The sequence below is a fragment of the Anarhichas minor genome, unplaced genomic scaffold (assembly GCF_050575085.1).
Source record: "Anarhichas minor isolate MPS153535 unplaced genomic scaffold, ASM5057508v1 ptg000027l, whole genome shotgun sequence".
Lineage (NCBI taxonomy): Eukaryota > Metazoa > Chordata > Actinopteri > Perciformes > Anarhichadidae > Anarhichas > Anarhichas minor.
In genome coordinates this window covers 13,060,483-13,113,705 of record NW_027466473.1, presented here as the reverse complement: position 1 = coordinate 13,113,705, position 53,223 = coordinate 13,060,483, and the positions used below count along the sequence as shown (strand labels likewise).

General features: G+C 42.8%; 3 protein-coding genes across 5 annotated transcripts; 1 reads left to right on the top strand and 2 right to left on the bottom strand.

Annotated features, from left to right (window-relative positions):
• Nucleotides 1-4,421: 4,421 nt before the first annotated feature.
• On the top strand, nt 4,422-8,573 carry smad9 (SMAD family member 9). The gene is made up of 7 exons (XM_076102273.1): nt 4,422-4,880; nt 5,332-5,547; nt 5,807-6,067; nt 6,247-6,357; nt 6,663-6,884; nt 7,436-7,692; nt 7,980-8,573. Exons 1-7 carry the CDS (start codon nt 4,685-4,687, stop codon nt 8,121-8,123), a joined length of 1,407 nt encoding a protein of 468 aa, XP_075958388.1. The 5' UTR covers nt 4,422-4,684; the 3' UTR covers nt 8,124-8,573.
• Nucleotides 8,574-8,593: 20 nt separating this feature from the next.
• rfxap (regulatory factor X-associated protein) lies at nt 8,594-10,965 on the bottom strand. Its single transcript, XM_076102272.1, has 3 exons — nt 10,271-10,965; nt 9,936-10,046; nt 8,594-9,420 (listed from the first exon to the last, which is right to left on the bottom strand). The coding sequence occupies exons 1-3, from the start codon at nt 10,697-10,699 to the stop codon at nt 9,316-9,318; spliced, it is 645 nt and encodes a 214-aa protein (XP_075958387.1). The 5' UTR covers nt 10,700-10,965; the 3' UTR covers nt 8,594-9,315.
• A 3,027-nt stretch (nt 10,966-13,992) lies between these two features.
• On the bottom strand, nt 13,993-52,730 carry dclk1a (doublecortin-like kinase 1a). 3 transcript variants are annotated; one of them, XM_076101862.1, is made up of 16 exons: nt 52,358-52,730; nt 51,185-51,534; nt 38,144-38,243; nt 34,493-34,621; nt 27,543-27,637; nt 19,913-19,994; nt 19,039-19,205; nt 18,690-18,809; nt 16,935-17,081; nt 16,150-16,283; nt 15,920-15,997; nt 15,649-15,745; nt 15,477-15,557; nt 15,266-15,379; nt 14,976-15,049; nt 13,993-14,059 (listed from the first exon to the last, which is right to left on the bottom strand). In XM_076101862.1, the coding sequence occupies exons 1-16, from the start codon at nt 52,716-52,718 to the stop codon at nt 14,002-14,004; spliced, it is 2,187 nt and encodes a 728-aa protein (XP_075957977.1). In that variant the 5' UTR covers nt 52,719-52,730; the 3' UTR covers nt 13,993-14,001. The 3 variants fall into 3 exon arrangements, with proteins under 3 accessions (XP_075957977.1, XP_075957978.1, XP_075957976.1); XM_076101863.1 differs by having other exon boundaries at nt 19,039-19,199; XM_076101861.1 differs by having other exon boundaries at nt 19,039-19,211; nt 34,514-34,621; nt 52,358-52,718.
• Nucleotides 52,731-53,223: the final 493 nt, after the last annotated feature.

The window sequence follows — 53,223 nt, the reverse complement described above, 5'->3', positions numbered from 1 at the left end:
GGGGTCATCATCACGAGTTTGGCCTTTCCCTGGCAAGAAAGAGAGCGGGGAAACCCTTTATTACTAAAGCCTTTGCCTGTCTCCTAAACCTCATGTGAAGATCTTGGAAAGCGTCCAGCAAGCGTTTTTGCGGTCTGAGCAAATGAAGTTCTTCATAGTGCTGTTTTCTTATGCAAGCCGGAGGTCTATGGCTCTGCAAAGATGCGGATGTCGCTCAGGGGCCCCGGGGCGCGCATCCTGTTTGTGCCCTGCCTGCTAGTCTGTCTGTCTGCCCTCTGCCGCCAGACAAGACACAGAGAGCCGATGAGCCATACTCTGGCTGCGGTTTCCTGCCTGGAGGCAGCGCTTCAGTTAAAAAGGTGACGCAATTTACATGAAAGGGGTATTTCACTGATCTACCCGAGTCACTGCGGGAAGAAGTTTTCACCTTAACTTGTGTGTGATGTCCCTATAACCATTAATTGAAAGACTGGAAGCCAAATAAATACTCTGAGAGCACACGTATTGATGGGTTGTTTTCTTATGTGCTCGTTTAGAGCGCTCCTCGTTCTGCCCCTGAGAACCTCCTCGCGTCTTCCTTGAGTACCCGGACTAGTTTTTGGAAATACCTGGCTTTGATCGACCACCACCTATATTTGTGACACACGGCAGTTTTATCCTGATCAAAATCATACGTTTTTTTTGGCCAGGGTTCCCAGAGTGCTTTCACCTCGTGCCTGGAGGATTGTTGCGTTCCGCAGCAGTTGCTGTAAACTGAAAATGTCAAACTTGTAGACTCGCTGTCGCCAGCCGGGCTTGCGTCATTAACTGGACTAGCCACGGCACTCCCGATAAAGGATCGTATCCATCCGCAATGCCAAAGACCTCATATGGCTCCCAACAATAGATATTAAAACAACTTCCCTTATATGAAGAGGAAAACAAAAGCTTGATTTGCGGTCTGTGCATGTGCGCGCGTGCACATTAATGTAATAGTGCAATAGCCGAAATAGTTATTTAATGGTATTTTCATGAATCCCAGTTAAACACGGCTCCCATCACCTATCTTTTGGCAACCTGATATCTAAAGGTAAAAGATAACTCATGGAATGGATGCTTCACTTCTATTATCATTGCACCTTCATCCTATTATTATTAAACAATAACCTGTAGGCCTACATAAGAAAATAACCAAACATGAATGAAAGACTAAAAAACTAACCGGATCTTAACTTTAAGAATGATTCAGGTATGATACACAAAGAAATAACAGTATAGACTATTGTAGCAATTGTTTTGAATGAATGTCTATGTCATTTATAAGTATTAGTCTGAAGGGGAACAGGTGTTATTGTTTTATTCCCTGGCCTCCGTTAGAGCCAGTGACCAGGAGACCGATGGCTCAGGTGGGGCTACGAGCGCACGTGCATGCAGCTGCGGTGCCTGAATCTGAAGTCCCTGATATTCTGTGAAAGTTCCAGGAGGGGGAAGGCGGAGGGATCTTACATGCAGGCGCTGCGGTTCCAGCCAAGCTGACGCCGCCGAGGCTGTGTGGCGCTCGACTGGGGCTGCTGGAGGAGCGGAGGCTCCGGGCTCTTCAAACCTGCATCAAGGCGGCCGCAGACTGCCAGGACATACCGGAAGGTAGTGTGGCTGTACCTTCACAATACAAGCGGAGAATTCAATAGTTTGTAGTTGAAATATGAGCGATGACCTGCTCGAGCTTTGTTGGGCTGAGATATATGGAGTTTGCCTCTGGAAAATAAATGGGAGTGGTGAGTTATGTATTAAGTATTTGCAAAATAAAAATATAGAAACATTGATTGTTTCATCTCAACTAACCTAGACCCGATTGGTGCTCTTTAAATATGCTTATTTAATGTGCGTTTTACTGACACATTCTAAATATAGAAAATGGATAAATATTGATTCCTAGTATAAAATTGATTTACTTTCTTCTGTGTTGAAGCAATAAGCACTGGAGCACACAATGGTGAATGGAATAACACGAATGTAAAAATAATTTTATACAAGGAATCAATATTCATTCATCAATTTATATATCTACTGTAAATATTCAAACAGATTATGAAAATAAGTTATGAAAAACATATCTTGCACTTCTTTATGCAACAACATTTGTCTATTACCATCTAATGGGGGTCTACACATAGGCTATATGTAAAATCATAGTCTATAACAGATTGAATTGTTGAATTTACTTTTTTTTGTGTTCTAACTTGTTTTAGTATCTCCTCTGGTACCAAACACATTTTTTGTTTTTGAACTTATGACATAATTTAAGACACGAGCATCTCTAGGCTACTTTCGTTTTCCTCTGTCACCTTGCAACGCAAAGGCGACATTTAGTCAATAACGCTTTTATTTTGAAATGTTCAACTGGATGTAATTTGTATTGTGACTGACTTGACACTTCAAAGTCAACACACACGCTTATACAGACACACACGCACGCGCGCGCGCGCGCAAACACACAGACACACACCTTCGCTGCTCCAGTGTGCTGGCTCGACTTACTACAGACTGGCTCTCCACACGCACACGGCTGTCTGTGGTGCACTTGTCATCACAACAGAGGTGAGTAAATAAACACCTTATATATTTCCACTCCAATTTGCTGTTTTATATCTGTTCTGGTGGATTTGTTGGTAAGTTGAAAATGTAAGATGCTTGTTGTGAAATACTCGTAGTAATATGCTCACGGGTACTGAGGCACAACTTTTTTTGGATTCAAAGTTGTACTACTTTATATATTATTTTCATATATTGGCAGAACTGGGGTTAAACAAATATAGGCTAATGGTATACCTGAGAATAAATCGATAATCAATAGATAGCTCTAGGCTACTATTTTGAGCACAAATATTAAAGTGTTGTTTCTGTTCTCTTTGGTACTTAATTTAACTGACTGGTTGAATGTATGACATGTTATCAAGGATGATTTTGGTTGCCGAGCTTATGATCACGTGTTGTAGTTTACCGTCAAGGTGTTTCGTTTATAGGTGAGTGAAGATCCTGGATTGTTTTATTCGCAGCAAAATGACTCAATGTAATCGTAGTAAAGGGAAGCTGGCGTGTTTACTTTTTAGGGAAGGGGTGTCCTGGTGATAAAGCATTAGGTAATTAGCCTATCTGAGCCTGCAGACTGAGTGACGCCAGGCTCCATAAAGCACCAGCGGCAGACTGATGCCGCATTGAGCTCGTGCGCTTTTGCTGTCATTGTAAACCTCAGCTGTCTTGGTTTTGTTTTTTCCTGAGGGAAATCAGCTTTGGTCATATATAACCATATAGGACATAATGCTGATTGACATTTCTTATTACCTGTGTGTATTTTGAGATCCATCTTATTGGAAAGCCACAGAGTCTCGGAAACACGAACGAGGTTCTGTTGTGTATTTTAGAATAATCAGGCGTCCAAGCCAACAACTGTGGTTAAAAGAGTTTTTAGTTTACCGTTTATAAACGCTTTGCATGCCTAGAGTGTTTTTTTCTTAATCTGCATTAGATGAGCATAAACAAACAGGCGTGAATGAAGAGCAGAGCGAGCAAACGAGCGGTTATAATCTGACATGCAAAAGTGATCTATGACATTACTACAAACACTTTGTGTCACACATGATAGCCTTCTCCGTACCACCAGACGTTCTGCTACAAGTAGATCACCACCATAAACTTACAGACATACTTTGCTGTATATTTGGGAAAGTTTGAGTGATTTATCAGTAAAGTGGGGCTGCTGGAGTGATGCGCTCTAAAGAGTTTATTTTGGGACTCAAAAGGTAACCTACATATATTGGAGTAGAGTAGATATGTTGTCTGTTTCTGTCCAGCTTAAAAGTAGGTGGTATAGAAGAAAGAAAGAAAGAAAGACACAAAAACAGGGAGAGCTCTCCCTCCCTCCCTCCCCCTCTCCTGTCCTGTGATGTGTTCTGGCCAGACAGTATGGCTCCTGGGCGTCAGTGGCATGATCATAGAAACAGAGGCCAGAAAGGACATTCCTCATTGTTGGTGAGTCTAGAAATGAGCTTGGCCATCTTGCCCTGCTCTTTCTGAAACGGTATGGCATGCATTTTCTCCGTAGAAAAATAACAACCTTGTTGTTGTGGGAGATCAGTTTGATACAGCCATGGTCTATGTATCATTGTCCTATGATCCAGCCTCCTTATCATGGAAGTACACCTCTAATGCCCAGATTGTTAAATATGAGTAGGTTTTGCTCATGTGGTGATCAGTCTTTGATTTCACTGTGCTAAATCCCCTTTACAATTTAATCCCATGGTCTCTTTTCTACCTAACCACTGAACTACTTCTCCAACCATGCATTTGTTTCAGCTAAATTAGCAGTTAATACTCTCTCTCTCTTCTCTTGCCAGATGATTGAAACTTGACCTGGATTTCCGACTGTGAGGAATAACCTTCCCTGCAGGAGGCTTCAAATCTAGAGCTGCCGGATCCCTTCTGTGCCAACACAGATATTTTAGATTTAGAGTGTGTGCTGCACTTGGGAAGTTCAATTCCTCCACTGGTGCTGCTCTGTTTGCACAGACTTACCACGATACCTCTTTTACCCGTTGCTCCGTCCTGGCTTCTTATTATTGGACTCCTCACTCCTGTCCTCAGGGGAACTATTATCCCTTTAACGGCATCCATCACCTCATCTCGCCACCCATTTACCCATCTCATAATGAACTCCTCTACATCCATTACATCCCTATTCTCCTTCACCAGCCCAGCGGTGAAGCGCCTGCTCGGCTGGAAACAAGGGGATGAGGAGGAGAAGTGGGCGGAAAAGGCTGTGGACTCTCTAGTGAAGAAACTAAAGAAGAAGAAGGGGGCAATGGAGGAGCTGGAAAGAGCCCTCAGCTGTCCTGGTCAGCCCAGTGAGTATCAGCCTCAAATGTCCAGTTGTGGTCTAGTCCAGCAGATCCCAATCTGGAGGTCAGAACCCATCCGGGGGGGTCACAAGATAAACATGAGGGGCGATAAGATGATTATTAGGAAAGAAGACAAAACATAGTTCTGCTAGACAAAATAATGTAATTTTTTGGACTTTAATGTCCATTGTTTTGCCGATGTCTTGTGAAAAACTTGATACTTGTACCTCTCTGGGCCTGTAAGAATTATTTGAATGAAACAATTTGCTTTGCTGCTTTACTTCAGGGGTCATAAGGTAAAGATGTTGGGAACCAGTCAATAAAGAGGATGTTTCATACCTGTGAGCTCATAGGTTTCACACTATTATGAGCTCTCATCATGACAATAAATGATTAAACAAACAACAGAAGTTTAAACACAATCTGCAGATTTACTCTAGGTGTTTGATTCCTTCAGGCAAGTGTGTGACGATTCCTCGGTCGCTGGACGGGAGGCTGCAGGTGTCCCATAGGAAGGGGCTGCCCCATGTCATCTACTGCAGGGTGTGGCGCTGGCCTGACCTGCAGTCCCACCACGAGCTGAAAGCCTTGGAGTGCTGCGAGTTTGCTTTCAGCTCCAAGCAGAAGGACATCTGTGTCAACCCTTACCACTACAGGCGCGTGGAGACTCCAGGTAAACACATTATCAGAGAACATCTTCTGAGTTTGCTGTAAAATAATACGGTCATTGTTGATTTTTTTATATCATGACAGTAATTCTTTTGTGGGTTCCCAAACGGAGACAGGACATTTGATCTGATACAGTGTTCCCAGGGCAAAAGGATTTGCAGTAATATGATCTTTCATAACAGCATCTGGTCTTGCTCTGGGTCCCTTTGTCTCTGCTCACTCCCTCACGACCTTGTTCTTTCCTTTCTCTTGTCTCCTCCCAGTGCTTCCCCCGGTTCTGGTCCCACGCCACAGCGAGTTCAACCCTCAACACAGTTTACTGGCAAAGTTCAGGAACGCCTCCCTGCACAGTGAGCCTCTGATGCCCCAGAACGCCACCTACCCAGACTCCTTCCCCACGCTGCCCTGCTCCTCCTCCTTCTCCTCCTCCTCTACTTCCTCCCTCATCCAGTCTCCCACCTCACAGAGTTACCCCAACTCCCCCAACAGCTCTGCAGAGCCTGGCAGTCCGTATCACATCACAGGTAGGAACCAAAACGAGCAAGCTGATACTCCAAGTGTGACGGTCTATGTGAGATAGCAGGGAAACACCTGTCATGCCAGCAGGTTTCTGACTTTATTCATGCCCTCGAATCTCTCAACCTCTGAGTGCACATCGACTACTTTTTATCCTGTCCCTGTAATTTGTGACGTGCTCTTCCAGCAGAGACTCCCCCACCTCCATACAGCATGATGGAGACAAGCCCTCCAGATGATGTGAAGCCCAGCAACTCCACAGAAACCCTCAAACTCACGTTTTCCTCTCCGCACAGAGGTAACTTCAGTTCACACAAGATGAGATATGCAGAAGATAGAAAAGCATACAATTTAAGTAGTATTTACGGCTAATAAATAACAAGCACTATACCAGGAGATGATATATATATATGTGTCAGATAGAGATGTTGTTATACTATTTATACTGAGGCATTAATATCTCCAGTTGTACGTTTGCCACTATAGGCAATGTGTAGAATTGTTTGCATCCATCTGATAAAGTATCCGTCATGAAATGTACCATGGCCTATTTTATCCTTAATGCCCACCTCTAAGTCAACCCTTCATTGTGCTCCTGTTTAGATTTACGGCCTGTATGTTACGAGGAACCAGAGTACTGGTGTTCAGTGGCTTACTACGAGCTCAACAACCGGGTGGGGGAGACTTTCCACGCGTCATCCCGCAGCGTCTTGGTGGACGGCTTCACAGACCCATCCAACAACAAGAACCGCTTCTGCCTCGGCCTGCTATCCAATGTCAACCGCAACTCCACCATCGAACACACACGCAGGCACATAGGCAAAGGTAGGCTGGACGACTCGTGCAGGTAATTCATATCAGAACACAGGCGTCAAAGCAAGAATTCAGGGGAAGGTTGTTTGATAGGTGTCCACTGAGTGCGTGTCTTTTGTAAGCTATTGCTTGCACTCAGCTTGTCTCCTTGTACTGAATCTTTCAGCCCATTTTTTGTCTCATGATAAAAGAGTTTAGAGAGCCTTGCCTTTGTTGGAGCGAGAGACACCAAGCCTCTCTAGGTTCCAGTAAGCAGTGCACTTTGTGGTTTTGAATGATAGGGGTTACAAAAAGGGTCGAGGGCAGTTGGTCCCTAACTCACAGACACTACTCAGACATTCCTTATTTACAAGCAGATTCCATTGTGGTTTTGCTCTATACAATGTGAAAACAACACCGCATTTTTGGTCTGTAAACAACAAAGTGATAGAATATATCTTTGATGTTTTCCTGGATAAAAGCTGCTCTGACGTTACGAGCGTTTGCACCACAGTAAAAGGACCTCTTATTAGTTTTTAACATAAATCTCGTTATTTCACGATTTTCTCCTCCATTCCTCTAAGGTTTACACCTGTACTATGTGGGCGGCGAGGTGTATGCAGAGTGTCTGAGCGACAGCAGCATCTTCGTCCAGAGCCGCAACTGTAATTTCCAGCATGGCTTCCACGCCACCACTGTGTGCAAGATCCCCAGCGGCTGCAGCCTCAAGATCTTCAACAACCAGCTGTTTGCCCAGCTCCTCGCCCAGTCGGTTAACCACGGCTTTGAGGTCGTTTATGAGCTCACTAAGATGTGCACCATCCGCATGAGCTTTGTTAAGGTACTGAGCTTTCTTGGTGAATTAAACAATTGAGATTAGGCGACATGTAGCCAGAGAAATGCAGTCGGTGATCATCCTTTTGCTTGATACCTATATGGCTTAATAAGAAAAGTTCAATATCCACTCCAGGTTTCTCAACGTAACTTAATAAGCTGTTATTTTGGACTTAATGTGCTGTTGAGCATGTCAAATCCTACTGTACACAAGGTGGGATCACCCACTCATTTAATAGTTAACTGAACTGTCAACATGAGCAGCTGAGATTTACTGTTGTGTGTTCTCATCAGGGTTGGGGCGCTGAATACCACCGTCAAGATGTGACCAGCACCCCCTGCTGGATCGAGGTACATCTGCACGGGCCCCTGCAGTGGCTGGACAAAGTGCTCACACAGATGGGGTCCCCCCACAACCCTATTTCTTCAGTGTCATAACATGGACACACGTGTGTGTGTGTGCTGTTGGTCCTCCACACAGGTAGTCCTAGATTCTGTATGTTCTACTATGTCCAGGTTTTCTGTCCTATGGGCCCTCTCTTGACATCTCAAACTAAATTACAAAAATCTGTGTTACCCACAGCTTTGTCACATCATGCCACATAACTGAAACACATGAGTGATTGAATATAATTTACAGCTCATGTAGTTAAATGATCAAGTGTTCCTTAATCTCAGCAAGACTGCGATAAGGTATTTATCATCTCTCCGTCTGTCTTTGGGACATTAACTGCACTCCAAGACAAGAAAAAACAAGATACATTTGAAGGTACTCAAATACGAGTGTTATTACGTGTTGTAAATGTTATTACGGTTGTATGTATTCTATTTCCATGTTTTAACTGTTTGACTGTTTGCTTTTTACTTGTTCCATTAAAGTTGTTTTAAGAAGAAGACATTTCTCAATATTAGCTTAATAATTTTACTCTCATATTCACAGCAGAACATACACTTCAACTTAAAAACACGGGATCAACATACAGTAGCGTACAGCACAACATAGCTAGCATGATCAATATAAATCCAACCAAACTTGATTTGTTTTCCTTTTTGTATACAGTTAGTGTGGTAAAAACAAGTCCTGAAAGTGCCTCCAACAGGGCTCCAAACATGCATCACACAATTGATTGTCACATATAACAACACGTTCATGTTCAAGAGACAACATTAGGCTAAAAACAAAGTGAATAATTCGGACTGAAAGGTATTACACACACTCAAAAACACAAAGAAACGGCCATGTTCTTTTTTTCCAGCAATGGAAAAGACGAGAGGCTCACATTGAGCTCACAATATTTATTCAGTTAAACTGAGACTTCGACATCTGAATAACTTTGACAAAACGATCGCAATCCAATGCCGTCATTATTATTGTCACATGAAGACGGGGGACTCATAAAAGTGAAAAGAAATAGCACCAGACATGGCCAGAAAGTCATGCCTTTTGAGGCATCACGATTTAGATCAGTTCACCTAGTTTAGTCCACCAGCCTCACCATGTTGTTCTTTCTTCTGCATGGCTGTCTGGCTGGAGAAAGTCATGTTCACAGTACACGGTTACGCACCATTTACGCATGACGTGCCAGTGTTTCTTCAGTGCTCTCTGTGCAAAAACACTGACGGGCCGGCGTCAACAGCTCGGGAACTGCTGCTGTGTTTGGCTGCGGCTCTGTGTGGCAAGGAGCTGCTGCTGCTGCTGCAGGAAGCTGATCACCTCGGGACTTCTGAGCAGTGACTGAAGGAAACGCACACATTCAAATATCAGAGCAAAAATACAAAAACAGATATTTCTCTAGATGCAAAGCCTACTTTAGGGAAGATGAGCGCCTTACATTAAAAAGTGATGTCTCCCACAATAGCTTTCAAACACGTTAATTTAAGATACTAAGCAGATGCAAGTCATTTGGATAATGTGTTCAGCCATGCTGCTGAGCATGGAAACATTTAAGGATCCCATACTACGAGAAATAAGACAGATAATAACACTAAGAATGAGGACATGCATACATGCATACACATTAAAGGAAAAAGGTAACGAATGCAGATGCTGTCTTGAAAGTAGGGGGCATTCTCCAGACATAGATTGAGTCCACATATCCCCTTAAAGGGAAGGGGTCCCTGAATAGTTTAAGTATGAAAATAACGCACATCCTATGCCAAGCTACACAGGCTGTTCTGGAGGCTCTTGGTGGCCCTTACATCTGGGGTTTCATCATGGCACGACAGTCAATGTGTCCAGTTATGACTCACCAGTCTCTTCTGGTTGAGGACCTGCTCGATCAGGGAGGGTCTGGCTGGCCGGTCACCGACGGCACCCAGACGCTGTTTGTTCACGGACACAGGCCGCTCCTCTGAGTTTTCCTGATTGACAGATGCAAATACACAAAAACACGCAATTAACTGGGAGAGTTTTGTTTGTATTGTTGTTCAGTAAACCTCTCAAATTAATTTCTTCTTCAGTCATCTGTCTAAAATATCGAGATGTGGAGACGGTTTGTAATAAAAGTCTAGTTTGTATGGTTTGTATGGACTCTGTCACACCATGATGGTGGGTTTAAATGAAAGTATCTATATCTGAATCTTACGTCAATTTTTCCACTGGACATGGCCTGATCACTCTTCTTCTTCTTGTACTTGTCTTTGTACATCTTGTTGCGGTGTTTTTTGCACATCCAGGGCTTCCTCTGCTTCGCCACCTGCGTTGTGGTCTCCGTGCACCCCTCATATGTGCACTGTTTGGGTGCGTTGTCGCCCTCCGAGGTCTCCTCGTCGTTGAGTTCCTCCGGGCTGGCGGCGCTGTCCCTGGGATCCGAGGTGTCCAGAACGTCGCTCTCCTCGTCCATATCGTCCATGTCGTAAGAGGAGACGTTGTTCTCCGGTTCGTGCGGCGTTATCACATTCCTGCTGTCGACTACTCCGCTCTTACTCACGTAGTACCTTTGCCCGTCTTTGGTGAACAACAGAGTCGAGTCTTTGTCTTTGTTTGCTGATGCTGAGTTGTCATCTTCACTCATGATCGCGGTTGTAGCAGCAGCAGCTAGCTAGCTAGCTACCTATCAAACCTCTGCAGTCAGCTCACGTTACAACGCCTAGCTAGTTACCTCACAAGCTGCCCCTCCAGTTTACTATACTGTCCAGTTTGAGAATGCGGTGTGTCATAAATACATACTTTAATTAAATCGTAGGACTTCTTGTCGCCTACCATTCAACTTCCATAGATTTCAAATGTCACTGTTTTCGTTTACAATAATTTTCTTCTTCGCTGCATTGGCTCCATTTGACACATAGCGACCCCTAGTGGCCAACACGCAACGCATGCGCCTTTGTGCTCTTTTTTTGGTGGTAATAACGTCCTTTGCAATCTAACAGGACGAATTTTGCATGCATCATTAAATTGATTAGTTTTAATTAATTCAAATAATAATAATGCCGACCAAACACCTAGGGTTGCTACCTCCTGCGGCCTCATGCGCGGGGAACACAAGGAAATAAAGAGTAAATAAGAGTAAAGCACAGTTATTATAAAGGATTAGTCTTTCCTTACTGTATGTCCGTTTTTTATGCAACAATGGAGAAGTCATAATAAGTTTCCATTAAATAAATAGGTCTGAGAAAGTTGCCTTATCATCCCCACTGTATCCCGAGCACCTGCCCTGTCAAGTACAGAACATGTTTGATCCATCGTCTCTGGCTTCAACTGTTGTGGGATTCACAACTATCAAGTACCCCTCTAGTCAAGTGCCACCCCTGCAGATAACTGTTAACAATAGCAAAAAAAAAACCTGAGTGGGAGGATGTGCTTTTTCAAAACAAGGCAAATTTACAATTCATTAAATCCGTCTGCAGCAAACTCAGAGATTTGGGGACCTTTCGTGGTCCATTGCCACATGAATTGTCTACTGTCTGTCTGTTTTAAAGTTTTAAAATCGAACTAACTAAACACATGAAACCATAGTAAAACACAGAGAATTTGTTTTTGAAACCAATTTTAATTATTACTATTATTATTAATACACCATTGTTGAACAGAGGTACAAGTATTGGTATTGCAACAGATTGTAATACTGTAGTGCAGCTGTGAGAGCACTTTGGTAAACCACATGTGCCGGAATGAGTGGATTTCAACAGCTAGACAAATTCCTACTGATCTGGTCAATATGGTGGCACATTACTGTGTTTGTGTTGTGATAAGAATAAATACAGACAAGTTCGACCATTGAAGATCATCCCTAAAAATCGAAAGGAAATCGCTCTTCTTATACTCCTGTGGCTTCTCCTGTCCGTTATCTCACATCAATTACTGGAAATCCCTTTTTCGGTTGCTGTTGCAAAGGAAGTGACATCATTCCCAGTGTTTGACACGAAGCAAAGGTGATGGACTCTTCTTCTCTAGATTTGTCTGAGTACATCCATCTAAGTGGGACATCAGGTTGAAATGGTCTTTTTCAACACATTTATATTGTTGTTTTTTTCTTCGACTGACTGATAGACATGTATGAATTTTTATTTTTTTTTTACATTTTTCATAAACTCATTACTAGTAAATAAATATACTGTATTGTGAACTATCAAAATAAATGAAATTATGTTATTTACATAACATATAAACAATACTTCATCACAGAACCATTTTTTATTTAAGAATAGGCTACTGTATGTCTGTCATGCTTTCATCTGAATAAATGAAGTCATGAATGAGGTTGTACAGAGCTGAAATGAATCATCTCCTGTCCTTTTAACTGTACTGCTTTCCAGGAGTACTGCTGGTTCTCTGGCAACTGTCGTTCTCAATTTGACTGCACCTAGACTTTGTGCAAATAGGCAGCCCTCATGAACTGCTAATTGTATTCATTTACCACCTAAAACAATTCTCCAAACCCATACAAACCGGTACACCTATGGCTGCAACAATGATACCTTTCCTAACTGCTGGAATATGTGGATGAAATATGACTTTAGTGTTTAAGTATGAAAAATACATAAACCAGGCTTCATATGTGTACATGAGCATTGCAAAATATCAAGATTAATATTATATAAATTCAGAATGATTGTGAAACTGTGCGCATGAAGACAAAATGTGAGTTTGCTACACAAGCACCCAAATGCTGCTGAATTTTGTGTACCAAGATGTCATGTATGAAGCAGTTAACACAATTATATGGAGAGATCAAATGCACCATTATTGTCTTAATAGCAGTCTCTGTAAAATGTAAACTCTAAAACTGCAATCCAACAGCACAGGAAGGCAATGCCAATACTGTGTGGTGCACAGAATTATAGCACAAATGCTGTCTTTCATCATTTATCTGAACACTGTATCTAACACATTGGTAAGAAAAACACTCCTCTACACATTGTAGCTCTCAATTCCCCACATTAACCTACGTTAGCCTACTTCAACATTTCTGAGCTCTACTTCTACACACTTTTCCATTATTGTCGTTCCTGCTAGCTCTTAGGACAATCCAACAAAGAAGTATTCTTCATGAAAAAGGGAAATACATATTAAAAAAATGCAGTAACTAAATAATGAATAAATAAGGTTCAATAAAACATGAACATTGGTCCATATTCTCATATTGCCTTGTAGAGCTGCTCCGTCATAAGGAAGTTTCCATGTTGAGCCCGGATCATCACAGAAGGGTAAACGATACTGTCGCCCCTTTCTCGCTCCTTGAGCTCTTCAACATGTGCTCAGATGAGAGAACGTTTAAAAATAAATAAATAAAAAAGTATTTCGCCTCATTCCACCGTTTCCCTCTTCTTCATGGTCTCTGTTTCTTGTTGCCTCTTTCTCTCAACCTCTCAACCCACTTTTTCATCTATCCACCCTTTGATCGATCACTCCTCCAGGTTGGAAAGATATATTCAGCGGAGCTCAAAGTTCTCTGAGTTGTTTTTTGTTGTTGTTGTTCCTCCCTCCACGGTTTTCCCCTGTTCACCCCCAGCCTTAGAAAAGAGACTAAGGGGAGGCTGACGTCTCTGTCTCTTCCTCCTCCTCCTCCTCCTCCTCCTCCTACATATAGAGGGAGGAGCTGGATGAGGATTTTCCCTCCTTGCTGCTTCTTCCTCCTCCTCCTCTCTAGAAGGGGCGAGATGGGGGAGTAGAAGATACTGGCTGAGCTGATGGAGATGTCATCAGAGTCAGATGGGAGGCTGAGGTTCGGGGAAGGGTCAGAGCAAGTGTCAGGGGTCAGAGAGGGAGGGGCCATGGGCAGGCCAGGGAGGCAACTGGGGGGCTCCGCCCGTAGTGATTTTGCTGTTGATGTTGTTACTGTTGTCACTGTTAGCATCATCTGCAAAGGCAGTGGCTTCACATTCGGGTGGCGTCCTCGTCTGAGAACCTGCCCCTCCTTATCAAGAGGGGTGGCCTGAATGAGGGAGGAACAGGAGAACATTATGATTATACCCAATACCGGGATCTGGTCACACAGTAATCCAATATGGAGGACCAGGAGAGCCTTGCACATGTTATTTAAGTTATTAATTGATATTAAATTGGACAGTGAGAAGAGGGATAAACAAAAGCAAAAATTGTATTAAAATACAAAATATATTAAATCAAAACCTAAATGAAAAGCTTTGATTCAACATCCCAGTTCTTAAATTATGTTTAATGAGCACCTGAAACTAGATTAATAGATCAAATTGTTGCGTATATTTATGCATTCATTTGTTATTAATTAATCTTGTCTGTGTACTGTAGATATCAGCCAGTACAATTATAACTATGAACCTTTAGAAACATGTACTTCTAGGTCCTCCATAAATCAATGGTAGATAAAGTCACACAACAGGAGTTGGGTAGTGGGACCTTAATAGCAAGCGTGGGTATTTCTAGAGGCAGCCAGGTAGGGAGCATGACATCGATCAAAACAATCACTTAAATTGGCAGGGAACAAGCAAGCGAACAGGGTTAACATCACTTTGTACATGTTCAACAGAGGGATTTAGGACACACGTCCACAAAGGTAATTTTAAGGGGAACTTGTACTTCCTTATTGACACACTCAGAAATCCAGGAGACACTGGTATACAATGACACAACATAGAGGACGCGGCATTAGCAAAAGACGGACGACAAGGATGTGTTTACACAGACGAATGGGAAGGAGCAGAAAGCCCAGCACAAAGACCACAGAGCAGGGGCGGAGCTGTCAAGGCAGCACAGCAGCAGCCAGTCAGCTTCACGCAGTGAGGAGGGAGGCAGCAATTTCAGAGACACTATTGTCCTTTGTTTTGTTGTGAAAATCTACCGGGTTTAATCTCTATGGAAACCTGGCGTACCTTGTCCAGTACATGGCCGGGTGCTGGTAGAAATCCAACGACCCAGATCTCTGCATAGAAAAGCTGTCATCCAACTGAATACAAAGAGAAACCGGCACAATCAATCTAAACACCAGTTCACTTGACAACAGAACAAGCTTCAAACTAACTTTGGAGGCACAAAAAAAAACGAATTTCAAAATAAGTTGCAGAAAACTATAGAACTCTGTATAAACCAATTCAACAACAACTTTAGATATGTCGGACCAGTTGGTTTATGGGTTCTGTAGATTGTAGTAGTGGTGACTTACAGAAATGACTGACACTCCTGCAGTGGTGTCGTTGCCCTTCGGACTGGTGTTGAAGTGCTTCTTTATCTTCCCTGCTACTGACAACTGATGATCGTTCTCACATAGACCCTCATCCTGTATCAAGCAAGGCGAGAGGAGAGGAAAAAAAATCAGCGCTTATGGGAAGATATTGCGACTCAATAGATGCGAGCTCAATTAACGCTGTACTTACAGTGACCCAAGGGTGCTCTAGCACCTGGAGGGCCGTGTATCTCTGATCCACCTCCACCTCCAGCATGGATCGAATCAGCTCCTTCAGCAGCAAACAAAACATTGGTGAGTCAAGTCAGTTTTGTTCACAACACACACAAACAGATGATGTCCTTACTAACATAGATATTCACCTTGGCTGTCTCTGACACGTTGTCCCAGTACGGTAGGGGAAATTCTAGCTGTCCCATTAGTATCTGATCAAAAAGCACTTCCTGATCGTCACTGCTCCTGCAAACAAAACATTTCCACGTGTGCCTTCATGAGTAAAATACTTCTCTGATCAACAATGTTCACAGGAGTAAAGAAGCCATTAGGGGAACTCATACACAACTCTGAATGTGACATTATGCAAGTAAAAAGTCATTTTTACTCGGTGGTGTATAGCGCTTGCTTTTAGCTTACCCTCGAAAGGGTGGGAAACCACACAGCAGGATGTAGGTGATGACTCCAGCTGCCCAGATGTCCACCTTAAGGCCATACCTGCACAAAGACAAAGATATATCATGACTAAGCTGTATCAAAGATAAGCTGTAACCTACAGCCTAACTGCATGAAGACATGACTCATACATTGGCCGTGGCCTGTGCGTCATTCCTCTATTTTGTACCCAACTCTGCTACTGATGCTCTTACCCTGTTTCTGAGATGATTTCAGGTGCTACATATGTCGGGGTCCCGCAGACAGTGTAGAGGGGGCCGTCCACCACAGTCGCCAAACCAAAGTCTCCAAGTTTCAGGCTTTTGCTGCCGTCCGCATGCTCATACACCTAAGCGCATAAAAAAATGGTTGCATTGTTGTCTGTTACAAGGTGCTAGGGGGCACCAAAGTCACAAATTTGCAAATCCTACACATAGTGGCTTTAGACGAGTATGCGCTTCCTTTGACTTTCAATCAGCAATTACACCAAATTTATAGTAGCACCTTTTAATAAAGTATGACTGCAAACAAACCTTAAAGCCGGTATAATACATATTATAATATTTAAAGTTGCTCAGGCGTTTCAGCGTCGTTTAACTCGAAATTGACAAACAAACAAAACTAAATTGCTTTGGGTTTATGGCTCACAACTCCTTCCACAAGTCTGGCCCGACCATCGCATGTAAAATAGGACTCTGGGTGGTAGACGGTGCAAAGGAGGGGATGAAGAACAGCATTTGAGGGAAGAGGATGAGAAGACAACCAGGAGGTCGACAGAAGGGAGAAGGAGGGACGGAATGCACATGCAAAGAAAGCTGGAGAAGGAGTGAGCGGGAGGTGTGAGGGCAGCAGGGATGAGTCATCTGTCTCCTCTGTGAGAGTCCAGAGTGAGTGATATTACTTCACTGTTCATTCAGACAAGAGGGAGGCTATACTGCGGCAAGATATATGACCATGTCCACAGTGAAATCACATGCAGAGCCACTCCGCGTGAACTCACCAGTAGGTTTTCTGGTTTGATGTCTCTGTGCACAATGTTGAGGCTGTGGAGGTATTTGATTGCGTTGGCCAGATTGTAGAGCATGCCGCTGGCGTCTCTCTCAGTGTACCTGTTGGCAGAGGTGATGGCATCGAACAGATCTCCCCCCTGCAGAAAGAAAAAATCATGATTGGCGGGCGGGTTGTCAGTATTAGGAACAAACTCACAGGAGTTCTGTTTGGCGTTTTCACGCACAGAACCTGACAGGTTCACTTCCAAGTTTTCACAGTTGCTCATCTTTTTCTGCTGAGAGGAGTTTTTGGCTAGAAAGTTGAGCGAGCGTTTTCGTTTGCTTAGCAGCTAGAGCGGTAAACTGTGTCCTTATTCCTTACCTTGGTTGAAGCATCTCCTCCTCCCCTCTGTCTTTGATATTTCCCTTTCATTTTAATATTTTCCTTTAATTTCACCTTCTCCTCTTTCCTCGCTTTTTCCTCAGTTCTTAGCACATATTTTTCACTTTGTGTGAATCTTCCCCTCCTCTCTCTCCCTCTCTCTCTCTCTGAGAGGACTAAGTGGAACAAAAGCTTAAAATAGTGCTGAATCTCTCTAACTCTCAGGTTTTTCAGCACAGACTCAGACTCACTGTCGGCATCCAGCCTGCGTAGGGACAATTATTTAAACATGAGCGCTGTCACCTTATCACCACTTCTCTACCCCCACTGTGTGGTCAAAAGTATGTTGACACTCAGACATTATACTTGTATGTGATTGTAGAACATCTAACTTCCAAAGGCTTAAACATTAATGTGCTGCTATAACATCCTCCATTCTTCTTTGGAGGCTTTTCCACACGATTTTGGAGCCTGGCTGCTGGGAGCTTTTTTCCCCATTCAGCTGAAAGGGCATTAATGAGGTCAGCTGCGGGTGTTGGGGGATGAAGCCTGGCTCACTGGTGGCATCCCAAAGGTGTCGGATGGGGTCAAGGTCAGGCCTCTGTACAAGCCAGTTATGTTCTTCCATGCCATATCGAAAAACTATTTCTTTATGGGCCTTGTCATGTTGAAGCAAAAACAGTTGCCAAAAAGTTGGAAGCATACTATTGTCTAAAATATAAAGTTTTTCCTTAATTGAAACTATGGGACCGATCAACAGCACCAGGCAGAAGAACACAAAACTATGTGTATATTTTTGGCTATATTTTGAGCCATCTCTCTCGTTGCTCTTACCCTTTGCTTCCCCTTTCAATGCATCCATCTGTCTCTCTCTCTCTCTCTCTGTCCCTGCCACTCTGGCAGAGACTCTCTCCACCTCATTCATCAACAGCCTCCTCTCGATCCTCCTACTTTGGACAGGCTCACACGTACACACACTCCTTCCACAGATTGCCTCTCATCTATATTCTGTAGTACTCTACACCACAACATGAACAGATGGATTACACTCCTGGCTCATGAATTATGCACAAACATTTCTTGACTCAGAGAGCGAGAGAGAATAAAGAATGCGAACACACGAGCGGTTCGGGCCACAGACCGATTCTCTCAATCCCACAGTGTCACTGTTTGGAATTCATCATTTGCTTCACCAGCTGAATGTTGCAGATTGGTCTGCTGTTTCTGCCGCCCTGGTCTTGTCTGTTGCTCTCAAGTTGGAGATAATGATCACCAACATGTATTAATAATACATCTATCCATTATGTTAGCATGGCCAAATATTCATAGCAGATGATGCACAAACATGAACATGTAAGTACGGTATGCAAACAGGGCTACACACCTTGACCAGCTCCATGACCAGATAGAGTTCGCTGTAAGTGTCCACTTCCTCTATGAGCAGGACGATGTTTGGATGTTTGACCCTGCGGAGGATGGCCACCTCGTTCTGGATCATGTGCTCCTAGAAATAAGAATTGAAATTGAGTTCAGCCAAGTGAAAGAAATTTGTTGAAACACTAAAGTGGATCCTCATCTTCAAAAGAGCTACTTTTGTGCATATATTTTAGCAGTTTTGAATACAAGTAATCTTTTTCTGTCTACATGAGTAACATTTAAGCCAAGCAACAGTATTCCTACTTGGGTGGGGTGGCCTTGCACAGGACCCTTTGGCCTTTGGAGTCATGGTTTACCTTGCCTCTGCATTTGCCCTTGTTGATGATCTTCAGAGCGTACTCCCGTCCTGTGGAGTGCTCCACACATTCTCGGACGACTGCAAAGTTTCCATCGCCTAACATGCGTCCCACCTTGTAGCGGTCCGATATGTAGGACGGCACAGCTGGAACCTCATCGACTAGAACTTCAGCTGCAGAGAGGAAGAAGGAGGTTTAGAGTGGCTGAGGGACTCAAGTTTACACTGTTTTTCAAGCTGATAAAGATTCATTGTATACACACAGGTTTAATAGGTAATTAGGTCATTAGGGGGAACATAAGAGCCTTGTTAAAAGCTATTGCATATCCTGCTAATAACAATGAATTCATTAATATTGAACAGGACACAAAGGTTAGATTAGTAAACGTATTTGCTGATTATTAATACATTAATAAATGGATCCAACAGTAAAGAAAAAGTAAAGGGACTGATATAGAACAAATAAATACAAATAACACAGATACGTGAAAATATATAGAATATTAAAATTAGATTCAAACATACAGTCGACCCTTTATCAGTTATAAATCATTTTTCTAACTAATTTCAAAGCCAATGACTCAACATAAAAGAATACAATTCTCGTTACAACCTTTACAATATTTACCAGCACGTCATTGTTTGTAGTGTCACAGAGTTTTATGGAGTCAGAGAGGTGAAGAAAAACACCAGAGGAGGGGAACAGTGTGAGAAACAGAGGTGATGAGAACAGGATGTACAACACAGAGATGGGAGAGAGAGAGATGCATCAAAGGTCATGAAAATGATTCAGACATGCATGATATTTGCGAGTACATCGCCTTTTCCCACTGACGGACAGATGGGGGTATTCTTGTCGCGATCATTTTCCTCACCTTCAGTATCAGGTCCATCCCTGTCTTCCACTGAGCTGGACACTTTAGAGGAAGACAGAGAGGTGGAAGAACCCTGGGACCCCTGCAGAGAGAGAGGGAGGGAGACAGAGAGCAGGATGTCAACTATTTAAACCTTTATTATTACACAAAGTAGTTTGTAATCCACTCAACACGCAACAAAACAGCATGAAACAGTTCCTTCTGCTACAATCCCAGCCAAAACAAAATCTAACTTATGTCCAAAAATAGACAAAAGCACATTGTGTGACTCATCTCATCCTGAGAACATCCTTAAATCTGTCTTTGTGTTTGCATGTCTGTTCCTGCTGTATACTGCTGCCCTGTGTTGTGTGTACAGATTTACTTAAGCTACTGAGCTGAATATAAACCGGCTACTTATTCAGCAAACAACCTGTGTGTGTCCACGGTGGACAGAGAATCGAATCCCAATAAGCTCCTCTCTATTCACATAACTTTAAGTCATTCCTAACTGTCCCGTCCTTCAATAACACCTCAAAACAAAGGTTTTGATGACCGTAATAAAGGCGGATGAATACTGCCTTTCATGTGGTTAGGGATTAGGAGGTCATTAAGGGGAAAGAGATGCAGCGTCTGCATCTATCTAAAGACAAAAACTCATTACACCCTCCACCTCGTAACCTTCTGTCTGGTTGTCATGGAAGCACCGAGGGCAGGGCGCGAGGATCTAGTCGGGACTGTAAATGAGAATCTACTCATCTCTCATTTCTGTCTTTCCTCCGCTCCTCTACTGTCCATCTTTCTCTTCTCTTCGACTCCAAAACTTGGCTTCACATTATCTTACTACATTTGAACAATGTGATAATGCTTCGCTTGGAAGATGAACATAATTCTCACTTTCCTTCGTCTCCTCTCTCCGGCTTCTCAGTCAGTCCTGAGGACACAGATGTGCAAAATCTTTGTGGTCTGAGAGGTTTCCAGCGCTCGAATAAATCCTGCAGGTGCAGCTGGCACTGGCCAGCGAGTGAATTGGACACCATCATAATTCCTCTAAAATATAAGCTTGACGATGTGAATTATTAACATGTGCAGTTTGCACTGTAAATGGTCTGCGCTGTGTGTGTGATGTGCGAGCCAATCTATGTGCATCAGAGAGCAGTGCATTAGCGGTTAGTTGGTGAATAATGTTGTCTGATGATGTATTTTACTTTCATTATTTCAGTGCAGGTGTAGTTTTTATGATGCTCTCTCGTGGTGAATATATACCACATCAGTCCTGAGTCCTTCGAAGAGAGGAGATCTAAAGAGTGTTGCTGAATTAATGGATGCTGCCTATTGTTATAATAGTAACCTAGAAAACAATTGTAACAAGGAAAAAGGTGAAGTGTAAAAGGGTGCCAAATTTGGCATCAACAATTGCTATTATGAAAAACTGTGTCAAATTAAATCTGATAACATGCTTCTGCTTTTTCAACAAAAGTGCAGATCAACATTTATTCAATTAAAATGCTTGCTGAGAACTAGAAATACCCTCTTATATCTATGCTATCCAGTCAGACTGTGATACAGACTGGAGAGTTCGCTGTCATGGCAGAAATAGGAGACGGCCCGTCATAATGACTTAGAAATTAAAAATATTTACAAAGCCGAGCGGCCCTACATCTCAGCTCAAGTAACTGCCAGCTCGTTTACTCATCTCTACTGCTGTGACCTGAAAGCCGCCCAGGTGAATGTAGCAGTGAGTCAGGCTATTTGGTTTATGTAATGTTGTTTTTGCTCGGGCACTCATCCTGGAACAGGAAAACCCACTTAACACTCATAAAGCCAATGACCCTCCTGTGCTTTATCTACAAAACACCCTTCATCTGCTCCTTTATTCTCTCATCCCGACTCCAACATTTACCTCTCTTGTGCCCTTATCCCACATCCAGCCCTGTCCTCTGCTCGCTTTCTCATGTTGAACTCCTATCTCTCTCTTCCTGCCACCGAGGGAAACAAAATACTGTTGCTATGGAAACTGCTCACGGAGAAGAGAGAGGCAGCTTATGAGACTTCCAGAGTGGAGACAGAAGCCTATATATGGCCATTTCCTGTCTGCGGTCTGGGAGGTAGGTTTGCCCTTCTATGAACATTGTGTCTCTCCTTCCTGTGTGAAAAACTACGAGACAGATGGAGTGACAGACAGAGCGAGAAGAGACTGTGAGGCAGAGAGAGACGGAGAAACCAAGAGACTGTGGGAAAGATGTATGGAGTCTGGTCTGGTTGATATTGATCATTTTATATATATATATATATATATATATACACATACATGGCAGGAACTGTCTTGTTATTGTTCCAGCTTTCTCCCTGTTGCACAACACAACATACACTATTCCTAGCTCGACATCTCTTCACTTTTGCTCTGGCTATGACTCACACCACAAAAACAAAGCAAAAAGACACATACACACCGACAAACCTTTTACATCATGACTGGAACCACTGCTCTTCAAACCGGCACGGGCAACACTCAGCGACTGAATACTGATCAGCGCATGAATGTGAATTAAACAGGAAGTCCATGAGTGACCTTAAACATGGGGCATCATCTCAGACGTCAAACAGCAGACATATTTAAAAAGTCAGTCGACTGTAGAATTCAGCATTAAAAATGCACCACAACATTTACAAAAACGACTAAAGAGTAATGCTAGCTTCATCCTCGATGACCCTGTTTGAATTTGATTACAACACAAATCCTGAAGCCGTCTTCCTCTCTGTGCCTCAGGCTGAGAGAGCCAAACCTCCTCTACAGCAGCATTTTTTGTCATTTTCACTGTCACGCAATATCCAGCAGAAGCAAGATTTACTGTTGTTTGCGTCGGTGGAAAAACGTCTAATAAGATTTGATAGAAATAGGGTACTTTGTTTTGTCCCAAGTTCCCACTCTACCTCTCATAAGGACACACGGTACAGGAGATAATACGTCTTGGCTCTTATTTTGGTGTCTAGACGGATAGGAAACATAATCAATTTGACTCTCATCTGAAGAGATCACCAGTGTTAGGGGATTCAGTCTTTCTGCTCTGCCAGGGAAGTTTTCTAATCACAATCCTTATGGACCGCAATCCTGCAGAATCACAGACACGTGATTAAATGCTTCACGGGGAGTAAAAAAACAGGAGACTTGGTCTCTCTAAGACAGAAAAAAAACCATCCAGAATAGACTGGGGAGATGAACGCTCCACTGGGACTGAGTTTGTGTTGTAATCTCTTCTCTGCTCTGCTGAATACAGACACGAGTTTAACAAAGGAGAACCGACCATCGTCATCATAATCATCCTACATCTACTGGAAATGATCTCCGTTTGTTTTTGCATGTCATGACACATGAGAATTACTGTTAATCAACACACACGAGGGGCACGAGAAGAAAAACACAATATCAAAATGAAATGACAATGAATTTAATGACATCAACAAATGGAAATTAATACATTAAAGAAAGAGCAAATAAAGTACAAACAGAAACAAATGAGCCAAGAAGAGCTGGCGGCCTTACATGACAAAATCACAGTATGTAAATGATGGACGAGGTTATCAAATATAATTAGCCTGTGATAAAGCACACAGACGATTTTCACATTTACATCTTACATGTATGTAAATGGGAGTGCAAACAAATATCCTGAAGCCCTCTGCAAAAAGCAATGTTACCGATTAAAGATATGGAAAGCCAGATTTGAATTATTTGTGAATAATTTAAAGAATAAAATGTTAAAAATTGCAGCGATTTCAAATTCTTCCACCGTTTCCTCATGCGCTGCAGCCAGTCCTTTTGGCAGATACACTGTAGCAACAGAAATTGGCCAAGCCTTCTAATGACATCAACACGACAGGAAATCAGACACATAATACAACCGAATAACAAATACAATCTTTAGTAACAACACACGATGAGATGAGACAATAATTAACAACTTCATAAAACACACCTTCAGTCTGCTCTCTCATTCTCTGTCACACACACACACACATACATACACACGTTCACACATAATTTAATTATGAATCACCCAACACAAAATATGGACGATAATGAGAGATGGAGCATGCAATTCAAAGGATTATGGAAGTGAATGACTCAACGGTGAGAGGAGGATGTAGGTGACATACTACGGTTGACAATTATCACTTTCTTTCTCTCATATGCTAATACAAACAGCTATCTGACTGTATCACAGCTGTTATATCGGCATCACAGACCTTCTGTTTGTCCTGCTTTCAATCTGTCGGTCACTGTGCTCAGAGTATTGTCTCTTTTCTTTTAATGATTTCTTTCCCTGTCTGTGTTTTTCACATCTGATGGAGGAAACAGACAACAGGGAAGAGATGTGACCACAGCAGCTCATTTGAGTTATCTGTACCTGCTTAACGGACATTGACAGAAAACAAAATGCAGGGTGTGTGTCGGTATGTTTAAATTAAAAAGCTACTGCAAAGCAATATGAAAATGGTGAGACAAGTGGCCCTAAAATGACTCTAAGAAGCAAAGGAGAAGCAGGAGATGGATGGCATCCTGAATGCAGACCAGTCTTTCATGCTTCGGTTGCAAATGCATTCAAATTGGTCACACCAGCGTTTACCAAATGTATAAAACGCATAGCATGTGTAAATGTGCATCAAGCTGTTATCCACTGCCTGTGCACAAATGGGGATGTCATGTACAAAAGTGTTTTTTCCTGAAGCATACATGAGCGTATAAGTGATTTTGTGTTTCCCTTGTATGTGTGCAAGGGAAATGGAAAAGCCACAGTGCAATGCAATGTCTGTGTATTCTGCTCAGGGAAATGGGTTAGGATGGTCTGAGCTGTGCGAGCAACCTACATCAGGCAGCAAAGTGCCTATAAGTGTTTAAATGCAGGGTCCAGCGAGGTGAACTATTCAAATGCTATACTCATAGTAGGTTGCTGAGGCTCTGTGGCTGCAGAGGAAATGGATTTATGGTAGCTTTCAATGCGTTGTAGGGCTGACATTTCAAAAATATTTTAGTCAACTTTGAGCCCCAGATGTTCTTTGAAGAACCCGGATGTTAAAAATTCAAGTTCTATTTGAAGGAAAAGGGTCATTTCTGAGTCATGGTGTGATCAGATTGAGTTATGCATTTTAGGTGTTATGGTGAGAAAGGTACTTCCTTGCCATTGTTAGCACAACAATAAAATGATTTGGGTGTGTGTATTCAATATTTGTGATTATTCATGCCTGTTTACACAGAGGGGACATAGAGGGAGAGGAACTGTGCAAATATAGTGTCAGAAACTTGGCGCCTACTTCCCCAAGAAGCTTAGACTTAATCTAGAAGGGAAATGATGGACTATTATTTCTCCCTGTGAAGTTAATACCCTTTCATATGGGGAAATGAGAGAGGGGTTGCAGAGCTGGGTGGCTGGGGGGGGGGGGAAGTGACAATCGGTGACAGATGGAGTGAAATAGAAATTAGAAACTGTTTGGGAGAGAAGGTACAGAAACTGAATCTCTAACTGGGCGGATAGAAAAAGTAAGAAGTGGCGAGAGAGAATTACACCATATAGCTGAAGAGTGTGAAATACACGCTTGTGAAACTATAAAACTAGAATTTAACGGCAGTATCACTGAGGTCAGGATTGCACTACATAGCTAATTTATGATGGCTGATGAGAAAAGTGGACAGAAGCAAAAGGACATGTAGTGTGGTTCAATGTGGAGAGGATGGGGCAATGTTTCTTTTCCTTTTTCTCATTACATCTGGTTAGCCCTCCGTCACCTCTCTAACCCCGAGTTAAATAAGGAAATAACAGAGCAGCAGAAACTGGGTGCTGTAAATGTCTCCATTCAGAGAGAAGTAGACAGAAAGAAAGAGAGTGTGTTCATAAATGTGTGCACTTGCCAATTTATCTCCCTTTCAACGCTGAGATCTATGGTGATGACCCATTTCTATTATACAGAAGACTGTGGAAGTTCCAGTGCACCTTGTTCTGTTCTCAGTAGCTACAACCCAAATCTGATGTGTCCCTGATCTGTCCCTGGCTGACCTTCATATCACATCAATGTAACCTCATCACCGATGGGCCAGACTCGCCACCATCCATTAATTCTTCCTGGCAAATGTAGCACCAGACAGAAGCTCCTGAGCCCAAGAGATTCATTCTTTATGCTATGCTGATTTTAGCCTACACACACTCATTTACGTACAGAAATAATTCACATACCACTCAATATTCTGTGTCCTATTAAAAGGATATTGACTCCAACAGCATTCTTGCCTTTCGTTCCCTAAAAAAATGGTTTGTCCCAGCTCCAATAAATAGCAAAATAAATCATAGCTGCACCCCTGCTGTCAGGTAGAAAAGTATATGGTTGAGAAAACACAAGACACGTGCATCCGGTAGCCCAAATGAATACGGGACAGGTTCACGTACAGTGCTGTGTCTGTATGCGAATGTAAGAGGGTGAGGTGAACCGAGCCTGCGAGTGTTGGTGTAAGAGGGAGAAGGAACCTAAATCAGCAGCAGGCTTAGAGTTCCTGCAAATCAAAAGAGCTGCTGCAAGAAAACAGGGACTGATCAGGATTTGAGGCTGATATTAAAAGCTCACCATCGTCACTGTCACAGACTGGATTAACAAATACTTTGATCTTGAACACACACACACACACCCTGCACGTGAACCATAGGAATGTTGGAATTCAAGGTTTTTCCGTTTGAGTTGCATGCTCCCTCTCTGCACAGCAGTATTCTCTCTATAGTCACTACCAGCTTTACAGGGTACATTGTGTGTTTGCATCCCTGATCCTCTTCCTCCCCTGTTAGCTCGAGCAAACACATTATGATTATTAGATGTTTTAACAAGGATTGTTTTTTAGACCCAGGTCAATGACAGAATAAATGATAAAAAGATGTCTGAAATAATCTGATTTACTAGTATAAAATGTGTTTCTAAAATTGTTTTCACAAAAGGACTTGTACAAAATGACAGTACTTGAAAAAAAATGTATCCTAGATCAGCAGTTGGTACTGATTGGGTCTTTTTTTTTTTCCTTCTGCTTGGTGTCTATGCAAACCAATTTTTCTCAGATTAAAAACAGACATGAAGATTGTAGCAGGCCGCTCACAAAGCCAACAATCAGTCTCCTTTTTAGATCACATATTGCACAATTTACTGACTGACAGACCTCTAAAAGTCAGTGATAGCATCCGTCATTGTTTAGCTACCAAAGGCAAATAGAGTTCTCCACGGGGAACAGAGAGCGATGGGTCAGCGTTTGTGGGAACGTGACAGAAAATCACCGTAAAATGAGGAATTGCCCTTGAAAATCGATTAACACTGGATAAGAGTTGTAACATTAGAGAAACCTAACATGAGTCTGCCATTCTTGGAATCCCAGAGCACCACTGTGTGAGGTCAAAGGTCGACGCCAAACCCCCTTTCTGAGACACTAAAGACGTTGGGATGTTGTGGTTTCTTCGTATGTCTAGCGACTCTAAGATGTAGTCGGCCTATGCTCAGTCACAGATTTGTCCTTTTCCTGAGAACATAGAGGGAATGTGTTATAGATTTAATGTCACTAAATGTTATGGGTGACTGTTTGTGTGTGTGTGTGTGTGTGTGTGTGTGTGTATGCTTGTCTTACCCGGTGTTGGCTGAGGCTGCCTGGGCTGGTCGGGGACGGGCTGGGAGATTCTCCCGAATGAGGAGTGGACAGCTGACTGGCCAGCATCCCGTTCACTGGAAGGAGAAAACGAGAGAGAAAATGGAGCAGGGTGCGTGAGATGGGGGAGAAATATTGAAATAGGTGATCCTTTTAATGTGAATGCATGTTATCTAGTACAGTTTTATTTCTGAGTGTGTAGCAGCAGCCCACACTTCCGCCCTCAGCATCTCCCCATTCACATGAATGAGGTGGAGGAGGAAGAGGGGGAGTAAGAGACAAAAGAGCACTGAAGTCCACACTGCTCTTTTTTTTCTCACTTCAGCCAGAATACAGTTCCTGTTTCTCCAAATCTCCCTGAAACAAGCCACTTAAACCTGAACCTCAAACATATGTGCTTTGAATAATTACAGCATGTCCCAGGCTTCAAGTGATTGGCTGGAAGTCAACACACAACACCAGGCTGTCCTCATTTTTAACCAGATCCTTTATTCTTTGCACTTCTGACCTCAGCTTGGTCTAATTTTTCCAGCTGCAGCACAGCACAACAACCCAGCGGCATCACCTCATTAAACAAGAACGTTAGATTAATCAACGCTGCACCCGAATCCGGTGTGTGGTCATGCACAAGCCAAATTCCAAAAAAAGCCTAACAGCATCATTAACTTGCACACAGTACATGAGCTGGTTTTTGGTCTTACTGAAAACCTGGATTATTGTCTCTTGGCAAAAATACACTGCTTTACCTCAAGCCAACTCAAGGCTGTCCTAACTGACATACAGGTCAATGAAACTGCAGTAATTGGAGAATACAAAATGGTAACAGAAACCGCAGAGTGGGGCCAACTGAAGGTATATGTAATGTATTTGTTTTGGGTTTTTTTTGTGTGGGGGGGGGGGAGAAGCTCCTCTTCCTACAGGAGTCCCATCAAGAGTTCTGAAAATCAGCTTTGATGGTCTGAATGATTGAACTTCAACTTGTTAAATGTATGATGTGACTTCTAGGGTGGTGAAAGGTATTCCACTAAGGTGGGGCAACTAATGCAACTCCTCCATAGTATTAAGAGAAAATAAATCTTAATAAAAAGAGATCCACTATAGAGTTAAAAAAAAAAAATCACCACATCCATTGTATTTATTTTCAGATATTCTCATCAATTACTGCCATTTTCGAGCCATATGAACAGTATTTCATTTTCCGTCCCCACCACATAACAATTTCAGAGACCATCCTTCTTGATGCAGCAGTGAAACCAGTGGAGGACAAGTGGTCCAACCTTCACTGTAGGCTATAATGTTTATTCCCTGCCGAGATCAAAGAACTTTCTGAATTATTCAAGACAAAGGAGATAAAGCCCACAGCAGACCGATAGCACAAAATAGCACCGGCTGCCACTGCATTAGGAGGCTGTTCGTATATTTCTAAACGGGGCCATGAACAATTAAATAAAGAAACCTGCTATTGCTCAACCAATTCCTGGACATCTTCATTGATGAAATTCGGCATCAGCGTTACGCACACGGACAGACACTCCTCCCGGTTACACAACGGTTAGTGTTAACGATTAAAGACGGTCTGGCATTAACCTCAGAGGCTACTACAAAGTCAATGAAAGCCAAAGTCACATCCGTGGAGAAAACATACATCTACAAAGCCTATATCGACATACGATCCGAGAAGGAACACATGAAGTTCACACTGTCAGGGCGCCGTTTACGGTAAAAAAAAAAAAAAAAAAACGATGGAAATACGGTGTTTTCGGTTCCTACCTTCCACTTCCAGCATGATGAAAAACACAGTGATAATCCAAGAGGGGGTTTAAGACAAGAAGAAAAAGAACAGCACCTCTGCGCGCGCTTCGTCCGAGTGTGATAGTAAACCGGTTAATGGGAAAGACGGAGCAGAGCTGAACACTACACGGGGAGGCGAAGAGGCTGCTTGCGCAAACGCTGACGCGCACCGGGGACAGAGAGAGAGCGAGAGCAAGAGAGAGAGAGAGGGAGAGGGAGAGAAAGAAATAGCATCTATGATTTAGATATTTTAGATTTTCTACCACCATGAAGACAGAAATGCATTGAGATTTGTGTTGGTAGACGGAGAGTTTGGTGCAGAAAGAGAGAATATGCTGTTTTATAGAGAGAGTCGATCAAGAAGACAGGGATGGTGGAGAGGGATAAGGTGATGGATTCTGAAGGCTCTGGTATTCCTTCCCCAAAGAAACATCCTCAAGAAACAAATGCCGCTATTGTAACTGAAATAGCAATAGAGGGACAGGCTCTTTAATTCGGGGCTTTTCTTTTGCAGTTATCTGGCCAAGACGTGGAGTTTAGCAAAGCAGCTTGAAGGTTAAATGCAGAAAGATCATCTGAAACATCAGTGGTCGGCCTACATGCTTTAGCAAAGATCAACCAAGAGTTTGAAGGAGCTGCAGTGGTCGAGCCATGTAATGCTTTTTTTTCTAGATTAATTTCTAAATCAACAGTCAAAACTATAACAATTTGACAAGAATGCAATGCAGCCATTTTGGCTTCTTTACCACCTGCCGTGTATGGCTGCATGAAGATTCACAAGGAAGCTGTGCTTGCAATGAATATGGAAACAGACCTCATGTCAGCCGTCCAGCTGTGCGATGTGCTGGAGGATACACAGGCTACATGTTGTGAATTGAAATTCAAAAAAGAAGAGCAAAAGCCTCAAACTGTTTGTGGAATATATTGCGTCGATATGCAGCTGAATTAGGCCACTAGCGACCAAACAGGAGTTCTATTATTTTTTTATGCCAAAGAAATGAGCTGGTATTTTTTCTTCTTTTCCATCTTAACACATAATAACCCCAATAAATGAATCATTATCATCATCATCGTGCTCCGTATCACATGTGTATCTTATCACACAATTATTTTAAGAACCACACCTCATCATACACATCCTGTATAGTAAAAATGGAACATGTATAGTGACAAACACAACTGGTTCTTGACACATGATAACAGATAGAAGTTTGTGCATGCTCGATAATCGCTGATAATAAAAAGAAATTAGCCTTTTGACACATGTTTGGGGCAATTGTTTCTATGAGATAGGCCAAACACAGTCAAACATCGCACATTTATAACGGCTGAAAGTAATGAGATTGTTTTTTTGTTTTTTTTATATTTCATAAACACAAAGCTGCCTGGAGGCAAGTCATTATCTTGCCTTTAGTGCAAATATCAATACCAGAATTTGTCTCTATTGCAGCCTGTTAGTTGGTTATTTGTTACGCTTATCTGTTTTCAGAAAGTATATTTGTACCCTTCATGAGTGGGGGTGAAGGCTGCAGGCATCATGGGATTGCAGTTCAGAGTGTCACAGCTAGCAGCAGCTGGTCCTCTGGAGATACTCTGGATTGATGTGTGGGTTCGGCCGCCCTGCACACTTCCCCATCGAGTCTCAGCCGTCATACGGAGTTGCTCATGACAGAAAGGGAAAAAGGTGAGACCCCGAAGTATCAGAAGTGAATCTTGCTGACACCATCTGCACTTCTCCGTTAATTTTAGCTGACATGAAGCATCAGAGGAGACCCAGAGACAGATGGCGATACAGGGAGAGAAAGTATGGATGAGCGCAAATTGTTTTCTCACATTATTTCGGGTCTGCATAGGCACTCAGCCGGGGTTGTGAGATCATCACAGAATGAAGCTCGAGTGATGACAATGTCAGGCTGACACACAGCAACCTGCCCACGTACACACACAAACCTGAGAAAACATAATATATTTAACTTGCGAGGGGGTGAATACCTTTTATAAGCACTGTATACATCATTATTTTACATCTAATTTTACAGAATAAGATCCTCCGTCTGTCTTCTTTGTGTGCTCCTATGAGTACGTGACTGTCTGTCTGTCCGTCCCTCACACACTCTTCTGCCCCTCAGTGGTGTCACGGTCAAAGCTTCAAAACACACACAACATGAGGAGCAGCCAGACACGCAGAAGGACACCAGGTGGTGTTTGACAGCACACGTGTTGTGTTACATGCTCTTTAACTTCATCTCCCTCGCTCCACATCTTCTCTGAGTGCCTCCTTCGACCCAGATTATTAGATGTGATAAAGAATGTTATTAATGCTAGCTGAATGGAAATTGCATGTGGGACTTTGAGGCTGTGTTTTTTTACCTGTATGAATACCTGCAGCAGCGTTTAAAACGAATGGCGATTTCTATTGTGCTCTCTCTCCGAGTACAAGAAATAACAAAATCCTATCAAAATCAATAAATAGACAGAGCTTTCTTGTCTGGCGTCCAACTTTTAATTTCGTCGCCAAGATCTCAGATAAAAAGGTTTTGAGTGTAGCTGAAGTTAAATAACTGACAGTCATCACATTTTGAATAATTAATCATCTTTCAGCTAAGTGCATTATTCAGTAGAGTTAATGGGTTTAAAGCCCTACATTATTATTTTATTGAATACAATGAACACAGTGATGCAAACCAGACTGAACTGTTTTAGCTGGAGATTAGATTGGAGTGTCGTCAATTAAAGTTAATATCTATCTTGTCTGCAAAAGATGAACCTGTTGTTAGTGTGCTGTAAAGTGCATTAGACCACCTTAAGAGTTGCCATTTCCTCTCGGTGATTTCAACTTTGATCATCGAGGTTTTAGCTCGAGGACATCAACAAAATCTGTTTTATTACCGATTAATCTATTAATTATCTTTTTGATGAATTCAATTAATAATCAAGTCACAAGTCAAGAAAATGCCAACAATAGTTCTGGCAGATGTTTTGTGTGATAATAAATAGCAAATAAGTCGAAATGTAAAGTTAAACACCAAATCAGAATACAACCGTAACAGTGAATCTATGAATTTGGTGTTATTTCTCTCATCTGTATGAACAGATATCTTACCCGTGTGAGATTTCTGTCTTTTCAGTGGTGAGACAGGACTCTAGTGAGGCCTTCTTGTGAACATATAACAGAATGGGCACCTCTAAGAGCCAAACGTCACACAGTATCAGCTGTTGTTGACTATTAGCATAGGATAAATTGTCCTAAAAGGAAGGGGGCATGGTGTGTTTTTAAGGTGGAATAAACAACAACTCCTCAGATGATATTGACTGTTAGTTAACATTAGAGTACAAAAACAGGCAGTGTCGATCAGGGTCAAACAGCAGATCAATCAATTATCTCTCATTTCCTCCGGTCGCTCCACCGTGACCTCGACACATAAGGGATGATGTGTCAGGGGATGAATACAGTCAACAACAGTCAACAGCAATCTGGGAACATCTGATGATGTTAAGTAGCGGAAGCGGCGCCAGAAGGGCAACATTTCTCAGACGTTATCGCGTCGGGACAGTCTGACTCAGGGACCAGCTAGGATCGAGCGTCAGTCAGCTACGTTCTCCACTGCAGGCCATTTCACAGGAAGTCACGACCATATATGGCTGTGACAGACTATTGTGTCTGTAGCTACATGATCCTACTGTGCTATGTTTCCATGGCAACCAAGACGAGTCAGTCTTTTGTTTCCTCCTCAGTCTCTTATTCTCTCTCTATCTATCTCTCTCTGTCTCTCTCTCTCTCCCTCTCTCTATCTCTCTCTCTCTGTCTCTCTCTCGCGCTCTCTCTCTATCCTTCTCTCTCTCTCTCTCTGTCTGTCTGTCTGTCTCTCTTTCTCTATCCCTCTCTATCTCTATTTCTATATCTCTCTCTCTCTTTGTCTGTCTGTCTGTCTCTCTCTCTCTCTCACACACACACACACACACACACACACATCAGTATACATCTTCATTCCAGACTTGTTTCAGCCAACAAGATCAGATAGCGTATGACTCACTCTCATAACCTTTTCCCCAAAGTTTTCCAGCCATCCCCGTGCAGAACTTTCTCTGTTCACCCCAGCTGTTGATGATCTCCTCCCCTCACCTTTTCCTCCACAGCTCGACACAAAACATAGAAACAACTGTTGGTTTGCATTCTGCAATGCTGCATGGTGTGTGTCCGTGCATGCTTGTGAGCTTCAGCAGCAGGTGGAATGACTTCCTCTAGGGGAGTTTCTGTATGTTGCATCACCCATCGAATCATCCCCAACACAAAAAAAGGTCTCTGTGCACTCAAATCCCAAAATAATAGCAGGAAGGATGAAAAGTCAAGTGTGCTTTGCATAAATAGGCATTTTACACACAGCCAAAGCTCAAGCTTTGCAATCACGAAGATCACCAAGTCCTCACCAGCTTTGAGCCAGACACACACACACACACACTTACACACACACACACACACACACACACACACACACATGAGCTAGATACAATTGTTAGAATCAATGCTCTATTTTATTTGGGTCTGTTTTTGTGCTCTGCTGTTGCTTTTTTGAGCCATTCATAAAAGCATCATTATCAGGCACAAACAAAGTGGCAGGTAGCAGTGCAAGCTCCCACCATTTTATTACATTTCATTAGTATGGCAGGTGAAGAACGGCTTGTGTGGAGCTGCAGGATTGAGTCACCAACCCCTTTCCCTCTACTTCCCTTCTCATCTTAACTCCCCCTCTTTTTTTTACCTCTCTCGTCCTGTCTTTTTCTCCACTCCCTTGATAAATCATTCTCATTTGAATTCATATTCAGAAGACACAGCTCACACACACACACACACACACACACACACAGTAAACACAGCCAGACACTCCGCAGAGCTCTGATATCATTGCAGTATTTACTCATACTGTTTTCATTTGCTGCGACGTTGATTAAGTAATAAGCTAGAAAATACTAAGCAATCACATGAGGAAGTATACAAACAACTCCCAACTGTGTCCATCAGGTCTGTGAGACTGCACACACTCCTCCTCATGCACGCACACACCGATGCAAGGTTACCTAAAGGACAATGACACCATGCCGAACTCCATTAACAAATGGGTTCCTTGAGAGAAAGAGGAGACAAGATGAAGAAAGTAACTTACTGGATGCAGGGGACTTGCTGCGTTGTGATTGGATGACAGTCCTGGGGGAGCCTCGGGTCAGAGAGGCAGTCATCTTCCCATAGGTCACTGACTTCATGATACGACACTCTAAAAAGCACAAAGAGAGGAGAGACAGGTGTTATTCATCGACTCAAATAGTCGACAAAACCTACCGTATACGTTTTGGAAAAGCTTACAAATTCTGGATCTTTAGTGTTTAAATCTAAATCCAAACAAGGTAGAGACTGAACTGCGACAAGTGAAGGAAGAGAAAACTGCTGTTGGCACAAACAAAATGATGCACCGTGACATAACATTGTGTTTTGACACACACTTAAATGAAAAACTTTCACAAAATAACAATTGAAACACGTGTCTGAATGAAAATGCACATTTTATGGATTTCTAACCAACTATTGTTTTAATAGTTTTGATTGGTTTTGACCTTTTGTCATGCAAGAGAACACCAAACCACTAATGTACCAACACAGCTGTAATTGGTTTTACCTTCAGGTCCCCTGCAAAAATGAGTTCTGACCTTCGCTGGGCTCGCTTTCCAAACGCAATTATTGTGATGTTTCAGGAGTGACAGCTCTGACTCACGGAGGTCTGATATTTTAAATACACACACATCCTGATCGATGAGCCATGTACACACACCCTCCCTGCCTGCTTCAACCCCAAAACGTTGCTCCTCGCCTGTTCATTAACCCAGCCCCATTATAGCTCATTCCCATTTTAGACCAGCGAGAAGGTGAAATTGTGTGTGTGTGTGTGTGTGTGTGTGTGTGTGTGAATGAGAGCTTGGGTGTGTGTTATTTGCTTGTGTGGCAGTTGTTGTGGCCCTGTGATTAATGTACAATGCGGAGTGTTAACATGATGACAGTGTGCCAGAGCTGAGGCAGAGACGATAATTATATAGTGATGCTGAGAGGAGGCGAAGTTGTCTGCAGCTCTGACTCTGACTGTCTCACTGTCTGCTGCGTTTGTCGCTCTACTTCCCCATCTGACTATTTCTCTGCCTCGAGCCTCCTGGGCTCTGCCTCTTGCTCTCTGTCGCCCAGAGCAAGAGAAGGTGTCAAAATGTGCTCTCTTGTCTTCAGGGACAGTGTGTGTGTGTGCGTGTGCGTGTGTGTGCATGTGTGTGCATTTTGTATCAATGACAATCTGGAGACAAAAATCTATTCACACACTGTGTGGGGACAAAAATCGAGTCCCCCACAAGATACATTTTTATAAATTTGAAAATAAGCATTTACCTTTGGGTTAAGCTTAAGACTTTGCTTTTGGTGACAGTCATATACATACAGGTACATACATGAAATTAAACCTCTGCATTTAACTCATCGCTACACAAATTTTGGCTACGATCGATACTTTTTTAAAAATCCTTAAAAATGTACTCTTAGTTTTGGTTTTTATTACATTGATGCCATTGTAAAGACTTACATTACTTTCTCACTTCACTGGAAGTTAGTCTTGCAGAGCCAAACCTATCTCCAACGTGACCTGCTGACCTGTCTCACCGCTAAAGAAAAGTCTTGCTTCACACACATCATTCTGGTATTGTGGGAAAACATACTCTTGTATGTTTATATTGCTTTAAACCAATCACAAACCCATGCGTTAGGAGGGTAGAATATGGGTATATGTCTGCCATTGGATGCTTATCTCACGGTGCATTCTCCTCTCCTTTTTTTTGCAAGAGCACCATCGCTGCATCCCGGGCTTTGCGCCGCCCAAGGAGATTGTGATTGGTTTAAAGAAATATAAACATACCAGAGTATTTTTCTCTCCGATACCAGAATGATAATGCGTCTTTGGTGTAAGTTTAAGTATAATTTGTAGCCTGAAGCCAAATACGGAGTAAATAAATTGTGTAATATTTTGAAAACTGAAGGCCATAAAAGATAAACAGGGTGTCTCCTCTCACTTCAGAAAATAAAATGTTAGCCACAATTGGTGGAGCCCATGCGACCTTGTCAAACCATTATGAAGTATTCTGCCATGAAATGCAGACTTGTACTTTAAATGCTTCAAGAAAATAGCCTTTATATCCTTCAAAGCAGACACAAACACAAACAGCAGGGAAAACAGAGGACGTGGTTGCTGTACTGAGAAGAAGATAACAAAAAATGATATAGTGGAGGCAGCTAACCATTATAGTTTGCAACTGAAAAAAGAGTAGTGGGAAAGAGAGGGAGGAAAAAAGAGAAAGAGAGACAACAAGGGGAAAGAGGGGAAGGATGGTGACCCAGGTGGGGTGAATATTATTTAATGGATGAAGGGATGAAGGGGAAACAAATGAATTGAATAAACCTTTGAACAAAAGCCAGAGCACACTAACTCATGTAGCAGACAGGAAGCAAGATGAGAGGGTGAGAATACAAATGAGCACTAAATGGCAGGAGTATTCAGACGGCGATGCAGAGGTGGGGAGACAGACAGAGAAACACAGATGGGTAAAGCGAGGACAGGACGTCTCCTCAGCAGACCTCGGCGGGGAGACTGGCAGAGAAGAGGAAGAGGAACAACAAGGTTAGACGATGGCTTAAGTGCAGCAGAGGATAAGAGAGGAGAGGAGGAGTGGAGAGAGACAACAGAGCGTAATAAACTGGACAGCCAACACAGACCTCTGCCACCTGAACCAGAGAGACACGTCTGTACAGGGTAGACAAGGACTACTGTGAGACTGAAAAGATGTGATGGATGTGGATAAACAAAGAGGGAAAGAAAAAAGAAGTCACCTTGGAGAGTAAAGAAGATTCAAATTGACTCAATAAAAATTCAACAAATAGAAATAAAATGAAAACTAGTGCACATTTTTACATGCATTTCCTTTTTATTTAATTTACTGTGTTATAACGAATGGGAAAAAAACATACTTATTACGCTTTTGTCTTTAATAACTGAATTGTCTTAAATTGTAACTTTTTCATGTCGCATTAAAATGTTTTTCATTTAATTATAACACAAAATATACACACAAAATAAGGGAATACATAAAGCAATGTGTATTGTATTCCACGTTATATCTTAGTTTGATTTGTTTTCATTTAATAATTTAAAATCTTTCATATTTTGGCTAATAAACAGAAAGTAGCACATTGATTTGGCCTTCATACACAGTTATACAATTTGCTACCGTACTAAAATAAAAGGGTTGTAGGGTAATAAAGTTTCTCGATTGATAAGGGTTTTAAAAACAGAACTTGCACACAAACATCTTAATGAATACATTATAGTCTGAACTTGGAAACAGGAAATGGAAGATTTGTCAATTACAAGAAGTCCTGCAGATTCATTTTTTGAGAAGTGTGGCAGCGTGGACAACCTTTTAATCATCAAAATGTTGCCGAATGCACTGAACTAGAAGGTAATGTAAAACCACATTCTTGAAACTAATACTCCCTAATTTTTAGAATTATTGAAACGACAGAATAATGTATCACAAAAAGTCAACTATTTTATCACAATGTGATTGCAATAAATTACCAAATGCTCAACTCCAGAAAACAGCATGCAAAAACAACAACATTAAGAAAACACAGCTGGGGGCAGGAAGAAATAATGGAAGTCAGATGTGAAATGTCAGCATGGAAATGTCAGACCACCTACTAGTAGCCTCACCACTCTCATCCAACATCAAGTCGTCTTGGTAGCGGAACTTCTCCGGTCCGCACGCCACAAAAACGTCCTCATCGCCAAAGAAGTCTTGCAGACATGACACCTGGAAACAAAGACACGCGGATGAGTTCAATCATTTTTTATTCAACATTAAATTCACTTCCAAGTCATAATGCAAGTCAATTGAGCACACTTGCTCTTTTTCACTCCAGTGGCATCGTTCTACGTTTAGGGGCTGAATGCTTTGTTCAAAGAAAACCTCAACTGCTCATTTTGTTGACGGAAAGAAGAGGTTCATGCAGCAATAGTTTCCCAGCTGGTCGGCAGATTTATAAACGACAATTCTTGAGTTAGACTTCTATCTTCTTTACTTCAAAGCTACTGATGCTCTGCACAAGTATACACTGCATACTAGAATACACACACTAACACACTGCTCTGAGCATGCTCACAACATTGACTTTCCCTTGACATGCACTGAGCCCAAGGACACAGATAAGGAACACCAGAGGAGTCTGTCTGTGCATGCTTGTTGTTGTGAGTCTGTGAATATCCGTGTGCATGCCTCACATGTCCCCCGAGCTCCAGCACGGTGTTGTTTCTGCACTTTATCAGTCTTTCAGCGACTATAATGAGACCTTGCTGACTCACTAATTTGCTGATTCGCTGCAGCACCGGACATCCAGAGCGAGCAAGTGGGGGGTCTGTTCCCTGAGGACTAGCATCTTATGAATGGTAATGAGTAACAAAGGAAAGAAACTAAAAGACGAGGGAGGGAGGGAGCATTTGTGAGCTACACAAAGTGGTACGAGAGAAAGGGCATGAGGCAGAGAGGAGTTTAGAGATTAGAGAATTTAGAGATTACTTTTGAATAAGTACAGCGCTGACTCACAAGAATAAAAAACGCTGTCTTAATGAATCACTGTCATTCTTTGACAGACTCCATACTCTTAAGCTAACATCAAACAGTGCCATGCTGACAGGCACTGATTCATTCAATCATTCATACACCTTCAAACTAAGCTCTTAACATTCTTTCCACACAAGACATGTGTTGTTTTAATCTATAAACTCACCCTTAATCAGCAATGGGATGTTTATTATGAGAAACGGGCTAAGAAACACGCTGCTCTTCATTGTTTTCTATTTGATTAACTCAACAGCTAATTCCATGTCTGATCCAAACTCTGCATGATTTTCTCAAACAACTTTAATTACACCCCACAGGCTACCATCACATTTCAATCCCAAGCCATTAATATTCCAAATCATATCTCGCCATAGGCAACGGTAGTCAGAAAGGGATTTAAGGGAAGACAACAGTACTATGACGAATCTCCAACCAAAAACCTATTAGAAGCAATTACAATTTAGGCTGCATGCAGGTCTAGCACCGCCTGGAGTTAACACTCAAACAAAAAGCTACCTTCATTGCCTTTTCATGGCAATTAACATCCAAGAATCCATTTAGACTCCTAATAGCCACAGATCAACAGCCCAAAAAGAGTCACAGCTGATATAACAGCATCATCAACGAAATACCCAATAAACAGCGAAGAGGCAGTTCTCTGTGTGTGTGTGTGTGTGTGTGTGTGTGTGGAGATGGGAGTCATACTCCTTTACCCCCCACGGTCTCTAAATGGACCGACGGGGGTACAAAAAACAAGTTTAATCTTAGACACAGACTCTGTGGAGAAGGGATCCATTTCATTTAACTTTTCAAATCAAGGCTTGTGTGTGTGTGTGTGTGTGTGTGTGTGTGTGTGTGTGTTCTGCGTACATTCGAGCACACGTCACATGACAACATATGTTTCTGCACAGGCACATATGGATACGTGTGTGTGTGTGTGTGTGTGTGTGTGTGGAAGCGATATTATTCTAGTTTCATAACAGAGTGCATATTGCCTTGTTCCCTGACATCCCCTGACAGCGTGCTGGTGCTTATTTGAGGGGCGAGCGGCTCCACTTCCTAACAAGGTGGCAGTGATACAGATGCTGGTGCTGTTAACGTTTGCCCAGTGTGTCAGCACTGATGGGTAGCCATGGGCACGTCAAGAGTGCTGTTTTGTTTAGTTTTTTTTTACTGTATTTTCACGTTATTTTCATTTTTATATCGATTGCTGTTGCATAGTATCTGTTGTTTTTCCACTTTATCTGTTGGAAGCTTGTAGAAAAGCTGGTTTTAAATACGATGTGTTTAAATGGAAGGGTATAATCATCCATTTTAAGCTTGTGGTCTTTTGAAAGGCCCATGACTTTTATTCACAGCAGGATGTGTGTTTGCTGCTGTGAGTCAGTCTGAACACGTCCTCAGGCCTCGGCTGCTGCTGCTGCTGCTGCTGCTAGAGTCAACCAAGAGGAGGTTGCCCAAAATGAGGTCCTTTGAAGCTGCTTTACCACGAGATAGAAACTGTAGCCCACCGGTCATGTCGGGTAAACAGGGAGGAAATAACACATGCAGAATATAATCAGAAGGATGAGGACAGAGAGAGTGGCAGTGTCTTTGTCTAAGGCAGCTTCTAAGCACTTTTAAGCTGAGGGTCAACTAATATGGAGCATCACACGAACAGATACTGTATATTGAGAGGGGTGTGAAAAGTATGGTTGCCATGGTGATAACGCCCTCCAGGCGTTGGTGCATGGCTGGTGCGTGCCACTGACTGCACAACGGGCACACTGTGATAGAGCTCCATCATTCATATTTGATCTACTATGTGCACGACACTCTACAGAACTGTGTCATTCACAGAAATCCACACACAGACACATGCAAGTGGCTCGTGGCCTAGTTTGTATCGAAATGCTCGTGCAGTATATGTCCAGAGGGAGAAGAAGAGCAGACAGATGGACCAATGAATGATGGGGAGGAGACAGAGCTGGTAGAGGTGAAAAGAGAGTGGGGAGGGGGGGGGGGGTCATCAAATACAGTCAACGATGAAACCAACTAGCCGAATCCCCCGAGTTAGAGGGGAAACAAACAGAGAGAGGGAAACGAGCAACAGAGGAGGGCATCTATTCCTGACTGCCGCTCAGAGCCCTTCTCTGAGCCTGATGACAAAACACGCCGCTTTGATGTCTCTGGTGCTGCGTTCTCACAGAGAACCAGTGCGGTTACACAACATCCACCGCTGCTAAAACAAGGACAGGAAAAAACAAACAAAGAAACTGAGGAAGAGACGGACTAAAATAAGATGATGAGAAAAGAGCAGAGCACTGGGGAAATTGGCAATTTCATAACTCTGCCATCCCCTCTCACGCATCTTTATTAACGTAGGAAATTAGCTCTAAGAAAGCACTTTTCCCCACTTTAAAAGGAACAACAATCAATTTACTCAGAATTATTTTGGTTGTGAGAAAAACAGAATCAAGACCGCAAGAGCAAGACAGAAGTTTGACCGGTTTACAGACTGTGTCACATCTCACATGCCTGACAAACAATCATCTTCCCTTATTGTCTACTGCCAAAATAACTGACTATAGTGAATCACGGGGGGCAAAGGGGCATTTGTTATTAAGCTGGTTATAATTGTATTTATTTAGCTTGTACAAAAGTATATTACTTCACGAGATGTATCCTCTTATGACCATCATCTCCTCCTGGAAATCTGTTATACAACAAAATGATTGTTCAGTGTGATTACTTCTCAGTAAACCCATTTATGCGCTCACTACGCCACCTAGTGGAGAATCACCAAACACCTACTAAAGTGCCAGATTTTGGGCAGATACTGTGGTGCAAGTCATATCATTAGCACAACATTAGTGCAAAGGTGGGTCGCAAACTGAGGTAGACAATCACTGCCGCCACATGGTGGCACTGTTAAATAACCACATGGAGTTGAGAGATTTACATGTCACTCAACACAACACAAATGCAACTGCAGTAGCACCAGAAAAGCAGGTTGATGGACAAGTTATAATGGTGTCGACTCACTAGACACACTAACCACCTGGACTTTAAATTGAGGATCAAACAGAAAGAGAGAGATAGGCATAGACAGTGCGATGCTGTAAAATCTGAGCGGCTCTTAGTTTGGTGTATGATTGATGGCGGTGAAGCTGCTGTGCAGAGTTTTTGTTTGGGTGCTCACACACACACACACACACACACACACACACACAAATACACACACAAAATGAACATACTGTATGGTGAACACTATCTCATCTCACTTTTGATGAGAACACACAAACACATGGCCATACACAATCCTAGCTGTTATTTTGTAAGGACATACACAAATGACTATTCAGCTACAGACACTGAGCACCCCCGGTGGTGCAAAATCGTAGCTGTTTGTGTTCAGACAGTTCGTCTGGTTCTCGCCTGCAGCTCCTGTGAATCAGCTGCTGGGAACAATGATCAGTGACAACTCTGCTCACTCTGCTCATTTGGATTGTCTATTTCTGTCTCCCTGTCAGATTACAGATCTACTTGAGAACTCATCTGTCAGCTCCTCGCTTTTTAGTGGGAGTTTCTGACAGCCACTGTGTGGGGGAACATGTGTGTGTGTGTGTGTGTTTACCTTAATTAGTTAGTAAGTTACACTTAGTGCTGAAACGATCAATCGATTAGTTAGTTGATCAACAAAAAATGAATCGTCAACAATTTAAAAAAACGTTCAAGTCATTCACAAGGAATAATTCTAAATATTTCTTGGGTCCAGCTTCTCAAATATGAGCATTTGCTACTTTTCTCTGTGTTTGATTGAGGATATTGGAGTACGGACTGTTGGTTGGACAAAACAAGACATTTGAAGACATTTCCACTGGTATTGGGAACATCTTTCACTCATTTTATAGACTAAACAACTCATCCATTAATCAAAAAATCATATTAATTGATAATAAAAAAAACATTAACTGCATCCCTGGCTACAATACACTGAAACAATTCAGTGATGATTGATGTAACTGTTTTTGCGTGTGAGTATTCTTTTTAAACTTGGTTTAACTGATAAGAAACAGAGGCATTTCTCTGAGACTAAAATAAACAGAAGACTAGAGAGACAGACAAAAAAAGAAAAGCAAAAATGAGATTGGAGACTCAACCGCTAATCTCCTGTACCACAATAGATTCACAGTGGTTACACAGAGGACATGGTGAGCTCAACATTATCCTGCCCACAGAAAGACCACATTTTGGAGGGACGAGCCGTTTCTGCACTCTGTCAGGGGAGATAAGCTCAGAGGAGCTGTCCGCGGTGCTGAATCAACTGCAGCTGGCCGGCAGGGCACGTTGTGCTGCTCGGAAACACTAACCACGGAAAGAGACAGACAGATGGAAGCGGGAAGACAGGCAGACTGACAGAATAACAGACGGCCGTATTGATACAAGAGAAAGGGAGACGGAAAGAGAAAAGAATCTGTTGCAAATATGCAGAGCATCTGAGGTGAAGGACTGAAAAGGTGCAAAGATATGACAAAGCTTTAATATTTACATACCACTGTGTTGGGGCTGCAGCAGACACCACCAGTGTTTCAGAATTGCGTGCAGTATGTAGCCTAGGGGCGGGACTATAATCAATATAACTACATGGATTTGACATTTATTTGCAAAGAACAGAACATTTTATGTTGTGGCAAAAGCTAAACATTACTGTCTTTAAATGACAGTCATCCTTTAGAAATTAGCAGTGCTTTGTTTGTTTTTAAACAGGTCAAAACATTTACAAGTCATTGAAGTACTGCACGTTCACAGTATGATTATATTGCCTTGTACTGTATTATTGTGATGATTGCATAATTAAAATGAATGGCACATGTCCACTTTTGAGGAAAGACATACACTGACATCCATAGAGCCCACAGACCAATCTGCACTTAAAATATGCTGTCAGCTGGTCCTGGAGGCTCTGTAGGGTTACTTAGCACAAACAAATCCTTTGTCACTCTCAGGAACATATAGAGCGTATTCATATATATCTGCAGGAAGATTCTCATTCTCACTCTTGAAATTAAACTGACAAAATGCATTTTCTTATTTCTCCGGGAGAATTTAAGTAATCCCCTCCCAGACCTAGGGGAGACACAGAGTCACAGGCAGGCAAAGAGCCGCGCTGACTGACAAGAGAAAAGTTAGACAGAAATCAATCTGAAGGAGGCAAGAGGGAAGGATAAAAGCATCTGCACCCCTGAGGGAGAATTCGCACGCCGCATGACCTCCCGCTGCGTCAATCAGCACACTGCGCAGAGACAACTGACAGGGAAACGACAGCAAAGGCCGGGAAGCGAGGGAAGTCAGGAAGAGCTAAAAAAAAAAAAAATACAAATAGAGTTAAAGAGAGCAGCGGTGACATGAGGCTAACTGACTGTGCAGCGACCGAGTTGGCATGCTGGTGTTACTGCGTTCACCTCAAACCAGCACAGCAGACTGGCTGCTCTCTTGCGTAACAACTTATGTAACAGCTTCTGCTCTCCACAGAGTGAGAGGAAACTTTCTTTTTGAGCTGTGTTTCTCTCAGAGTGTCTGAAGGGAGCCAATCATGAAACGAAAAAAAGGAATTATGCAATGTTGTTCCAATAAGGACATAAATCGGATGCAACATCAGCCTCAACTTCCCTGCCTCTCCCCAGCCTTTTCCCTCCAGTTTTTTCCAACTCTCTCTCTCTCTGTCTCTCCCTCTCTCTGTCTCTCTCTGTCTCTCTGTGTCTCTCTCTCTCTCCTCTAACCTCATTCCTTCACTGGTTTCTTTCATCTCCCCCTTATTGATCTCTCTCTCCCCCCTTCAGTCTGTTGGCTTTAATCCATTTTCAAGGATGAGTGTGCATGCGTGAGCGTGAGCTTGTGTGTGCATACAGATATATTATGAGTGTGCTGGATTAAGGAGCTGAATTTGTAAGTTCACAGGTTACTAGAGCGAGCTACTGACAGAAGAAGACATACATAATACTGAGTCGGGTGTCAGCAGGAGGTGGTTGAGTGAGTGACTTTGTTTCTTAGTTTAGTTAATTGACTTCAATATAAGAATTAGGGCGGAAACATCCTGCTGATTAGCCTTCAGATGTTTTGTTTTGGTTAACCAACAGTTCAAGAGCTAAAGATATATATAAAAACAACAAATATTCACATTTGACAGACAGGAAGGAGGGAATGTAAGTAAGACGAATCACTCAAATGATGAGCCTGTTTGTAAATCAAACTGTTTTGATTATGCAGTACATTGACTGTACATTTGAAAACTGACAAATTTAAGTACAATACAAGGTACCCTTAAAAAGTCCATCATGCAGACTAAAGTGAATTGATACTAACAAAGACACAAATAGATATTCATGGCTAGAAGAAAAAAATAATTCTGTGGACTGTGGTGAGTAGGCTCTGATGGCAGCTCAGAAAACAGCAAAAATACATCAAAAAATATTGAAAAAACTAAGTACTAGCTATTAAGAATTTTGTTTTGAGGTAGATAGTTTTTTATAGTTTAGTGTATATATATATATATATATATATATATATATAAGATGCAGGGGTTTTCTATTACTTTAAAATGGCAAAATACAAGAATTCTGCTATGTAGTGTATCAAAGTGGGACATTACAGTACATTACATTTTAAGAGTGTCCAACTTCTAAGGTATTTCTTAGCAAACAATTCTGCCTTCTAATTGGCTTGGAGGAGCATTACTCGTTCTATGTTTACAACCCTTCTAAGTGCCTCCCTACCCGAGTCACAATCAGACAAAAGCTCTGACGTTCGAGATGTCATGGTCCCGCTCTTTAAGCAACTAAAAGCACGGGGCTGGAACACAGTCTTTCAAAAGCAGAGTCGGTTAGGAGAGATTAGAGAATGAGTGAGTCATGAAGTGCATGAGTCAGACAGTGTGTGTGATGAAGTTGTGGTATGACTAGGTTCTCAACAGTCTGCCAGTGCTGGAAATGTGTGCCATCGATCCTAATTTGGCAGCAGGTCCTCTGACTACAGACAGCCCTCCAATCTGCTACAGTCACCCTCTGCTGGTAAACAGAGACACACAAGCTAACTGACAGACTGAAACAGAGGCAGACCGACAGACTGAGAGAAAACCAATGTGAAACAACACGTCCCGTTTACACACAAAAACAGCACCTTAAACGTACGATTTCTACAAGCCATGTATCATCAATGTCATTCACTGCAAATATAATTCACAGTAGCGAATACACGGTATACTAGGTGTATGACACACATTCACACACTCCCCCCTACACACACACACACACACACACACACACACACCATGCTGCTGCTGAGTAGCTGTGACTCAGCAGATCAGCAGGAGCAGATGGACTTTGCTTCCCACAATCCTCCTCTGCAGAAAAAGAAAGTGACATCATCAACACACAATCCAACAAGTAAAGATGAAGAAACAGCTAAATTGCTTGGAATATATGAGCAGAACATAATCCCTGCTCTTCACATAGCACGCAATGTTTTCAAGTGGCGTTGCCATAGCACCCTCTCTACAGTCCCTGCAGAGCTGGATGCAGTCCAAATTAGGAGAAAAGACGACGGGGTGAGGGCAACAAAACTAGGAAAAAGTGTGAGACAAACTGTGAAAAATGAAAAGGGCTAGAAAACAAAGCTAGCATAGTGTGGAAGAGGGACACACAGAGAGACAGAGAGGGGGGGAGGAGAGATGGAGAGACAGAGAGCGGGGGAGAGCGAACGATGCCATATGTTGCAGCTCTAGGATTTGGGGGTGCATGCTGAGTGTGCTAATTAAATGAGAACTAAATAGCCATAAAAACAATGGCATGTTGACAGCAAGAGACAGACAGACTTAGAAAAGTGGATCAAAGGAAGGTGAGAGAAAGAAGTTCAGAGGAAGTATGGACGGCTGATGGAAGTGAAGAGTGAAAATCTGTTAATAGGAGGAAAAGTAAACATTGCATAAGAGGAGAAATAATGATGCAGATGGAGAGAGAAGCAGAAACAGTAATGGGCGGAGATAAAATGAAAAGACAATGGGAGGCTCAGAGAGAAGGAGGCTGCAGAGAAAACACAAGATAAAAAGATATTAAAGTTCTTAAGCCTTGCCAACAAGGAGAACAGGCCAACAATGCAGTTTGAGAAGTGAGAGCTGCACTGCAGATAGTGAACAAGTGGTTCTTCCACACTCTACTCCTACATAAAGCCTCTACTTAACATGGACCGTTTAATTAGTGTGAAAACATGCCACGGTACTATGGGTGCCATATATAACGAACGGACAGAAAACAATGCTTGTCGGAAAAGGGCATTAAGTCTGAAGTAACCTGTTTACATTAGGAATGTTGCTAGAAGGACGGATCACATCAAGTTGAATGGCGAGGAACATCATAAGCAATGGCAGAGAGCACTTTAGAGCATGAGAAAACAAGCAGATCTAACAAGGTTGATTCATCAACACAAGTTTCGGGCGTGTCAGTCCAAAGAAAGGTAAATCATTTGATATGGCGAGAAGATAAGTCTCACAACTCCTGTCAACATACTTCACACACAAATAATATGCCCCAAAAAACAAGGATACACCTTAACAGTCGTGCAAAATAACTGGTATTAACCAGGAAAAAATGTTTGGCATTTGGATCAATTGAAAGTGTTGTGTAAGCCCTGTATTTTTGGCATGTGTGGTCAATGTGGGAATGGTACCTCCTGCCCATGCTAAACCCACTGAGCTACAAAAGAGCACATTAATGAGATACTCAAAAACAGAAGGCAACCAACCTTAGACGACTAAGTGGCATCGCTTCATGCACTGGTTGATAATCGCCTGCAGTTAACGGCTAGTGATGCATGAGCAGAAATCTAGATGAGTCCATTAAAAAGAGTGTGTGTCACTATCCGTGCCTAAGTGTGTGTGAGCCTTGCAAGACTCAAGGCTGTCAGCTGGGGTCCGACATTCTCTGCCTGTGTGCATGTCTGTGTGTGTTTGTGTAAACAGAGCTTACGTGTATTAATAGGCCAGCAATGTCCACGTTCTAAGCCACTTACGGGTCGTCCCTCTTGTTGATCGGACCAATGCAGCTACACTATCGCACCATGCTACTGTATGACATCACAGCGGGTCGGACGGTTCCTAAGCAACTAGATGAAATCATCATAGAAGCCGGCCAAGGTGAAGAGCTGGCTGAAAATGATGAGGTTGTGGTAACCTCAAAGGAGAGGGGACTGAGCAAAACATATCAGCCATCATATACAGTGAGACCTGATGAGACAGTGGCAGAATCAACGGTGGGGGGGGGGGGGGGGGACTTGATATACTCTTCCTCACTTAGCCGGTCACATTACAGACGGAAAGACGATATCCAAAACGATCACACTAGAGTAAGCTCAGGGAAAGCAGGCAGAGTATAGGGCGCGTATCAGATGTTCACAGCCTGTCATATGTCGTCTCCTCTCTATCCGCATCTCATTATCAGTTCTCCCAGAATATTGCCAGATAGGAGATGCTGTAACAGTGCTAACAAATATCAAAACCTTTTTTCATAGCAAATGGGCGTATAAACTGGGGATTTTTTTTGGTACTGACTGAAATGTCTTCGTAGCGACGATCAAGTGCTGCAAGGTGGAATTGAATGCGTGACAAGACTTGGAGTCTCATTTTCATATATACGACATATATTATATTCTGTATTTCATTTGGGGAAAGTTTTTGTAAGGCTGCTTGTGTTTGGACATTTAATGTTTGAGAAGTTTGGGTCCCTTTGTAAAAGAAAAATATGGATTTGTCCGAAATACGCTCCTCAAAGCAAGGTATCAGAAACAGTAATGTTTTGGTATCAAAATTGAAACCCAGCGATTGGGAAGAGAATAGAAAAGCCCCAGTGCAGATGTGTACACATAAGCACACACATAAATGAAAAGGCATAACAAGCAGACAGATCTGCTTGTTATGCCAGGTCTCGTAGGCTGTCGCAATCCTTGAGAACTATTGGAGACAAAGAGAAAGAGAGGAAGAATATGGCTTTGGGGATGTGCACATGCATCCTGCCTCACTGTCTCTGGCCTCATTACAAGGGTTAATGAAAGCAAGGAGCCTGAGCTCTGGTGCTCAGATGCTCAGACGCTTTCTCTCCGGGCTCTGCGGCTCTGCTGGGACTCAACGTAACTGGCAGTGAGGCCCAGAAACCTACTTCTGCCGTGGGCTCAATGACTGACTCAGCTCAGCTGACGCCAGCAGCCCACGCACAAAAATACACGTACGCACACATGCATGCACCTGTGCACACACAGACACACGCATGTACTCTACTTAACCCTTAAAGTAACCTTATCCTGGTGCGCACTCATATTCAATATTCAAGTGGTGTTAACATGCAGTGTGTTCACTTGTCATCCTATCCCTCCTGCCTTGACTCCTACATATGTTATTGTTAGGCTTTTTGTCATTCAGATGTATGGACATAGTTTTTGTAATTAAGGTTGTATGGAGTTTTTTTGTTATACTAAGCCTGATTCTCTCGCTCTCGTTCTGTGCAATGCTCAAGTTAACATGGATTAACCACATTTCATAGGGAGTTTAATTGTGCTACAAGCTTATCTATCGTGTTTTCTGAGACCTTTCACCTCTTCAGAAACAGAAGGCTGCTCAGGTCTTGTCCAGGATTTACTCTTATGCACAAAAACACGCACGATCCAGTCTATTAACTTCTGTCGATTCCCTTAATTCTCCACTTTTCTGTTCTCTTAATAACATAATCGCAAACCCTCCCACATGCATTAGCCCACGCACGCATACATACAAAAAGATGAGAAGGAGCTGGTTCTGCACTCAGCCCAACCCAGCAAATTTGACAGTGAGCGTGTTACCATGCCTACAGGTCCAATCAACATTGTGTCTAAAAATAGCATAACCATAATAGTCTTACTCCTATTAGCAGAGGGGTGAACTGGGTGAGAGCAGAGTTTATTGTGCAATCTCAAAGATAATCGGAACCAAAGGTGACCGCAGAGTTAGCAGGTATTGTGCAAAAGCGTGAGTTTAATCCCCAACAGCAGGTTTCTCAAGGAAAGCCTGATTCTGGGATTGTATTGGCTGGTGCTGGGATCTAACAGCAGGTCAGGTCAGGAACTCTGGAGTGACTTCCTACTGGTTTAACAGTGGATCACTAAACAGACAGCATGGCTTCAGAGACAGGACGACACGCCAGTGCCAACACATGAAGATTAATGTTTTGAAGTGGGATTAATCCTAAAACAGAGTATTAAATGGCAATTAAGAATGAAAAACCCATAGGGCAATGACCGTATTCATGAGGATGAGTCACAAATTGGCCATTTAGGAGATGATTACCACTGTGCAACACAAAATGGCAGGATGCCCTCAACGTCAAACGCAATCTGTTTCAAAATAGTCGGTGTCGTTCTGATGCTGCTGCCAGGGGAAAAGGGTGGTTCTGGAACGCTTCATTCAATAACTTGGAGCTTCGACATGACATAGAGAGAGGCACAGACTGGAGCACACAGACAGAAATTATGATGATGGGGGATGGCATGAGAGATGGAAAGGTGACATGGCGGCAAACAGGAAAAGACGAGAGCGCCAAAACATGTCACAAACATAACCAGAAACTCTGACATGCTGGCAGAGTCGCTGTCTTACTCTCTGTGCTTTCCCCTATTTGACAAATACACACAAACATGGATGTGTGCCAGCACAGACGTGGTGTGTTTGACTTCATTCAACTGCAGCAAAGGCCAAGTTCAGTGCTATTTCCACATTGATTTCAGTTGTGTATGGAGAATACGTGAATGGGTCAATGCATATGTGTGTACAGCCCTGTTTTGAAGCGTGTTCTTTTTATAGCGTCTCCCTCTGCAGCTGAGAGAGGGAGCTGAATAGGTGGGTGGACTATCAAGAGGGCCGTGGACTCTGATTCGGAGGCAAAGCCCTGGCACACATTCGCTGCAGCGTAGTTGAGAACCCAGACTTTCCCATTCATACATTTCTTTCATCTTTACCTTCTTTCGACCCCTTTCTGCCTATGTGTCACTCTTTCTCGTCTATTTCTATTTGCTCTGTGACACTTTCAGTTCACTCATAGCTGATGATGTTGATTGTTTGGCCAAAGATTTCTCACCAGTTTGCCCTCCAGTGTGTAGATCTTCTTCACCACTCCGGAGTCAAGCTTGATGGCTTCAGTGATGTCGGTCAGGACTTGTTCGTAGGAATGGGCCGTCTTCTTGTTCAGAAGGATCCTCACAGCTTTGCGGGGCTTCACTCCGCTCCGCACCACTGTCACAAGCTTCGGACGTATGAAGTCCTTGATTTCGCGGCTCTCTGGGCCACCGGCCTTGGCGCTGCCCAGAGAGGGGGGCCCGCGGGAGGACGCAGCCGAGGCCTTGACGTTCACAGACCAGTTGGGGTTCACGTTTTTTGTGTAATCCAACTTTTTGTAAGCTTCGATGGAGCTGCACACATAGCTGTCACCTGTTGGGGTAAAGGGGAGGAGAAGAAAGCAGGGAGGGGTTACTTACAGAAACCTTGGAGGGAATTAGATGAGCTTCAGAAATAACAAAAAGGAATGAGAATCTCTACTGGGAGAGAGAGCAAATTGTGAAGAATATGACAGAATACAGGGAAGAAAGGTAAAGAAAGGAAGAAGGCAGATACACAGGCTAGCTACTTTTGCTCCGTGTAACATCTCGTAATCAAGCAACAACTCTATTATTCTAGGAGTGAGCAGCATAATGCATTAATGAATAGATTGAAAATTAAAAATATACTGATTTAGGATATTTTGCTGCCGGATTTCCTTCATACCTCTCAAAGGCTAAATAGCGGCCACCACTTGTAGTCCTTCCCATGTCACTTCTTAGAGAGTAAAACAGATCAGGAGAGAGATAATCTGAGCCAAAACATATGTCTGTATCACCATATGGCCATCAAATGAGTGATAGGCCTATAATCTTCATAATAATCTAAAGCGTGCTTAGCCAGTATTATAGAGCAGTGGCAATACATATCTTGGTGAGCCTTAAACCTATAAATTATTGCTCACTTCACATTCCCCACAGTCTTAGGTGTGTTACTTTATTCTATACAAGAGGGAGGTGAGTAGGGAATGATCACTTGGCAGCTGACAGATAAGGCAGTGTTTGTTCTTTTAGAGGAAGAGATGCTTCCACACATTTTAGATTGGACTGCTCTGCTGATAAAGCCACGCGTCCAGGTGCATGAGAGGAACGGATGAACCTGCACATTTAAAGGGGTAGTCCCCCAGGTGTGCTGTAATGCCGTTGAGGCTACCCACCTTCTACCAGCAACTCAATACTGGTGATCTTCTTGCAGCCATCCAGGGTGTAGATGGTCCGGACGCCCTGTGGCAGGTTGACGTTGTCGGACAGAGAGCGGGTCAGGTCCGCCAGCAGGGCGTCAAAGGTCCGGAACCTGTCCGTGGAGATGGCGTATACTATCCCGTTGAAGTACCGGTCTCCGTTGCGGTAGAAACGCACCTTCTTGGCTCTCTTCTCTGTGGTCAGAGTCTTCAGGGTCCGGGTCCGGTACAGGCTGCAGTGGGCGCTGTGTGTTGGACTCGGCACGCCGTTGAACTTCGCACTGGACCGGCCGTGTCGTTGACCTTTGTCCCGCTCGTCGAAATGCTCCATCTCCATCGCGTTGCCGAGGCTCACAAGTACGGCCGTACTGTCTGGCAGGGACAAACAGGAGGATCAGGCCGCGGTGAAAAGTTTTCCTCTAACGAACAAAGTAAACAATAGCAAGCGGTGCCGCAAAAAAAGGAAGAAAACCAACTGGAGAGGTTCGGGCGGCTGGTAAAGGAGCCAGCCGGTGACCGTCAATGGTGCACTGTCTGAAAATAACTCCCTAATGACAGATTAAGTGCTCTTAAGCCGAGCAGTGGACAGCATGCCTCATGACGACTCACACTGTCAGTCACAGTGCGCCTGAGTTGTCCCGAGGCGCAGATGGATGCAGAGAGATCGGTAGTCACGAATCAATAACAGCCTATCAATTGTCCTCTTTATGAATAATCAGAACGCGCAGTCGGACGACCAGCAGCCGGGAGTCAATATAAAAGTGCGACACCGAAATAATTAGCACTTCAACAAGGATTCAGATAAAGACATTTTACTTTCTTGTCTGCAGATCAAGACGCGT

What these genes read in the sequence shown, in the direction of transcription:
- smad9 (XM_076102273.1), top strand. Translation starts at nt 4,685, where the DNA reads ATGAACTCCTCTACATCCATTACATCCCTATTCTCCTTCACCAGCCCA. An exon ending in CAGTCCGTATCACATCACAG is followed by an intron (nt 6,068 to 6,246) that starts GTAGGAACCAAA and finishes GTGCTCTTCCAG; the next exon opens with CAGAGACTCCCCCACCTCCA. An exon ending in TCCGCATGAGCTTTGTTAAG is followed by an intron (nt 7,693 to 7,979) that starts GTACTGAGCTTT and finishes TGTTCTCATCAG; the next exon opens with GGTTGGGGCGCTGAATACCA.
- rfxap (XM_076102272.1), bottom strand. Translation starts at nt 10,699, where the DNA reads ATGAGTGAAGATGACAACTCAGCATCAGCAAACAAAGACAAAGACTCG. An exon ending in TGTCCAGTGGAAAAATTGAC is followed by an intron (nt 10,047 to 10,270) that starts GTAAGATTCAGA and finishes TCTGTCAATCAG; the next exon opens with GAAAACTCAGAGGAGCGGCC. An exon ending in TCCTCAACCAGAAGAGACTG is followed by an intron (nt 9,421 to 9,935) that starts GTGAGTCATAAC and finishes CGTTTCCTTCAG; the next exon opens with TCACTGCTCAGAAGTCCCGA.
- dclk1a (XM_076101862.1), bottom strand. Translation starts at nt 52,718, where the DNA reads ATGGAGATGGAGCATTTCGACGAGCGGGACAAAGGTCAACGACACGGC. An exon ending in CTTGATGTTGGATGAGAGTG is followed by an intron (nt 34,622 to 38,143) that starts GTGAGGCTACTA and finishes TGTGCTTTTTAG; the next exon opens with AGTGTCGTATCATGAAGTCA. An exon ending in GAAATCATCTCAGAAACAGG is followed by an intron (nt 15,998 to 16,149) that starts GTAAGAGCATCA and finishes GTCTTTGTGCAG; the next exon opens with GTATGGCCTTAAGGTGGACA.